The sequence below is a fragment of the Neoarius graeffei genome, chromosome 3 (genome assembly GCF_027579695.1).
Source record: "Neoarius graeffei isolate fNeoGra1 chromosome 3, fNeoGra1.pri, whole genome shotgun sequence".
NCBI classification, from domain to species: Eukaryota; Metazoa; Chordata; class Actinopteri; order Siluriformes; family Ariidae; genus Neoarius; species Neoarius graeffei.
Window position 1 is genome coordinate 70,173,676 of NC_083571.1, and position 72,089 is coordinate 70,245,764.

At 40.9% G+C, this 72,089-nt stretch overlaps 1 long non-coding RNA gene across 1 annotated transcript; it reads right to left on the reverse strand.

Moving 5' to 3' along the window:
- Positions 1–41,334: 41,334 nt before the first annotated feature.
- LOC132882873 (uncharacterized) lies at positions 41,335–47,212 on the reverse strand. Its single transcript, XR_009654253.1, has 2 exons — positions 46,917–47,212; positions 41,335–44,886 (listed from the first exon to the last, which is right to left on the reverse strand). It is a non-coding gene; the product is annotated as an uncharacterized LOC132882873 (long non-coding RNA).
- Positions 47,213–72,089: the final 24,877 nt, after the last annotated feature.

The window sequence follows — 72,089 nt, forward strand, 5'->3', positions numbered from 1 at the left end:
TTGTGTACAAATGGAGGAAATTCAACACCATTGTTACCATCCCCAGGAGTGGTCGACCAAGAAAGATCACTCCAAGAGCAAGGCATCTAATAGTTGCCGAGTTCACAAAGGACCCCAGGGTAACTTCTAAGCAACTGAAGGCCTCTCTCACATTGGCTAATGTTAATGCTCATGAGTCCACCATCAGGAGAACACTGAACAACAATGGTGTGCATGGCAGAGCTGCAAGGAGAAAGCCACTGCTCTCCAAAAAGAATATTGCTGCTCATATGCAGTTTGCTAAAGATCACGTGGACATGACAGAAGGCTATTGGAAAAATGTTTTGTGGATGGATGAGACAAAAATAAAACATTTTGGTTTAAATGAGAAGTGTTATGTTTGGAGAACAGAAAACACTGCATTCCAGCATAAGAACCTTATCCCATCTGTGAAACATGGTGGTGGTAGTATCACGGTTTGGACTTGATTTGCTGCATCTGGTCCAGGACGGCTTGCCATCATTGATGGAACAATGAATTCTGAATTATAACTGCGAATTCTCAAGGAAAATGTCAGGACACCTGTCCATGAACTGAATCTCAAAAGAAGGTGGTTCATGCAGGAAGACAACAACCCTAAGCACACAAGTCGTTCTACCAAAGAATGGTTAAAGAAGAATAAAGTTAATGTTTTGGAATGGCCAAGTCAAAGCCCTGATCTTAATCCATTTGAAATGTTGTGGAAGGACCTGAAGCGAGCAGTTCATGTGAGGAAACCAACCAAGATCCCGGAGTTGAAGCTGTTCTGTATGGAGGAATGGGCTAAAATTCCTCCAAGCTGGTGTGCAGAACTGATCAACAGTTACCGCAAACGTTTAGTTGCAGTTATTGCTGCACAAGGGGGTCACACCAGATACTGAAAGCAAAGGTTCACATACTTTTGCCACTCACAGATATGCAATATTGGATCATTTTCTTCAATAAATAAATGACCAAGTACAATATTTTTTATCTCATTTGTTTAACTGGGTTCTCTTTATCTACTTTTAGGACTTGTGTGAAAATCTGATGATGTTTTAGGTCATATTTATGCAGAAATATAGAAAATTCTAAAGGGTTCACAAACTTTCAAGCACCACTGTATGTGTGTGTGCTTGACTTGCGAGCAAGTGAGCAGCTTGATCTTGGGGCAGGTCAAATAATCATAACATAATAACATATCTGATCATATGACATGATAGCAAGATACAAACATTGCTTACGCACATACGGAATCTTTCAACAAAGATATGTTATAAGTAAATAAGAACAAACCTAAAAGACAGTCATACGAAAAATAAGAATATGTCTGGCAAAGCAAGGAAATGCTACTTCACCAGAGAAAGGTCAAACAGGATTCAGGATTAAACTCATGAAGTCTTAACATTAGAATCATAAGGTCTTAACAACCCTAAATTATATTCTGTAATTATAAAACTAACTTAAAACTATAAAACTAACTTGGATCTTAGATCTAAAATATAAAGTCTTAACTCTTTGTTCAGCAATAAGGCTACCATTACATCCAACATTAAAGTGTGTGTGGGTCGATCTGACATCAAAACAGACCTTGGCGTCGTTCAGACACATCTCTGATCAAAAATACACATTTCATATCAAAATAAACAAAATGTTCCCAAACAATGTCCAGCCGAGACAGAAGGTCATTTTTAACTGAACCGAAGTTAATCCTTAATTTTGTCACCATTTTAATAAATTACTGCCTTCTTGGTCAAGAATAATACTTATATAAACCTAACACATGTAAAATAAATAAATAAATAAATAGTGTTTGTTTTTGACCACATGAACTGTGATAAAAGGTGTAACTGCTTTATAGCGGGCATGGCACAGAAATAAAAAATGTAGCCTTTCATTTCACTCAGTGCTCTGAATACCAAGTGAACGCGTTAACACTTCCGGCCGTCCCAGATGCTTGTGTGTGATGGTGTATCGATGGTGATTATGTGCTATTTGTGGTGATTGTTTTTACTGTTAAAGACATTGATCTATCAACATTAAAGCAGAAAATCAACCTTTCGTAGGCTCACTGGAACAAACATAGTTAGAATTTTTTAGAAACAAATTATACCAAAGTGTACACTATCAGGGAACATTTCTTTGGGGGGATAGAGCACATCTTCAAGGGGTTTAAAGCCCCTCCAAAATGTGCATGATGATGCCTAGGACATACCTTCACCTCAGTGTAATGAATAAGCACAGTAACATTCCAAATGTTGGTGATTCCTGAACAACACCCTGGAATCCAAAGCCATGTTTGGTGCCCTGTAATAACAGGTAAGACATGGGATCATCTGCTACCATGCAATTAGTGTTTAAACTATTTGTTTTGGTTCCTATCCTATAGACATATGCTTTTACTGTGGAATTAGAAAGCTGCCAAAATGCCACAAACACAGTGAATGTGTTTTACAAATGCCTCATGATTTGTAAATATACCACACCATACCTTACAAATCCAACAGACATCTCGGAAACAAGCACAATATTCTTTACAAATACAAAAAAACAGCTGTTAAAAAACTACTGTAAAAAAATGTGTTTCACAAATACAAATGTAGGGCGGATTCCACAAAGGTAAAGAAAGAATGCAAATCAATAAAGAACAGGAGCTTCAGAAGACAAGCGTTTTCAAAATGACTGGATACGACAGTCTGCATCATTGTGCAGAGCATGAAGTTTTTCAAAACTTTCTTCTACCAGATGAGACATTAAATTATCTGTCATGTTCATGAAACAGATAATGTATTGTTGTCTTCACTACAACAAATGTTAGCTGAAAAAACAAACAAACAAACAAACAAACAAAAACCTTTATGTTAAACTAATGTTAGTAAAACTAATAGTTGCTGAAGCAATGTTTAGTGGATCTGGAGAAACCTGAGGAATCTTTTGGACGGGTAAATGATCTGAATGGAAGGTAGATGTCCCTTTAAAGGGCATATCATGGGTAAATTCAGGAGCAAGAGCAATGTAATTCTTCTATTTTATATTAAACTTTGGTCAAATATCTGTAGCATTCTGCATTCTCTGCAATTTTTTTACCTTGCGCATTATCAGAAAAATTCAGTTGAAATCAAGCCATTTGAGGCGAATTGGTCCGCCTCTGAAAAACCTTGGCATTTGGATTTCCTGGGAAACATTGATTTTCGTGATGTCATGTGCGGGACGCCTCCCTCTGAATCCTACGTCAGCGCTGGTTTGTTTATGAGAAAACGACCTGGTGGTTTTCTGCAAATTTCTTCAATGTTATCATGTAAATATTAAAATGGTTAACAGATGTATTGTAGGAGGGTGTAGCAACACCAATCTTGATGGGATTAGTACTCATCATTTTCCAAAAGACCGGACAATGAAAGAGAAATGGGAGCGCTTGGTCTACACAGGCTGTGCACTGAAACCGTGCAAAGCTCGCGCAGCCTGCTGGCGCTTCCGCAGATAATGTCACGATTCTGGCTCCAGACTCCCTTGGGATTTTTCCAGACGCGTCTTGTTATTTTATTTTTTTCTGCTGTAGACAGATGGCCTTGTGCAAAATTACCTTTCTGGATGAGTGTGTAAAGGGACATACTTTCATATAAAAAAAACGAAATTGGTCCAGGATATGCACTTTAATGCCAGCTGCTATTTTGGTTCTAGGCCTATTTGTGAAAAAAATCCGTGCATTTGCATTGGCAACTTGTACAAGCAGAATAACAGTGCCAACAGTCACATGATCTACAACTGACGTGCGTTGCTGTGTACCTGTCAAAAAAATGTGTATTTGCATTTGTAAAACCGATGACACAGACATGCAAAATATTTCTGATTGATTTGCATTTATTTTCATTCTTTACATTTCTATAACCCGCCCTGCATTAGCATTCACAAAACGTGTTGTGTTATTTGAAAGCCATGTTTTATATTTACAAGGAATAATGCATTTGTTTGAGAGGTGTGTGTTGTATTTGTAAAGCATGGCGTGCATAATTGCAACTTGTGGGGCATTTATAAATCACATTGCAATTCATGGGGCATTTGTAAAGCATATTCAGTGAGTTTGTGACATTCTGGCAGCTTTCTAATGCCATATATTACAGTTAGACAACAATCATTAGAAGTAAATGTACTGAGATCAAGCAAAAACAAAAGCGCTTAACTGGTCATCAACACTGTTGCTTTGAGCTACATACAACTTTATATCAGGAGCTCAGGGATTTATTGTGTGAGTGCTCCAAGAGAAAATCCCCACAGGTAATCCCTTATAAAGAGTGGAAGGGCGGAGCCTAACCTTAACCCCACCCTGACACAGAGCTAATATCTTTCCACAATGCAGTGGCGGCTCCTGAATTTTTTTTCAGGGGGGGCAATTTTCCCCCGTTATGTCTACACGGACCATAAATGTCCACAGGACTGAAGTAAATTGACCTAGGTAGCAAGTCAATTGGCCGAACTTGTTTTTGCCTGGTAAATTCAGATATCAATACAGACAATATCTCTTCTCTCCACTAGGTGGCAACACTGAACAAGTTAAAAGTGGCAAACTAAGGTAGCCTAGTAAACTAGACCCACCTGCCTAGCGGCCAAAAATATTTTTGCCTACGAGTGGCAAATATTCACATTTAGTCTGGCTTGCCAGGCTAAAACTAAGGAAGATTCATTGTGAAGCCTTCAAAGCAAAACATTTGGCATCACAATCAATTAATATTACATTACTCATTTATTTTCTTATATTTTTCCAGTATTCTATAATAAGTAGACACAAATTCTTAATTATAAACATATTCTAATTTCTTCATTCTAAAGAATGCAATTAAAGTGGCAGGATATAAATCCAAAACAAGTGTTTATTTAAGTTTTGAAAAAGATGAAGAAAAGCATAACCATCAAACAAACATCTTTCGATTACGTTCATTATGTCTTATATTAAATATAGTTAGTTTTTTTTTTTTTTCTTTTTTATCAGACATCTAATTTTTGGGTTTGTTTACCTGACATGTTTCGACGTACAACTTCCGTCTTCCTCAGAGTGTCACCGGATGTTAATTGGTGACGCATCTTTTATCAGCTGCTGTTTCTGAAGGCGTGGCCTTCCTGTCTGGTTTGACAGGTCGGTCACGCCTTATACTGTCTGTTCGTCCCCTGTAAGGTGTCACTCCAGGTATGGGAGAGCATGTATGCTCCCTCATCCCGGTTGATGGTCCTCGGGCTTCGCTTACGGATCTCTATGGCCTCCCTGATCCAGCGCTGATGTTTGTTATCTTCTGTGCGGATGACTCTGGCATTCCCCCAGTCCATAATGTGGTTTTCCCTTTTACAGTGATCTGTTATAGCTGACTTATAATTTTCCTGTTGTGCCTTTTCTTTTATTGTTCGGGTTTGTCTTGTAGCTGTCTCCTTTTCGCACTCTTTCTTATGTTCATGTTTTCTTGTGTTGAAACTCCTTCCTGTCTCCCCAGTATAAGTTTTATTGCATAATTTACATGGAATCTCATATATGGTGTTGCATCTGTTGTCCGGATGTATTCTGTCTTTGGGATGCACCAGGATCTGACGGAGTGTTGTGTGTGGTTTGACAGGTGTGTTAACATTGTGTTTCCTCATTACTCTTTGAATGCGTTCAGTTATTCCCCTGATGTATGGTAATGTAACTACTCCCCTGTGTTCTTGTTTGTTAGTTTGTTTTTTCTCTTTCTTCTGTGTTTTGTTGTTCTTAACCTGTTCCACCCCTTTGGATATTGCCCATTGTGGATATTGACATGCCTTCAGTGCATGTTGTATATGTTGTTCCTCCTGTTCTTTGTCCTGTGGATCTGTAATTATTGCTGTGCGTTCATGTAATGTTCTAACTACGGATATTTTGTGCATTATGGGGTGTTCGGAAGTCCAGTTTAAATATTGGTCGGTGTGTGTGGGTTTTCTGTGTACTTTTATTTTGATGTCCCCATCTTCTGTGTGTTGTATTTTTAAATCCAAAAATGCTATTGACTGCTCCGTTTCTTCTTCATGTGTGAACTTTATATTGCCGGTATTGTCTATGGTGTTGAGATGGTCGGTGAGTTGTTGAGTGTGTCCCCTCTTTACTTTTTCCAATATGTCGTCCACATACCGTTTCCAGAGTGTTGGTCTGTATTCCGCTGGTATTGTAGTGAGTGCTTTCTGCTCCAGATCCTCCATGAAAAAGCCGCACATGATGGCTGATAGTGGGTCTCCCATGGCAAAACCTTCCTTCTGTCTGTAGATTGTATTCCTGAACTGAAAGTATGTGGATGTGGCGATGAATTGAAGGAGCTGAGTGATGTCTTGTACGGTGAGGTTTGTGCGTTTCTTGAGCGTCCTGTCTGTTTTTAATTTGTCTTGTACTATCTGTATGGTGGCTTCCGTGGGTGTTCTGGTGAAAAGAGATATGACATCATGTGAAATGAAAACTTCATCTTGCTGCATTTTGATGTTTTTTAGTTCTTCTGCCAGATGTTTTGAGTTTTTGCAGTGTTGGTCTGTGAGTCCTAGTAATGGTTTAATTATTTCGGTGAGTGCTTTTGATAAGTTGTATGTGACTGAACCAATGCTATCTACTATGGGGCGTAATGGTGTTCCTGGTTTGTGTATTTTTGGTGTACCGTAAATCCTGGGGATGACATTGGCTGTGGGTACTAAATGATTGTAATCCTGCTTATCTATTTTATTTTCATCGAGTAGTGGTTTTAGTAGTGCTTTAAGTTTCTTTTTCTTGTCTTCTGTTGGGTCTTTTTTTAATATTTCAAATGCGTTGTCGCTGAGTAATTCATTCATTTTTCGTTCATATTCATCAGTGTCCATAATAACTGTTGTTCTGCCTTTATCTGCTGGGAGGATTGTGATGTCTTTATTTTTAGCTAATGTTCTCATGGCTTTGGCTTCCTGTTTTGTGATGTTACTGGGTGGTGGTTTGGCCGTTTTCAAAATACCAGCTATTGCGTTTCTTAGTGCTGCTTTTTGTCCGTGGTCCTGTATCTTCTCACATGCTAATTCAGTTGCCAGAATGAATTCGTCGTGTGGTATATGGTTCGATGTGACAGCGTAGTTGAGTCCTTTTGCTAATATACTGCGTTCTGCTTGTGAGAGTTTGTACCTTGATATGTTATGAATCCATTTGTCATTGATGTGTGCGTGCTCCGGTTCTGCCTTCTTTTTCTGTGCGATGAGTTTGTCCAGTTTTCGTATTTGTCGGGTTTTTGTCTCTGTGAATTCCTGTTCGTGTATGTCTGCCAAGTGTCCGTGTATTGCCATTTCCATTTCCTTGTTTTGGGGAAACCGGCGTTTGAAAGTTTCCGTCTCCGTCTCCCGCTGGATCAGGGAGGCCATAGAGATCCGTAAGCGAAGCCCGAGGACCATCAACCGGGATGAGGGAGCATACATGCTCTCCCATACCTGGAGTGACATCTTACAGGGGACGAACAGACAGTATAAGGCGTGACCGACCTGTCAAACCAGACAGGAAGGCCACGCCTTCAGAAACAGCAGCTGATAAAAGATGCGTCACCAATTAACATCCGGTGACACTCTGAGGAAGACGGAAGTTGTACGTCGAAACATGTCAGGTAAACAAACCCAAAAATTAGATGTCTGATAAAAAAGAAAAAAAAAAAACTAACTATATCAAACAAACATGTGCAGCTTAATTATGTCTGCAGTTTTTTTCCCCAAGAATTCCTCCAGAAAGCCATGCCTTAAAAGGAAATTTAAAGTATTACAAGCATGTCAATGAACACAAAAGGCTTTAGTTATTTAGCTATATACACACAAGGTTACACAAGGTTTTGTAGTCAGTGCAACTTGGCTTAACAAGTTGGAAAAAAGGTAAGGTGCTGCTGGCTCCAATGAACACATATACTGTACAATATATAAAAACTGAAAATATGCTTAATTTACACCAAGTCAGAGAGAACTTGAGGCTACTGAAATATTCCAAGCATGGCAATGTTAAACTGCCACTGGTAAAACAAAAACATGGCAATGTTAAACTGCCATTGGTAACACACACACACACAAAAAACCTTTTGCCTAGTAAATTCAAATATCAGATATCACTGTACTGTCTGCTGTGCTACTTCCAGGGTGGAAGAGAACGCAAGGGTAGCAAAAAAGAGCATTGACTACATCACAGCCAGCTAGCCAAGTTTTCTGGTGGTACCAGTTCTTGTTAAAACCTCTTGAGTAGGTCTTCTCCCCCTTTGTAGACACTTGCTTGATGTTTAAATTCGGTCTAGGAGGTCCTAGCTGTTTGATTACCGTTTTCTCCTCATTGGTACGACGACTAAAGGGAACTTCTTTCAGAGACGCTATCGTATTGTTGCACTCAACACTCGCCGCCATCTTCATAGAATGTTCACACATTTCCCGCGCAACAGGCGTATGACGTAAGCACGCTGCTTGTACTAGCACATAAAACCTAATAGAAAATGCATTGGGAGCAGGATTTTCGAAAAAAAAAAAAAACGTACGTACCATTAGTGTCAATGGGAGATTTTGGGGCAAATCTGAACCTGACAGAAATCGCACCAAAAGGGCGTGGCTACACCAGGCGCGACCTTATCCTGATTGGACAATGACATTACTGTTGCCATGGTAGTAGGAGTAGATAAAAAAAAAATCTCCCTCCCTGTTTGGGAGTGCATCGCCCAAATCGCCCCTATTAACGAGCCGCCAGTGCCACAATGACAAGTCGTGATCCTTCAGATTTTTTAATTCCCCTTAGCTTCCTTCTGGAGCTCGACCTATGTTAATATACCTCAACCTATTCCAGTTTCTCAGTGTCTAAAATGTAAATGTGCATATGAATTACACCGCCCTGCATCAGTTTTGATGACTAAAACTTGAAGGGTGTTTTACACTAATTTTTGGGTTCTGATTTCAGGAAAAATGTCAGTTTGTTTCAAGCACGTCACATTTAGTGACAAAATGTTTTATCTATGTGACTGATTTAAAGGCATTTTTAGTGAGCGAGGTGACAGTCACAATAAAGAAAGCTCTATGAGAAAGTCTTAACCTGTCAAACGAAGTTTGGCGGGGGATATAGAAACGGATTCCGTCCGTCTGGTCATGTTTTAATTTCCGAGCCATATCTTTAAAACTACTGAAGATATCTTCATGACCCTTTGTGTACATATCAAGCAACACGTGGACTGGTGCTTTTTGCTGCTTTGGATTTTTGAGAAAAAGTATTTTTCAAATTTTTACATAAAAATAGATTTTGACTTTGTTTCTAAGAGCAGTGTTCGTTTCTGGAGCATATATCCAAAACTATTCATGACACGGATTTGAAACGTGGTATACATGTTAACAAGGTGATGTAGATGTGTCTTTTCATCCTAAGAAATTTGAGAAATTTAAATTTTTCATGTTTCCATGGAAACAATTTCAGATTTAGTCTCTCAGGTTAGTCTTGGGGTAGATTTTGTTTCCGGAGCATAACTTGAAAACTATGAGTAGTATGGTCTTGAAAGTTGTGTTGATTAAGTAATGTATATGTGCCTTTTGGTACTAAGAAATGTGAGAAATTTAATTTTTTAGCTCACCTGGACCAAAGGCCCAGTGGGCTAATGCTATGGGCTGCTGAGGTCAGTGTAAAGAGGTAGGGTTGGTTTCCTGCAGCATAACTTTCAAAATGTGACAAATAACATCTTGAAACTTGGTATATAGTTGGTATATAATGCGGGGGATATCGATGACTCTGTCTTCTTGTTTACTTTAATTTACTTTCTACCAGCCTGTTTCAATAATTTTGCTCACCAAAAGTTTGGGTGGTCTCCCACCAAAGGTGGTCAAAGTCATTTAACATGTTAAGATATAAATATCAGGAAATGAAGCTGATATTCAGATCTCTTGTCTCATATTCATCCTTTGATCTCAAATCCAATTGTCTTCAGTGGAGAGTAAAAACAAAAAAAAAATTGGCCTTACTGTTCCAATACTTTCAGAAGGGACTATGTTTTAATTAGTGCTGTCAAGCGATTAAAATATTTAATCGCGATTAATGTCGCGACTGTCATAGTTAACTCGCGATTAACCGCAATTTAATCGCACATTTTTGTCACATGAAAAACCATTGTAATTCTCTTATCAGCATAAAAAAGTGAATGGGCTTGCTTTGTACCAATGTTTTTTTTTTTTTATTGCAGAGAATAACACGTCTTGTCACAGCCACTGCAAAATCGGGCTGGAGCCGCCGATGGGAAAACGAAACCGAGCATCGTGGCTCTTCCTCCCGAGGCACGGGGCTAACGCACCCTGCCCGCGCTGGTTCTTTGGGGGGAGGGCAGAGGACTCTGGCTGTGCGGGGCGTGGCATTACAATCTAGCTGCTATCGTTTTTCTAAGCAAAGTCTCTGTTCCAAGTTCCTGGCAGTTTCAAAAGCTTACGAAAAACCTACATCATGTCACAGAGTGTTAATCTCGCGATAAAAAAATTATCGCTGTTAAAATTGAGTCAAGTTAACGCGATAATAACGCAACATTTTTGACAGCACTTGTTTTAATTCTACGGGTTTGTGCTTATTGGGACCCCTGGTGTTAAAACAGTGCAACTGCATTTGATGATGAATGATTGGACTGCTGATTTCCACAAAGTGAATTGCACATTTACACATCATTACATTTTTGCATCGTGGTGCATCACTGTTCCTCCAAATTGTGTAACCGACAGGCCGCAGTACATCAGGCTGAAGGACATCACATCTGACACTGTGATTAGCAGCACTGGAGCACCCCAGGGCACGGTGCTGGCCCCTCTTCTCTTCACCCTGTACACCGCGGACTTCTGCTACAACTCGGAGCTGTGTCACATTCAGAAGTTCACCGATGACACAGCCATCAGGGGGTGTATCAGAGATGACAGAGAGGAGGAGTATAGGAGCCTGGTGAGGGACTTTGCCATTTGGTGCAACAGGAACCATCTGCAGCTCAGCACCTCGAAGACCAAGGAGCTGGTCATTGACTTTGGGAGGTCCAGACCAAGGTCACGACCAGTTCTGATCGAGGGAGTCGAGGTGGAGGCTGTGGATTCCTACAAGTACCTCGGGCTGTGGCTGGACAGCAAGCTGGACTGGACTTGCAACACCAACCACTTGTACAGGAAGGGACAGAGCAGGCTATACTTCCTGAGGAGGCTGCGGCCCTTTAACATCTGGAAGAAACTCCTGTGGATGTTCTATCAGTCCGTGGTTGCCAGTGTCCTGTTTTACACCGTGGTGTGCTGGGTGGGGGGCAGCACATCCAAGAAGGACACATCCAGGCTGGACAAACTGATCAGGCAGGCCGGCTCTGTGGTCGGCATGAAGCTGGACTCTCTGGTGACGGAAGCAGAGAAGAGGACTATGAACAAAATACTGAATATCATGGATGATGCCAGTCACTCTCTGCACACCGTCATCAGCAACCAGAGGAGCCTGTTCAGTAACAAAATGCTCCTTCCCAAGTGCAGGACTAACAGACTTAATCAGACTGTACAACTCCTCTCTGGGGGGGAGAAGGGGTAACAGGAGGACAGAGGACGGGAAGGAGCAGTAGCCTAGCCTGACAATAAGCAATACTGGACAATGTGCAATATAATGTGCAATATAATGTGCAATACCTCTTCTGCTGGCCTTTTTTTTCCCTATTCCCCATATCTTATTCTTTTTTATATTTGTATATGTAAATATTTAATTTAATTTATCTAGAAGTTTTTCTCTATTTCTATTCTCTGTTTATCCTGTAATGATGCTACTGGAATTTTAATTTCCCTGAGGGAACCCACCCAAAGGGATCAATAAAGTTCAATGTAATGTAATGTAATGTAATGTAAGGTAATCTAATCTAATCTAGTTCAGGAACCTCATGAGGATGCCCTGAGGTTACCTCCTGTTAGATCTGTATCTGGCATGCTCCACTGGGTGGAGTCCCTGGGGTAGATCTCAGAGCTGCTGAAAGGTGAAATCATACAGTTGGCTTGGGAATGTCTTGGCAGTCTCCAGGATGTAAATCATGACCAAGTCATACTGTTTTACATAAAATGGCAGAATAAGCCATTGTTAGAATTTAGGAAAGTCAAAGGATGTTTGTGAAGATTTGAAACATACAGAACTACAGATGAAAGAACAGCACTGCGATCAAAGCTTGCTTGCTTGCTTATTTATTTATTTGATTGATTGAAGGTCGGTTTCAGTGTTGCTTGTTTTTTGATATTTAATTTATTTGTGTATTTTTTTATTTCTATGGTGTTGTACTTATGAAGACCACCATGAGGATCTGGAATCTGAGGCTGAAAATGGAGAAATCTGGATTAACCTTCTCAGCCTGCTGCCACCACAGTGACCAGTATCTCATCTCATCATCTCTAGCCGCTTTATCCTTCTACAGGGTCGCAGGCAAGCTGGAGCCGATCCCAGCTGACTACGGGCGAAAGGCAGGGTACACCCTGGACAAGTCGCCAGGTCATCACAGGGCTGACACATAGACACAGACAACCATTCACACTCACATTCACACCTACGGTCAATTTAGAGTCACCAGTTTAGAGTCACCTGCATGTCTTTGGACTGTGGGGGAAACCGGAGCACCCGGAGGAAACCCACGCGGACACGGGGAGAACATGCAAACTCCACACAGAAAGGCCCTTGCTGGCCCCGGGGCTCGAACCCAGGACCTTCTTGCTGTGAGGCGACAGCGCTAACCAATACACCACTGTGCCGCCCAGTGACCAGTATGATAAAAAAAAGGTATAAATAAAACTAATAAAAATGAAGCAGTAGTTATTATCCTGGATGATCTGACTGAAAGAGGATAACATTAATGTTATAAATATTTCCTTAGACTATTATATACACAGGATATGATGATACACCCATGGTATGTGACATTGACCCTTATTCATCGATGTTGTGCATGGTCAAGTCTTCTCATAAAAATGAGTAGAGTAAATTCCACTGATTGCTCCCTTTACCATCAGCCACCTTTCCTCTTTTTGCTGCATCTTTCAAACCCACGTCTAGTGAGAGTGTACATTTTATTATTGAAATTAGCAGTTAAATAATAAAATACATCACCAATCGTTGTTATAGCAGGTACAGTAGTACATACCGGTAGCAGTAGCATGTCTTAGGAGTCACACCAAGAACAGAAAATACCTTTTATTTTTGATATTTTCATTCATCAGAAACTGTCATGTATTCATGATTTATAATCTGAAAGTGCTGAACTCATGGTCTCTGTTTTTTCTTTCTTTTTTTTGAGAACAGGTTTGTATTTTCATGTCCTAGAGAAAGGTGAGATGGAAATCAGTCTCCATTATGTAAATCATCACCAAAAACAACTTTTACATAACATTTTACATGAAACCATTTTAGATAAATGGTATAATAAGGCATCATTACTTCATTGAAAATTTAAGAAAGTTAAAAAAAAAGAAACATACAAATCTATTGAAAGATCAATCCAAATCACCCTGATTATATTAAGGCTTTAGTGTTGCTTTTCTTTTTATATGTATTGCTTGTTTGGTTTGATGTCTTTCTTGTACTTGTTTATTTTTAACTACCTGTTTTTGTACCATCTACACTATTATAGTTTAGTCCAGTTTGTATGAACCTTTATGAACTGAAATCCTGTTATGTTTCCTGTCTGATCGATATTCTTACGAACATACGTACACTTCAAAGTTATCTTTTTTTTTAATAAATGAAAGTGAAGAGGACATTGGTGTTATTTCATGACATAGCATTATTTTTGCGCAATCTGAGGAGATGAAGTTTGGAAACGCTGACCATATTTGTTCTGTTTTTTAGTTTGAAGAGAACATGTCAGTGTTTCATTGTCTTAGAGAAAGGTGAGATGGAAATCAGTCTCGATCAGGTCATTGCTACAACAGTACTCAAGTACTACTCTTTTGCATCAAATGGAACAATACGTCATCTGCTTATGCAGTTTAAAAAGTCTGATGATGTTTGCGAAGATTCAAAACATACAGAACCACTGAAAGAACCACATGCTGATCTAAGGTTTCATTTTGAGATTACAGGTACGCTTAAGCGTTGATTTGATTTTCTTTGTGTGTGTATATATATATATATATATATATATATATATATATATATATATATATATATATATATAAGTTTGGTTACATGGCTCCTTGTTCTTATTCATCTTTACTTGTTTTTCTAATATCGATGCGATTGTAGTTTTGTACACTTTGTATGAACCTTTATGAACTGAAATCCTATTATGTTATCTGTCTGATATTTGCATGATTAAGATGCACTTCAAACATAGTTTTGTCATTGTTTAAAAATGAAAATTAACCAGGTATTTACATGAAGAGTGTTATTTAATGACATACCATTATTTTTATAGCCCTAAATCAGAAAAAAAGTTGGGACACTAAAGCATTTCCTACTTTATAATGTTTCCATTCCTTCTCACATCACTTAAAAGATATTTACGGATTGAAGACACCAAGTGATGAAGTGTTTCAGGTGTTATTTTGTCCTATTCTTCCTGCAAACAGGTTTTAAGTTGTGCAACAGTACAGGGTTGTCACTATCATATTTTTAATTTCTAAATTCTCCACACATTCTCTACTGGGGACAGAGGGGACACACCCTCTTCTTCCACAGCGATGCCTTTGTAATGTGTGCAGAATGTGGTTTTGCATTGTCTTGTTGAAATACAGTAGCTCAAGAAAACGTCATCTTGAAGGCAACATATGTTGCTCCTAAATCTCAGTGTACTTTTCTGCATTAATGCCCCATCACAGAAGTGTAAGTTGCCTTTGCTAAGGGCACTGACACAACCCCATAGCATGATTCATCTGAGCACAATACACATTTCCACTGTGTGATGGTCCATCCTAGATGCCTCCAAACCCAGAGAAGTCGACAGTGCTTTTGGACATAGTTAACATAAGGCTTTCTTTTTGCACAGGAAAGTTTTAACTGGCATTTGTGGATGTAACTCCATACTATAGCTTGACAAAGGTTTGCCAAAGTAATCCAGAGCCCATGTGGTTCTGTCAGCTATAGATGAATGATGGGTCTTGATGCAGTGCCGTCTGAGGGATTGGAGATCACAGGTGTTCAGATTAGGCTTGAGCCCTTGCTCTTTATATTCTGACATTCCTCCAGAATCCTTGAATCATTTAATGATATTATGTACCATAGAGGGTGAAATATCCAAATCCCTTCCTATCTTTCTTTGAGGAATATTGTTTTTAAACATTTCAATCATTTTCTCACACATTTGTTGATAAACTGGAGAGCCTTGGCCCATCTTTACTCCTCAAAGACTAGGTCTTACCAGGATACTGATTTTGTACCAAATCATGATTACAGTCACCTGTTGACATCACCTGTTTCAAATTACATCATTTTTAATTGTTTTACCTCATTATTAGCCCTAAATTGCCCCCATCACAACTTTTTTGGAATGTGCTGCAGGCCTGAAATGCAGGAATGAATGTATGTTAACAAATGAAATTAAGCTGACCAGACAAAACATGAAATATCTTGGGGTTCTGTGTGTAATGAAATACAGTAGGGGAGAGCAGGGTAAGATGAGCCAGGGGGTAAGATGAGCCACCCCCTGTTTCTAAGAAACAGTAAACAAATGTGACCATGTGACCACATTCAAAGGGGGCCGGGACCATTTACTTACACTTGTGGAGAGGAGCACCACATGTCAAACTAGGTGAGGGACATATTTATAAAAATGTGTTTTTGTGCTTTCTAAGTAAATTCCATGTTTGTCCACAGTGAAGATGATTTAGAGAAGACAAAAGTAGAATAATATTTAGACACATTAGGGTTAAGTTAGTGGCTTTCTAAGCTATGATATGAATGCTAATAAAAATAATTTTGATTAGCCTAATCCCCTTTATTAGCATTTTTCTACAAAATGGTGGCCATGGGGTAAGATGAGCCATTAGATGTGGGGCAAGTTGAGCCACTGGCTCAACTTACCCCATTGGTGGCTGAGCTTACCCAATATGGATGACACTTAAGTTTTCACATTTACTGGTCATATATGACAACAACATATATATATATATATATATATATATATATATATATATATATATATATATATATATATATATATATATATATATATATATATATATATATGACATCAGATGAGGAAGACCAGTTGTTAGATGTGGGGGATTATGTTGTGGCAAAATACACGGGGAAGAAGAAAGTGCATTTCTTCATTGGCCAGATAATCAAATTGGATGTCTTCGAAATAGAGGCAAGATTTCTCAAAAGAAGCCGGTCATGCCATGGCTCTGCAAGAAAGCCAACCTTTGTCTTCAAAGAGAAAGATGAGGCTGTCCTGTCAAGACAGGATATTGTGAAAAAATTGCCCCGCCCCTTTACTGTTGGGGGGACAGCACGGAGGGAGAGGCAAATGGTGTTCCCTTGCCATTTGAACGCTTGGAACATTGAATAATGATGAAATGATTGAATGATTGATGGAATGATTGCTGCATGTTTTAGCAATGTTTTAACCTACTGAAAGAAATAAGATTCTTTTGGCACTGTTCTACTGTTTTAGTAATTTCTATAATATAGTATATCTCTCATTCCCTCTCTAACCATCCCTCTTTCTATCTATCTACGCATATCTCTCTCTCTATCCATCTATCTATCCCTCCCTATCCCATCTCGTTCTATCACCTCTCTCTTCATCTCCCCTTCTCTATGCAACGGCCCTATCCCCCACTTGATTGACTTGACTTGATTCATTGATTGCATTTCTAATAATAAAAGTTGTTTACTTTGTTAACCTAACATGTTTTGTGTTTGCTCAATTTACCCCACACAGTGGCTCATCTTACCCCGTGCATGGGGTAAGTTGAGCCACTTGACATTTTTTTTTCAAGAGGTAATATCACTTTAACCATAAGAGCTTATCAATTATGTTTTGCTCAGATAGTAACAGTACACTTTGAAATTTGGTATGGTGTGTAGACTGGAAGCAAAAATGGCTTTAACATGTAGTTATGATGAAAAATGTAAAAAGTGGCTCATCTTACCCCACTCTCCCCTACAAGTCAAAGTAAATTCTGAAATCACTGCTTTCTTTGTCGATTTGGATTTTCCATTCCGTCCCAACTTTTTCTGATTTGGGGTTGTATTTCATTTAATCTTCCCAGCTGTGAACATGCACAGTCCATGAAAAAATAAATAAATAAATAAATAAATAAATCTACTGATATGACAGATTCAGACAGGACTAAACTTCCAGGGAATTTCTGATAATAAATACATTACCCGTCTTCACGTCAATCTTATTTAGGTGAAACAGGACTTTAGAAAGATATAAAATAACACTGTTAATATAATCTGAAAGAGAGAGTGAGTGCAAGGAGAAAATAATGATGTAAATGCTTAAATACGTATTAATCAGTATTAAAGTCAGTGGTAATGTGACCATCCGATTATAAACTGTGAGTAAAGGTGAAATAATGACACTGTAAGAAACAAATTATTTGAATCTATGTGTGAAGTTTAGTCTTATCTTGCTATCATATGTTGAAGCATTTTCAGTGGAACTGTCATAAAAATATTTTACCCTATAAAAAGTGAAGATTGGTTGATAATAGCCCGTGCTTTGCAAATACAAAACACAGCTGTTTAAAAAAATACTGTAAAAAATGCGCTTCGCAAATACAAATTCTACTTGCATACAAATGCAAGGCAGGTTCCACAAATGTAAAGAAGGAACGCAAATAAAAAAGCGACATTTTGCATGTCTGTGCCATCGGCTTTCCAAATGCAAATACATGTGGGGTTCCCCCCCCCCCAGCAAGTCCATAGCAATGCACATCATTTTGGCCTGTTATTCCACAAATGCAAATGCACTGATTTGTCATGCCTGGGTAGTGGTGGCTCAAAAGTAATGGCTCTGGGTTACTGATCAGAAAGTCAGGAGTTCCATCCCCAGCACTTGGGCCCTTGAGCAAGGCCCATAATCCTCTCTCCTCGAGGGGTGCTGTATCATGGCTGACCCTGTGCTCTGAACCTAACTTCCTACCAAGCTGAATAATTTCACTGTGCTGTAATGTATACATTCACCAGCCACTTTAATAAGAACTTGTTGATTCTAAGATTCCTGTTCTTGGCTACAGGAGTGGAACCCAATGTGTTCTTCTGCTGTTGCATGCTGAGATGCTTTTCTGCTCACCACGGTTGTAAAGAGTGATTATATGAGCTACTATATCCTTCCTGGCAAAAAAAGCTCGAACTAATCTGGTCATTTTCCTCTGACTTCTCTTATCAACAAGGTGTTTCTTTCCACCCACAGAACTGTCACTCTGGTGGTTTTTTCCCCCACACCATTCTGTGTAAACTCGAAAGACTGTTGTGTGTGAAAGCCCCAGGAGATCAGCAATTGCTGAAATACTCAAACCAGTCTATCTGGCTCAAACCAACACCCATGCCACAGTGAAAGTCACACTTTGAGATCACAGTGTTTCCCATTCTGATGTTTGAAGTGAACATTAACTGAAGCGCTTGACTTGTATCTGCATGATTTTATGCATTGTGCTGCTGTCAAGGGATTGACTGATTAGAGAATTACAGACAACAGGAAGTGGATGGGGGTTCCTAATAAAGTGGCTGGTGAGTGTATGTGACAAATGAAAGCTTCTGCTTCAAATGGGCTGAGAATCAAAGCAGGTGGTACCAAAGGGACATGTGGCTTCCTCAGATTCAGTAAACGTAGCTTGAGTAACTTTTAGTTTGAAATACATTCGTCTCCCATTACTCATCTTATCCAAATCTTATTTAATGAGCTTTCTTCTCTATAAACTTTCAGCTCAGAACATTCATTCCAATGTATGAATTTTCTTACAAATATCAGATAAACTGAACTGATATAAAGAATAATGTACTTTTTTAAACTCATGATCTTACACAAGTCATGGAATGAAAAGGCTGACTGAAATTGTGGTAGAATTTCTCACACTAGAAAGGGTTGTTAGCTGTCAGGGTTGGAAAAGATAACAGGGTTAAAATGGCTGGATCCTACAGGATACTTTTTCATACAGAGCACATGTGCTTCTATCTATTCTTTCATTAATATTTCAGCAAATTAAGTCCCTAAGACATTTACACAACACTGTATATGGACATCACATTGTATTAGTTTAACATCCATCCATTATCCATAACCGCTCATCCTGTGCAGGGTCGCAGGCAAGCTGCAGCCCAACCCAGCTGACTATGGGCAAGAGGTGGGGTACACCCTGGACAAGTCGTCAGGTCATCACAGAGCTGACACATGGAGACACACAATTCACACTCACACCTACGGTCTATTTAGAGCCACCACTTAACCTAACCTGCATGTCTTTGGACTGTGGGGGAAACCGGAGCACCCGGAGGAAACCCACGCAGACACGGGGAGAACATGCAAACTCCACACAGAAAGGCCTTCATCAGCCACTGGGCTCGAAACCAGAACCTTCTTGCTGTGAGGCGACAGTGCTGACCACTACATCACCATCTCATCTCATTATCTCTAGCCGCTTTATCCTTCTACAGGGTCGCAGGCAAGCTGGAGCCTATCCCAGCTGACTACGGGCGAAAGGCGGGGTACACCCTGGACAAGTCGCCAGGTCATCACAGGGCTGACACGTAGACACAGACAACCATTCACACTCACATTCACACCTACGGTCAATTTAGAGCCACCAGTTAACCTAACCTGCATGTCTTTGGACTGTGGGGGAAACCGGAGCACCCGGAGGAAACCCACGCGGACACGGGGAGAACACGCAAACTCCACACAGAAAGGCCCTCGCCGGCCCCGGGGCTCGAACCCAGGACCTTCTTGCTGTGAGGCGACAGCGCTAACCACTACATCACCATGCCGCCCTTAATTTAACATATGCTTGTTATTTCTCATCTCATTATCTCTAGCCGCTTTATCCTTCTACAGGGTCGCAGGCAAGCTGGAGCCTATCCCAGCTGACTACGGGCGAAAGGCGGGGTACACCCTGGACAAGTCGCCAGGTCATCACAGGGCTGACACATAGACACAGACAACCATTCACACTCACATTCACACCTACGGTCAGTTTAGAGTCACCAGTTAACCTAACCTGCATGTCTTTGGACTGTGGGGGAAACCGGAGCACCCGGAGGAAACCCACGCAGACACGAGGAGAACATGCAAACTCCGCACAGAAAGGCCCTCGCCAGCCCCGGGGCTCGAACCCAGGACCTTCTTGCTGTGAGGCGACAGCGCTAACCACTACATCACCATGCCGCCCTTAATTTAACATATGCTTGTTATTTATATTTTAAAATTTACCTTCCAAGTTTTGAGTAGCATTTAGCACATTTCTTTCCATCGCTCAGGATTTTCATCCATCATGAAGCTGCATCTTTTTCTCCTTTGTCTCATGGGTGAGAGCATTTTTATAAACATCTTTTTTTGATAAGCAGTGTCACTTTTTCTTCATATTTCAGATCTTCTCTTCTCTTCTGTATTTACTTACTTACTTACTTACTTACTTATGTCTTATGTTTATTCTGAAGTTCTGAACTGGACCACTGGTAATTTCATTTTGCATTCTAAAATAAATTATTGTGAACAGGTCTTGTGCCAATCACATTCCCCATTCCGCTCCCACACTCTGCATTGTTTTACGTCCAGGAGGTCATGTCATGGCCTGATGCTCAGAGTTACTGCAGGATGAAGTACACTGACCTGCTTAGGGTTCAGGATCAGAGAGTTTTGCTAAAGCTAAGAGAACTGGTGGCAAATAACATAATGGTAACCTGGCCTCTCTGGATCGGACTGTACAATGACGTGGACAGTTGGCGCTGGTCCTTCAACGACCTCCCACTGAGAAACACAACTTTTGTGAATTGGTACAGTGGAGAACCTGATAATTACTATGCTCAGGAGTCATGTGGGCAACTATTAGGTTCTGGGTTGTGGGGGGACCAACCCTGCACAGCATTGAAACCCTTTATATGCTACAATGGTGAGTAAACATCCTGATTTTGAATTTTCTAAATTTTTCTTTGCTTGTTTTATGGCTATTAACCACACATTGCCTTTAAACCCTTTTACAGAGATGCCAACATACATGATTTAGGTGTAGCAGCTACGGATTTGAAGCACAAATACAGTGCTATGCGTAGACCTGAAAATAATATGTTTTCAACTGGTTTTGCCTGTGTATCAATCAAATGAACATATTTTCAGCATTCAGACTGTTCCATGTGTTATTGTTTACACTGATTCGCATAATTCCAGGAACTTCCATATCCTTATGTTAGCTGCACTGTGATTGGCCAAGAAGTGACCTGATTCATTCATGATTCATGCATGTGTTAAATGCAGTGCTCAGAAATGCGCAGTAGTGATGCATAGCCGTCTTCCTGGAAGCAAACTGTCTTCATCGGTCGTGTTCCAGAAATGAAACTTTCGATTTCTCTCACAAACTAGGATCAGCTGTAAAGTGACGACAGTCATACAACAAAAGTACACTGGAGAAAGCAAATGTACTATATATATATATTTTGTATATATATGTTGTATATATCAGCTATATACAACAAATTATCTAAGCAACTTCAGCATGTGCACTTTAATTAAATGATGTATGAATGGGCATCTTTCAGTATTGACTTTATTAAGTTAAGTCCAATATTAGACTGGTGCACAGTTCAGGAAGTAAATACAGTATTAATTTTGCTGTTATTGAAAGACATATACAGAAATCTTTTGTCTTTTACTCTGGCTTTTGTGCTGATCATGATGAAAGTACTGAAACACTGTACTACATTACAAGCTCAGTTATCGGAACCCCTTTTATCTGAATAGCCTCTTAGTTAGTCAAACTTTTTCCCCAGAGGGTTTGGATAATTGAGCTTATACTGTACAGTAAACCCTGCATTTATTTTCCTCAAAAAGTAGGTAAAAAAATGGCCTACATTGCATCTCAGAGCTTCCCTGAAATTTGGTTTCTGGGGGTCTTGGTGGACCCCAGCCCCCCAGTCTAACAGGAAGCCTTGCTTTGCTCAGCTTCACCTCGCTGCACTCGGAGATGCTACTCTTTTTCATGCGTCAATGTTGGCATCTCTGCTTTTTTGCTCTTCTCAACTTGAAACAACCAAAAACAAAACCCTCTAGTTCTTACCTCAGCTCCAAAAGGGAGCACTATATCACAACCAGTGCGGATATTATTTTGGTGTTGACCCACTCTCATAGTGACATTCACATGGTATTGGCATGAGGGTGTTTTTCACTTTTAGATTTTTTTGAACATACGTCACAAATAGAGTGGGAATTCTCTTCTAAATGAAAACATCCAGCCAAGATTTGTGGTTAAAAATAACACTAGGGGAAAGATTAGATGGAAAAAAAACAGAATTGTTCTCTAAATGTAAAGATGAAGTCAATGTATAGACAGTAATACTGTGTCTATTTCTTTTTACCCATTTTGATTTTGCAGAAGGCAACAGCGGTGCTGACAGATTTATTGGAGTCAGTAATCCTACGCTGTCCTGGTCTGAAGCTCAGTCTTACTGCCGAGAATTTCACACTGATTTAGCCAGTGCACTTGACCAAACAGACAACGACCTGTTAACGCAGGTGGTGTTGGCCCAGGGCTATTCCTGGTTTGGCCTGTTTAGGGACACATGGAAATGGGTGAATGATACAATCGCTTCAGACCTCCAGTGGATTCCTGGACAACCTAATAACGCACAACATCCGGAGAGCTGTGGGAGTTTTTATCAGGGAAATTTTCAGGATGAAGCCTGCAGCGCTGGACACTATTTCTTATGTGAATCGAGTGAGTGATCTCTTAATTGCCCTTTGTTAGAATGCAGGCACTTACAGATTTATGCACAGAGGAGAGCGGAGTGCAGACTGTCAACAAAGCCAAGCCAAGAGATAGGAATCGGACTCAGTAAATTAGCAAGGGTTGCGTGATTGGTGAACAACTTGGTGAAGGAAAGACAAAGAGCAAAAACTTGGAAGAAATAGCAAAGGGTCAGAAATACAAGAGGCAGCCAGAAAAGATATGAGGCTTGCTATGAACTGAGCTAGCAGGACAATACTTCCCAGTGGTGTTAGGACTTGGACTGTTTTGGCCTCTAGAGGCCGCTGTTATTTCCTTTTCATGTCGTGTTTATTTTGGCCTCTAGAGGCCGCCACTGTTCCTGTGTTTTGTGTTTGTGTTAATTGCCTAATTATCTTCACCTGTGTCCTTAATTAGTTTGTCTATTTATACCCCTGAGTTCAGTCCTCTTGTCACGGAGTCTTTGTGCTGTTATGTTTATCTCCAGTTTCCTTTGTACTGTGTTTTTTGATCTTCTTAGCTTTTGTATTTTTGCACTTTGCTTTTCTTTTGGATTATACTCTTTGGTTTTTTTTTGTCTTTTGTTTTGCCCTGTATATAGTGTATATAGTTTAAATAAACCTTTTGATTCTTTTTCTACTTCCGCCTCACGCCTCTGCATTTGAGTCATCCCCCTGGTGGCCTAGTGGGGGTTTGCTGGATTATCACACCAACGAACCAGGTTCGAATCCCAGCAAAACCCTAACAGAAAGACTCCGTCATGACCGACTCAGCAGAGGCTGCTTCAACTGTCTACCCGGCCAACCTTCAGGGAATTATGGCAGCTTTGACACGCTTCGGAGCGACCATGGACGCTCATGGACGTACGCTCACCAGCCAACGTGAGGCCCTCGCTCGCCACGAGGAACTGCTTCAGCAAATTGGGAAAACCCTGGCACAGCTGACATCTCTGCCTGCATCTCCTGCTCCTGATCCAGTTCCTGCTCCTGATCCAGCTCCCACTCCTGCTCCAGTGCCTCCTGCAATGCTGCCTTCTTCACCTCGCGAACCCAGCCTTCCTGCACCACAGAGGTATGACGGCAAGCACAGTGAGTGCCGAGAGTTCCTTACCCAGTGTCAACTCACCTTTGAGCTTCAGCCTACCACCTACACTACGGATCGCCGCAAGATTGCCTTTGTGATCACCTTATTAGCTGGTAAGGCGCGAGCCTGGGCTACTGCTATCTGGCAAAGACAGGGACCTGAGTGCTTTGATTTCCAGCTGTTTTCTGAAGAGATGCTTCGGGTCTTCGATCAGGCAGACATCAGTACCGACGCAGCCCGAAAGCTCATGTCCATCCGGCAAGGAGGAAGCGTCGCAGATTACGCCATCTCGTTCCGAACACTCGCAGCAGTAAGTGGATGGAACGAGACTGCCCTGGTGTCAGCCTTCCACCATGGTCTGTCTGACCCCATCAAGGACGGTCTGGCCTCTATTGGATGCCCAAGTGACCTCGAAACCCTCATCTCACATGCTATTCATCTGGACAACAGGATGAGAGAACGCCACCAAGCCTTGAGCCCCCCCAGCCTCCCTACCTCTACCTGGAGACCGTCTACCTCCTTCAGTGACTGTCCAGAACCCATGCAAGTGGGTCGTACTCGCCTCTCCGCATCTGAGAGGGAGCGCAGAAGGAGGGACAAGTGCTGCATCTACTGTGGCAAGCCTGGTCACTTCCGAGCATCATGTCCCGAACTCTTGGGAAAAGGACCGCCCCGTCCAGCCGAGGGAGGGTTGTGACGGGGCCTACCCTCTCTCCCGGACTCCCTGGCCAAGGAATCTACATCCCGGTCTCCATCTCCTGGGGTGAGTCTGTCCACTCTTGTCAAGCTTTGATAGACTCAGGGGCGGCTGGGAACTTTATGGATATTCACTTCGCCCAAAGCATCAATATACCTACTGCACCTCTTGAAGTCCCTCTGTCTGTGTCTGCCCTCGATGGCCAAGCGTTAGGTGATGGAAGAGTCACTCAAGTTACTTCTCCAGTCTTCCTCCAGTCTCAAGGTCACAAGGAAGAAATATCCCTGCACCTGATTCCTTCACCTGAGTTCCCAGTTATTCTAGGCCTTCCTTGGCTTACTCGCCACAACCCTCGCATAGACTGGGTAACAAGCCAGGTTGTGGAATGGGGCCCTGCATGCCATGCCTCTTGTCTGCTCTCTAGCTCTCCTGTGTCTCCTGCCGAGCCCCCTGATCTCACCGAGTTATCTCAAGTTCCCACAGAGTACTGGGATCTCAAGGAGGTATTCAGCAAGAGCAGGGCCGCCGTTCTTCCTCCGCACCGGGCCTACGACTGTGCCATCGACTTGCTCCCTGGGACTACCCCTCCTCGTGGCAGACTGTTTTCACTCTCTCAGCCAGAACGCAAGGCCATGGAGGAATACCTCAAAGATGCCCTGGTCTCTGGGTTTATTCGACCCTCCACTTCACCTGCTGGAGCCGGCTTCTTCTTTGTCGGCAAGAAGGATGGGGGGCTCCGACCATGTATTGATTACAGGGGCCTGAATAAGATCACTGTGCGCAACCGATATCCCCTTCCGCTGATGTCCACAGCTTTCGACCTGCTCCAAGGCGCCACCGTCTTCACCAAGTTGGACCTACGGAACGCATACCACCTCATCCGTATCCGACAGGGAGACGAGTGGAAGACTGCCTTTAACACCCCGTCTGGGCACTACGAATACCAGGTGATGCCCTTCGGACTCACCAACGCACCAGCTGTTTTTCAGGCCCTAATCAACGACGTCTTAAGGGACATGATTAACCTATACGTTTTTGTCTACCTCGACGACATCCTTATCTTTTCCAAGACCGTGCAGGAGCACCGCCACCATGTCCGCCAGGTTCTCCAGAGGCTGCTACAGAACAATCTGTTCGCCAAGGCCCAGAAATGCGAATTTCATGTTCCCGAGGTCTCCTTTCTGGGATTTATTGTACGGACAGGCCAACTCCAAATGGACCCTGCCAAGACCCTGGCCGTCCGGGATTGGCCTACTCCCAAGTCCGTTAAGGAGGTTCAGCGGTTCTTAGGATTCGCTAACTTCTACCGCAAGTTCATCAGGAACTTCAGTTCTGTGGCAGCACCCATGTCTGACCTCACCAAAGGGACAGGTGGATCTTATGGCTGGTCTCCTCAGGCAGAAAAGGCGTTCAAAGACCTCAAGGACCGCTTCTGCACGGCACCCATTCTGGTTCTCCCGGACACCTCCCAACCATTCATCGTGGAGGTGGACGCCTCGGACAGTGGTGTCGGCGCGGTGCTCTCTCAACGTTCGGAAGGAAAGCTGCACCCCTGCGCTTACTTCTCCCACCGCCTGAGTCCTGCTGAGTCCCGGTACGATGTGGGGGATCGAGAACTGCTAGCGGTCAAACTGGCCCTTGAGGAGTGGAGGCACTGGCTGGAGGGAGCACAACATCCATTCCTGGTTTGGACTGACCACAAGAACCTGGAGTACCTCCAGCAAGCCAAGAGACTGAACCCTCGACAGGCTAGGTGGGCCCTGTTTTTCAGTCGGTTTGACTTCACCCTCTCATACCGCCCCGGCTCCAAGAACACCAAACCTGACGCACTGTCCAGACTGTTCTCTGCCACTAACAGGGAGAATGAAGTCGGGCCTATTATCCCTGTGTCCCGGATTGTGGCCCCTGTCCGCTGGGGTATTGAGGAGGCTGTCCGACGAGCCCAACGCCAGGACCCCGGTCCTGGGACGGGGCCACCAGGCCTCTTGTACGTCCCACATCAAGCCCGGGCCAAGGTTCTCCAGTGGGGTCACTCTTCCCCTCTCACCGCCCACCCGGGAGCTCGGAGGACCCTGGACTTCCTGAAAAGACGCTTCTGGTGGCCTAACATGGAGAAGGAAGTAAGGTCATTTGTCCTGTCCTGTGAGGTTTGCACCAGAACCAAGAACCCACGACAGCGTCCCCAGGGTCTCCTGCATCCTCTGACCATTCCCCGGCGTCCCTGGTCCCACGTGGCAGTCGACTTTATCACGGGTCTCCCTGAGTCACAAGGTAACACGGTCATTTTGGTCTTAGTTGACAGATTCTCCAAGGCCTGCCGCTTCATACCACTGTGCAAACTCCCCTCTGCTCTTGAAACTGCGAAACTTTTGTTTAATCATGTCTTCCGAGTCTTTGGTCTTCCACAGGACATCGTCTCAGACCGAGGGCCCCAGTTCTCCTCCCGAGTGTGGCACGGGTTCTGCAAGGTCATCGGAGCCACTGCCAGCCTCTCCTCTGGGTTTCATCCACAGTCCAATGGTCAGACGGAGAGGCTCAACCAGGACCTGGAAACCACCCTGCGAGGCCTGGCTATGGATAACCCGACATCGTGGAGCACCTGGCTGCCATGGGCGGAGTACGCCCACAACACCCTGCAGTCATCGGCCACCAAGCTGTCGCCATTCCAGTGCCAATTCGGGTTCCAGCCACCTCTGTTCCCGGACCAGGAGGAGGACGCGGGGGTGCCCTCGGTCAACCAATATGTGAGACGGTGTCGCAAGACCTGGAGCAAGGTCAGGAAGACCCTCATACAGACCTCCAGAACCAACCAGACTCAGGCCAACCGCCATAGAAGACCTGCACACGCTTTCCGCCCTGGGCAGCGTGTTTGGCTGTCCACTAAGGACCTTCCACTGCGGGTGGAGAACCGCAAGCTTGCTCCTCGCTACATTGGCCCCTTCAAGGTGGTGCGCAGGGTGAACCCTGTCTCCTACCGGCTCCAGTTGCCCCGGACTCTGAGGATCAACCCCACTTTCCATGTTTCCCTGTTACAGCCCGTACTGACATCTACGTATGCCCCTGCCCCTAGGAACCCCCCACCCCCCCGCATCTTCCAGGGGCAGACTGTGTTCACTGTGAATCGCCTGCTTGACTCCCGCCGGGTCCGTGGCGGCTTGCAATATCTGGTGGACTGGGAGGGCTATGGTCCTGAGGAGCGCTGCTGGGTTCCTGCTCGGGATGTCCTAGATAAAGAACTGTGTCGGGACTTCCATTCGGCCCATCCGGATCGCCCTGGGAACGTCAGGAGACGCTCCTAGAGGAGGGGGTCCTGTTAGGACTTGGACTGTTTTGGCCTCTAGAGGCCGCTGTTATTTCCTTTTCATGTCGTGTTTATTTTGGCCTCTAGAGGCCGCCACTGTTCCTGTGTTTTGTGTTTGTGTTAATTGCCTAATTATCTTCACCTGTGTCCTTAATTAGTTTGTCTATTTATACCCCTGAGTTCAGTCCTCTTGTCACGGAGTCTTTGTGCTGTTATGTTTATCTCCAGTTTCCTTTGTACTGTGTTTTTTGATCTTCTTAGCTTTTGTATTTTTGCACTTTGCTTTTCTTTTGGATTATACTCTTTGGTTTTTTTTTGTCTTTTGTTTTGCCCTGTATATAGTGTATATAGTTTAAATAAACCTTTTGATTCTTTTTCTACTTCCGCCTCACGCCTCTGCATTTGAGTCATCCCCCTGGTGGCCTAGTGGGGGTTTGCTGGATTATCACACCAACGAACCAGGTTCGAATCCCAGCAAAACCCTAACAAGTGGTGTGTCTGTTTGGAGAGCTTAAAGGGATAATTCGGGATTTTTGACATGAATCTGTATGGCATCCCCATCAATAGTGTCGTGCAAACACACTGACTTACCCCTGACAGCATCCTGTGAGTCCAGTTCTTGTCCAGTTTTGGTCCAGACGAAAGTAGTCCGGCAAGTTTGTTGGGGTCACGAAAGTAAAACGTTTTTCGTCTCAAAACAGTATGTGTTCAAAAGAGTGATATATTTGCATCACAAAACCGTTGCCAAATAAAAAGTCAGACCTTGAAATCGCTTGGCACTATTTTCTCTCCCTTCTTATCACTGCGCGCTGCCGGCTTCATCCAGCTGCGGCTCCAGCTTCAAGGATAAGCTGGAGCCGCATAAGTAGGAGTCCCGGCAGGTGGTTTGTATTCGATTCGTTTATATCCCGACCTTGTCAGCTGTCAGATTTATGTTCATGGACCCGGTAAGCTGGTAAATAATATTTATTTATTTTTTTCTTTACCAAATTCTAACAGGGGGCGGCACGGTGGTGTAGTGGTTAGCGCTGTCGCCTCACAGCAAGAAGGTCCTGGGTTCGAGCCCTGGGGCCGGCGAGGGCCTTTCTGTGTGGAGTTTGCATGTTCTCCCCGTGTCCACGTGGGTTTCCTCCGGGTGCTCCGGTTTCCCCCACAGTCCAAAGACATGCAGGTTAGGTTGACTGGTGACTCTAAATTGACCGTAGGTGTGAATGTGAGTGTGAATGGTTGTCTGTGTCTATGTGTCAGCCCTGTGATGACCTGGCGACTTGTCCAGGGTGTACCCCGCCTTTCGCCCGTAGTCAGCTGGGATAGGCTCCAGCTTGCCTGCGACCCTGTAGAACAGGATAAAGCGGCTAGAGATAATGAGATGAGATGAAATTCTAACAGAAAACGAGAGCGCCCAAAAGGGAAAACTGAGCCGAGCCGCCTCACGGCTGTAATGCAAATTGCTTTCCTCCTCAGTATACAAGTGCGCTTCCATGGCAGGGAAAAAGAAACTACCACTGCTGCCTATGTAGTGCCCTATTTATACAAATAGGAGTCATTCAGGATTCAGCCATGTTTTTGCTCCGTGTCATGGCTGAATCATGAATGACTCCTATGCAAATATATCACTCTTTTGAACACATACTGTTTTGAGACGAAAAACATTTTACTTTCGTGACCCCAACAAACTTGCCGGACTACTTTCGTCTGCACCAAAACTGGACATGAACTGGACTCACAGGATGCTGTCAGGGGTAAGTCAGTGTGTTTGCACGACACTATTGATGGGGATGCCATACAGATTCATGTCAAAAATCCCGAACTATCCCTTTAAATAGAGGGACAGGTGATTAAGGAAATGAGAGACAGCTGAGATTCAGTCGGCTGGAGACAGAGGGCGCTGTGTGTCTTGGGAACTGTAGTTCAGGGTATCCATGCTTGTAGTTTTCTCAGCGGGTTTACTGACACCCTTCATGCTTGTCTGATATTTCACATTCTCCTGACCAACAAAAGAAATTTTAACAATGCTATGAGCATTATTTTAAAAATATTATTTATCACCAGCTCCTCGAGAGTCACATGACTTGCCATTTTAAGAGAAGATGAAGTGACATTGCAGGGCATCACAATTTTCCCCATGTTTTCTTGGCAAACTCTGTAATTTATTGAAACACAGACTCTCGTGTAAATAATGCATGTCACACAAATGCACATTTTCAACACAAAGAAATTATCCAGTGTTGAACTCAATGACACATCTGAGTTTACTGTTTCACTTCAGAGCTGGCAGAATAAAAAGGTTTTTCTATCACTGGGATACAGTGGGAGTAATTTGGCAACACAAAATAATAGTTTACCATGAAATTTATGTTCTTAAACATTACAAATTAAATATTTTTCCAAACCTGTTAGGATTCAAAATCAGTAGATGTTAAAAACTCACAAAGTTAAGGAAGGAAATGTAGTTTGAACATTCATTCATGTCAGAGTCAGAATTTTTATCCACAAGTTGTTCAGTTTGTCTGTGTGCAAGAGTCTAATGAATTCCAGCACTAATCAGGATGCATTAATGTACGGTAGAGGAATAATACACTCCAGACACAAAAGGGTTTGTTAATTAATGAATCCATGCCACTTTTCCTGTTATTTATTCAGAAATTATATCACCAGGGCAAATATAAGCAACAACTAGTTTATCATTAGGGGGCCAAGCACCAAGTACTGATTCTGTCACTAAGTGCAAGCCAGTTTGCACTTTGGATCTTTAAGCTCCGCCCACTATGATTTTGAGCTCGTTTGCATAAGATGCAAAACCTACTTTTATTAATAACTAGTCCTAGAATTTATCTGATGCTCAATAACTATAGAAATATAACAAGTTTCTTCAGAACCATGAGTCCACTCAAGCCGAAATTTGGTAGATTGATTATAACTGGGTTACAAGAACATGGCTGCCATCAGCCAATCAGTGTTTGGCATGCATTTCACAATGTTAATGTTATGCTACACCATCTCTATCATGTGCTGTGTAAGTTGGCAATCCTGTGTCAATATTTATACATCGTTGACTTCGCATTTGCTTTTATATTTATTTAGTTTTATCTATTCAGGCTTTAAGGGGACTTTCTTCATCGTGGAAGGTGACTACTGTATTGTGCAGTTGCAATTGTTTCGACAATGCTGTGTGTGTGTGTGTGTGTGTGTGTGTGTGTGTGTGTGTGTGTGTGTGTGTGTGTTCCACAGTTTCACCAATCAGGAGGATTCAGATGAAACTGAAGGTGAAGTCTGATGGAAGTGTGCTTGATCCTGCTGTGCAGGCGTCCATTTTAGATCAGGTGAAAGACATGATGTCGTTATAACTTTTGCTCATATGGAACATTGGCCTGAGGTTAAACACATAAAAAAGGTTAATGTTATGAATTAAAGTTATGAGTACTAAGCCCCAGTCCTGAAAAGTAACCATTCTACATTTAACACATGTATGTGCATTTTTCCCCAGCTATCACTGACAAAATAGACATACCATAAAAACAAAAATAAGAAAATTTACCATTATGGAAAAAAAAAAACTAGAAGCCTAAATATTGGCATCAATACATCCAATGAGCTGGGAGCTACTCAGGAGCTACTTTTAGCTTTTTGTGATTACAGTGAATACACCTGGTTCATGAGGTGCCTCACATCCAACATGAACAAAACACAATTTATTTTTTAGTTATACATTTTTTTTTTTCAGATCAAACAGAAACTGGATGAAAATGGCATATTGAACACTACAGTGTCTTGGAGGGTGCAGCCAGATGGAAACATCTTCCACAAGGAAAAAAAGGATGAGCTGTAATGTCCAAATGCTCACCTTTAAGTCAAAGTAGATTGCAATGTGAATAGAATCATGCTTAACCTACAACATTTAATCTTTGAATCATTAGCTACAGGTAGAGGAATAAACACATAACTGTAACACACCCTCTTTGACTTTGCCACCTGAAATGTAAAATCAGTTTTGCAATTTTATTGCAAATATTTCCTAATTAAGTCGCCACTTGACACAGTGATGAGGGGAAAGCTGAAAAGTGTGTGTTCAGTTACTGGAACACAGGGTGTAATGTATCAGGGTGTATTCGTAAATATTCATTTCTCATCTCATCTCATTATCTTTAGCCGCTTTATCCTGTTCTACAGGGTAGCAGGCAAGCTGGAGCCTATCCCAGCTGACTACAGGCGAAAGGTGGGGTACACCCTGGACAAGTCGCCAGGTCATCACAGGGCTGACACATAGACACAGACAACCATTCACACTCACACCTACGGTCAATTTAGAGTCACCAGTTAACCTAACCTGCATGTCTTTGGACTGTGGGGGAAACCGGAGCACCCGGAGGAAACCCACGCGGACACGGGGAGAACATGCAAACTCCACACAGAAAGGCCCTCGCCGGCCACGGGGCTCGAACCCGGACCTTCTTGCTGTGAGGCGACAGCGCTAACCACTACACCACCGTGCCGCCCCATATTCATTTCTATATAGAATATATTGAATGTGATAGAAACAGTTAATAAACTCTGTCTGCCTTGAATATTCATATATAATATACTGACTGCAATCATAATAACAATAATAATATGACCGTTAACTATATAGCACTGACTTAATGCTCCCATTGTATTTTATTTCTATTTTACATATGTATAACCATTTAGAATATACACAATACAGTCAATAAAATTTTTAAAAAACACTTTTTTGTCAATATTTTGTAAACATTGTCACATTATGCTCGTTATGGTACATTACTATTGATTTACTGTTGATTTCCTTGGGTATTAAAGGCAGGTGATATGAAAAAATAAGGCTGCTAAATCATGTTGCATCAAACCAAAACAATGCTGTAGCAGGGTTAGGGTTAGGGTGTGGTCAAGCATCAGGTGTAGATGGAGAGGAGGCCGGTCGAAACAGCAGGTAACATGGGATGAGTCTCACCTGTGTAGGGTTGTGTGTTCAGTGTGCATAGAGTAAAATAAAATCACTGAAAAGAGGAATAAAGTGAGAATAAAACTCACCTTGAGTTGTCACAAGCCTGTCTCCCATTTTTTTTCATTTCCCCCAAACTGTGAGCGTGTTCTAAATGCAGAACAAACTCAGCATATTGACTCACCATTGTAACAGTATGAAAGCTCTTAGGAATGTCCATATTGCACCCCACCATTTATTATCAGTATTATTATCATGCTGTCCTGAGTACCCTTTGGTAGAAATGACATTCTTCAGTGGGAGATTGTTTAAGCACCAGTTGTCAGCTATCAGTATGACTATGCAATCCAATCCAAGCATGTGCTTAGATTAGATCACTTAGACCCCAAGATACTTGAACTTCTCCACTTGGAGACCAACATCCACCAGGCTCTAACAGTAAAGATATGCACTGAACATTAAAATGTACCTGTAATATGAATATCTGAAACCTGGTGTTTATTCAGTGGCTCCACTTTAGATCAACTGGTTGAACATGATTCTCTAAAAAGGTTATCTGTTTACTTTCCTTGTCCTTTTCTTATATATAGAAAGATAAAGAAATGGGGAGAATTTACAACATGGATGATGAAGACAGATATCCATTTTTTCCAGACTCTTTGTTTAAACAAAACCAAATGCAAAACCATCATCTCAAATTTCAGAGAAAGTTATGTGTCAATAATTGGATATATCATTCAGCATGCATGATATTATCATGGCTGCTATATTAAATCATCACTGCCTCTTCATGGTAACTTTTGGCAGCATTTTTGTAGAGTTTGAAAAAAATCTATGCCAATGCGAAACCGGAACAAGAACGCAGAGGAATCTTAACCATAACTATCCATCCGTCCTTCTATTATCCATAACCGCTTATCCTGTGCAGGATCACGGGCAAGATGGAGCCTATCCCAGCTGACTATGGACGAGAGGTGGGGTACACCCTGAACAAGTTGCCAGATCCTCGAAGGCCTGACACATAGAGACAAACAACCATTCACACCAATGGTCAATTTAGAGCCACCAATTAGCCTAAGCTGCATGTCTTTGAACTGTGGGGGAAACCGGAGCACCCGGAGGAAACCCACACAGACACGGGGAGAACTCCATACAGAAAGGATCCCGTCAGCCACTGGGCTCGAACCCAGAACCTTCTTGCTGTGAGGCGACAGTGCTAACCACTACACCACTATGCCGCCCTTAACCATAACCACCAAATAGTTATGGTTAAAATGATGGCTATAGAATAGAATAGAATAGAATAGAATAGAATAGAATACCTTTATTGTTGTTGTACACAGTACAACGAAATTGAAGTGCTTCATCTGATAATGATAAAAAAACACATTCATCGACAAGACAGACATAAAATGTATAAGACAAACATAAAAACCAATAAAAATATTAAACACTACGTGATGATGATTATTATTACACAGTTATTGCACATGAAGTTATTGCACAGTTTATTATTTCACTTAATGTATGAGGTTGCAAATCATGTGTTTGCAAAATTCTTAGTTCTGATGGCCCAGGGAAAGAAACTATTTTTGAGTCTGTTTGTTTTACTTTTCAAGCTCCTGCAGCACCTCCCTGAGGGCAGGAGAGCAAACAGTTTGTGACCAGGGTGAGAATTTTCCTTGATGATGTTGCTGGCTTTTCTAAGGCATCGTGAATTGGAAATGGTTTCCAGAGAAAGCAAGGGACAGCCAACAATTTTCTCTGCTGTTCTGATGACCTTCTGGTGGGCTCTTCTGTCTGCTGCTGAGCAGCCAGCATGCTACACTGTGATGTAGTATGCCAGCACAGTCTCTACAGTGGAGCGGTAGAATGTCACTAGCAAATCCTTGTTTAGTTTGGCTTTCCGGAGCAGCCTCAGGAAGTGCAGCCACTGCTGGGATTTCTTAACCACCGTCTGAGTGTTTACCGACCAGGAGAGGTTTTTTTTCCCCCTATTTGAACTTCTACTTCATTTTATTATTTTATTTCTACTATTGTTTAATTCTTATTATATTTCTTATGTAATTTTATTCTCTATTGTTTACTGTTTTGCTTTTACTTCTGTAAAGCACATTGAACTGCCACTGTGTATGAAATGTGCTATATAAATAAACTTGCCTTGCCTTGCCTTTGAGATCACTGTCCCCAAGAACTTAGAGGTTGAGACCCGTTTCACTCCTACCCCACTCCTACCTCCTGCTGAGATGAATGAGAAGCAGAACACAGCACACTACATGGTCTCAGAGGAACATGAGAAGGAACATGAGAACATGCTAATATCAATGATCTGTGAGCAAAAATTCACAAAACATTAAATGGAACACAGAGAAAACATCTCATTGCACTCAAAAAAAAAAAAAATTGGATTTACTTAACCGAGTTATGGCAACCGGTCCCACGAAACTGTGTTAATTTAGATGTATTGAATACAGTTATGTGTTGAATAAACTCAACATAACTGTATTCAATACATCTAAATTAACACAGTTTCGTGGGACCGGTTGCCGTAACTCGGTGAAATAAATCCAATGTTTTATTTTTTTGAGTGTGTGTTCCTCACCTGATCCTGCAGATGAAGAACGTCTCACTCTGGTGGATGACTCTGGATGAAGATGGCGAGAGCAGATGAGCTTTTATTCCATCTCAGACTCTTATGTGCGTTTGACTCAAATATGAGCTCAGTAATTTAGTAAAAGATTGGTAGCCAGACCACCGTGTGTGTGTGTGTGTGTGTGTGTGTGTGTGTGTGTGTGTGTGTGTGTGTGTGTGTGTAATATTAGGTCAGTTATATTAGGTCAGGAAAGTGCAGACAGCAGACATCTCACACACAAGTATTCATTTACTCTCCACCAATTTTGCTGAACCTGAAATTTTCAAGCTTTATTGAAAGAGCTATCTGACAATTCTGAGATTTTAGTATCAACTTTTAAAACTTGATTGTTCAGACATATTTTGGAGCTTTGCTTCTTTCTGGTGTTTTAAGTTCTCTATTTTCACAGTTCATTCATTCATTCATTTATTAAAGAGCGGTTAATTTACAGTCTAATTTATTAACATTCATGTTGTGTTTTAGGATTTTGCTCTGTGGTTCCATCTGGCACAAATAATGGAGTGTCTCTTCGAAGAAATAAATCAATTTGCACAAATTATAAATATGTGATGATAATTATCAACAATGATGATGAATCACCATGAAATAATCTGCTGACTTGATATTCAAATTGCTTCAAAATAAATCTGAAGACCTCTACAAAACCTCAGAACCTTCACATTATAGATTTGGAGGAAAACGTGTTAGAAATATGATATTAACAAGATTTTATAATGTTTGTAAGTAACTGACTCCAAAATTAACCGTAAGTGTGAAATCTCACAAGTTTATTATCTATATAACTAAATAATGATTATTCATTAAAATTGTGATATTTATTTATTTCTCTCCCTTTTTCTCTCTCTCTTTCTATCTCTCTCACTCACTCTGTCTCTCTCTTGCTCTGTGTGTGTGTCAGGGCTTTACATTAGCACCCGCCCACCCGCCAAATGAGGGTAAAATTCGGCTTTGGCGGGTAATGACTTTAGTCCCACTAGCCACTTTGGCGGGTGGTTCATTCTGTGGTATGACAATATATTTTAATTGTAGTTTTCTTTGAAGGCATCTGATATAATAAACGCATTGCAATGTAATATTACGTGCTTACAACTCCCATGAGCACCTTCATAAACATTCTGACACAACATGTTAGAATTGTTTAGAACGTTCGTTAATGTCTCAGATAAAATCACTGATACGGTAACCTGCGGTTAATGAACGAAGCAACAAAGTTGCTGACGACTGACAAGCGCACTATTTGGCGGCATATAGAGAGCTTGCAGTCACGTGACCGGAAAGTACACAACCGCCATCTTGTCGGTCAAAAACACCGCTGAATACTGCTGCACTCGTGTACAGAATGGATCAATTTCAACCGACGGACTACACGGCTCATTTTTCTAATGAACAGATAACTAGATATATGTCTAAAATAAACGATCTACAGATTAGTGACCCTTATGGCTTACCGGACGGAGTTTTCACGACCGGATTTTGAACTGCCAGCAGAATACCCGGACGTGTATAATTACCTCATTAACTTTCCCTCGCTGTTCAGTGGTGAAGCACTGCGTGCTTATAAATCTCTGCACAGTTATCTTTACAGAAATTCAGGATTTGTCAGCGACTCAGATGTGGCATCTTGTAAACAAGAATCCTCATTGGATGGGTAAGTCACTTAAGTACTGAGTATAGCACTGACCAGCTGATTATAGAATAGAATAAGGTAATTCCAAATCGTCCGTCTTGTTTACCATGGATCTGGCGTTGGAGAGGTAGAGGCTTAGCAGTGGAGGTTTGAGTGGCTGTTTTCTGAGCTTAATCAACAGGCCGGCTCTGCAGCCTCGCTTTTGCTTCCGCTCCCGGCACCGCCTCCTTCGCTTTGCTTCCGATAACAATCCACGGAGACCCCGCTGGTCTCGCTATCTCGTCCGGAATGTTGTGCATGCGATGGAAATCGCTACAAACCGTCATTTTCTGCTGGAAACCAATGTCTAGTAAGTCCATATGGTTGTAGTGGATATTGAATCCCGGTACAGACGAAGAACACGCAAAAATACACACAAAAAACATAAAAAACGTGCACAGGTAGGGAGAGCTTGTAGCCGCAGCCGTTGTAGTAGAATTGTATATAGTAGGGTTTTCCAGAAGAAAAGGTAGAAGTAAAAGCAGAAGTAGAACCAGAAGTAGAAGTAGAAGGCGGAATATGGCGTTTGACCGACAAGATGGCATCTGTCACAATCTGGATCAGCTGTGATGTCACATGCAAGTGCTCCATAGCTGGAGTTTCAAACCCTGCTGCTCAGGGAAAAGGGGCAGAGATGCGCAGCGCCGGAGCAGCATTTTAAAATCCCCGAGGTCCGTGATGCGCAAAGCGCGCGCCGAAACATGTTCGCCATATTGAAATGAGGGGGTGAATTACACATCACACAAGAGATCTGTTCCTGAAATTACTTTTAATGGTGTTTGAACTGAATATCAAAAGTTTTGAAAAAAAAATCATGTATTTGGCAAGAGTAAGCATAATTTAAGCTTGTTTAATGGTTTGATCTGCCCCAAGCAATGAGGACAAAAGATCCCCTAACCATGTAGCCTATGGAACTAAGATACATTAACAATCTGGCATCCGTTACACCTACACAAAAAAAAAAAAACTCTGGGAAAAAAAAATCAGTATACACCACCATGTTTTAGGCAAAGTTATCCAAGGCAAACATAAGTTGAAACTTTCCACTCTATTGCTTTGGCTTATCGAATGATGTATTTTAAAAATCACAAACAAGATAGGCTACAACTACGCTGCTTTGAAAATGTAAATTGAACAGCTTGATGAAAGTGCGCTGATGGTTACCATGAAAAAAATGTGTCTCCTGCACTGCGTTCCTCCACCAAGTCGCGCGCTTATTTGCTTTTGTGTTCTTGGTCTCAGAGCCGCGCGCACCAAACAGACACAGAAGAAAGAATCAACGTTTAACATCATTAACAATGCACTTTTTACGGAGATGTTTTAATGTTATTCTTTATTTTTTATCCAGTTGAATATTTAGCGTACAAATGTATTTTCAGCTCTCAAAAATGACCGAGGTCTGGACTGCGGGGGCCTCATAGCTGGCTATGGCCATGGAGATGAACAAGACGCTAATAGGAAGATAAGACAGTTCAATGACAAATGGAAGTCTGGGTGAGATTGGCTAGTTCATAGCAAAACCGAAAATACCCTGTACTGTGAAGATTGTAGAAAGTCTGGCAAAGACAGGCACCAGTAATTTTAAACTCGGATCTATAGACCCTTCCCACTGACGTCACCGGAAACCGGAAGTAAACAGACCCTGCGCCATATTGGAAGACCAACAAACTTGTGATCAGGGGGAAATAACGGCAGCGCGCGGAATTTAAACCCACGAGGCACTTGATTCATCATAAACCTACAATGGTAAACTTTTGTGCTGTGTTAGGGTGTTCCAACAAAGCTGATGGGAAAGGTGAAAAGAAGTCTTTCTACAGAATACCAGCTGTGATTGAGACACAAGGGGAGCAAACCAAGGAGCTTTCTGCCAGGAGACAGAGAATAAGTGCATTACTGAGTGTCTGTGAGCAAAGGAGAGCCTGAACGTCACAACCTCCCTATTGGGTGTTTGTAAAAATGTATCAATTGTTGCCCTTCATCGCGGACTCGAGAGACGAGACCTGACGAGTTAGTTCGTTGGTAGCAGAACAAAATGTCTGGACACAAATCGGGTTTTCAGAAAAGGAAAGAAAATAAACGGAGGGTCGAAAATACAAAAAAGGAGGCAGAAAATGCAAAACGAGTTAAGGTAGGACAAATGGTTACTTTTCTGAGGCAGCCCGCCGTGGCTGCAGGCTTTCAGTTGTGTCATTGAATGGTTACTTTTCTGAGGCAGCCCGCCGTGGCTGCCTGCAGGCTTATTTATTATAGCCCATTTAGTTAAAATAGTTGATCTAAAATGTTTATAGTTATAGTTATGTGATGGTTGTCCTCAGTGTTCGAACTATGCCGATATTTTCGGGGGGTCCCTTTTTTCCCTGGGGGGTGCTTGCGCTTGTCTCGGCGCGCGGATCTCCAAACACGAGAAGCCTATCTTACGCACATATCACGCGGACTCTACACCTCCACACACGCATCGCGTCTGAAGTCATAACTCATCAGGGGAAATCGTGTCCGCATTGGCATGTTCAAAAAACAACCTCGCATCAACAATGATACCACACACAAGAACAAAAAAAACAGTCAGGCTACTCAACAACCAACCTGGCAGTTGTTGTCATATCGGTTTATTTTAGCTTTGATGTAAACACAACACTTCGGATATGCAAATGCTTCCCGTTACACACGATTGCTATGTCAATAAACATCATTTTGCCAATATTTTAGAGACCCCCCAACATTTCCCAAATCATGTTTTCAAGGGATCTCATGTCTGTTTCAGGGGATCTCGGATCCCCCGAGTACCCCCGTAGTTCGAACACTGGTTTTCCTGATTTAGACTGGTGTGTTTTTGTTTTTGTTTTTTTGTTTTTTTTTTGGGGGGGGGGGGGGGGGGGGTTGCGTGATGTTGCACCCGGGTCCAGATTAGGGCAGAACCGGCCCTGGCTACATTTCAGGTGTAGTTTGTTTTATGTATGTATGTACTTGCATAGATGTGTACTTGGTCTTCCAATATGGTGACTACCGAAATCTCGCGGCGCGGTGACGTCATGCGGGAACCCTCTATAAAGGACCACAAAAAGTCAAATGCACACATCGGTACTATAACATCAAAACCGGCGAAGACGGCTGGTTCACTACAGGACAGCATTGCTTTCAGTCCCTGGCTGTCATGAAGTTGGCTGAGCTGGAGAGGATGGAGCTGCTGTTTAGAAACGTTCACGCGATTGGAAAGTTGTTGATCCCGCCCCAGCTCAACTTATGGCCTGCTGGAAGCCTCAGGTCACGAAGACCATTTTTCATGGACCATTCAGACTCATCTGATGATGAATGTAATGAGGACATTTAATGTCTCTCTCTACACACACACACACACACACACACACACACTATTAATAGATAATATACATAATAATCCTTGATAATACTTGCATATCAAAACATCAAATGTTTTTTCAATGATAAATGTTTTGAATTGGACTTTTAATATTAGAATCAGTTCAGTTGTACTGAATGTTATTTTTCATATTATACGATGCTTCATATTGTAAGGGGCTTGAATTTGAGTTCAATAAACAGAATACTCTGTTTATATTTTTGTCTGAATTGGTTGCATGTTTTCATATAGGGAGCTACCTTAACAGCACTGAATACTTGAGTGCTACTGTAGAGATACATTATACGCTGCCATTCATAATTAAATCTAGATCTTCCGAACTTTAACATATCATGGTGAAGAAAAAACTGCGATTTCCTGGCAACAAAACTGTGGCTAGTGAAAAGGCTGAATGGCTAGTGACTCGGGAAAACCACTAGCCACAGTGGCCGGTGAGCAAAAAAGTTAATGTAAAGCCCTGGTGTGCATGTGTGTGTCATAAACATGAGTTATCGATTGCACCATTTCTTTCCATTTAATTTCATCTCACTGAGACCAATAGAGATTAAAACTTTAATTAAAGTGAAGATTGTGAGAATTATTTTATCCAGATGCAAAAAAATGCTAAAACTGAGTTTCCATGTTGTTGGGGTTCAACCCAGTCTGAAACGGTCAATCGGTCAACTTATTTCTCGGGACCCCCGCCCTCGTACCACCCAGACGTCTGGGACGGAACACCGCAAAAAAACAGAGAACCAGAGATCGGTTTAACTGCTGTTTATTCACAGTATTCTTGCCAAAGATGAAAGATTACAAACACCTTTTATAACAAATCATAATCTCTCCAAACGGCTATTGTGTCTGTCAAATGTGTGTGTGTGTGTTTGTATGTGACCTCAGAGAAGGGTGTGTGTGTGTGTGTCTATGGGAGGGTGTGAGTAAGTGACATCATTTTGATATCTGTGTCTATGTGTGTGTGTGTGTGTGTGTGTGTGTGTGTGTGTGTGTGTGTGAGCAGGTCACATTTTAATTACATCACTGTTCTGATGGAATGTTCAGATGTATGTGTGTGTGATTGACTTGCGAGCAAGTGAGCAGCTTGATCTTGGGGCAGGTCAAATAATCATAACATAATAACATATCTGATCATATGACATGATAGCAAGATACAAACATTGCTTACGCACATACGGAATCTTTCAACAAAGATATGTTATAAGTAAATAAGAACAAACCTAAAAGACAGTCATACGAAAAATAAGAATATGTCTGGCAAAGCAAAGAAATGCTACTTCACCAGAGAAAGGTCAAACAGGATTCAGGATTAAACTCATGAAGTCTTAACATTAGAATCATAAGGTCTTAACAACCCTAAATTATATTCTGTAATTATAAAACTAACTTAAAACTATAAAACTAACTTAGATCTTAGATCTAAAATATAAAGTCTTAACTCTTTGTTCAGCAATAAGGCTACCATTACATCCAACATTAAAGTGTGTGTGGGTCGATCTGACATCAAAACAGACCTTGGCGTCGTTCAGACACATCTCTGATCAAAAATACACATTTCATATCAAAATAAACAAAATGTTCCCAAACAATGTCCAGCCGAGACAGAAGGTCATTTTTAACTGAACCGAAGTTAATCCTTAATTTTGTCACCATTTTAATAAATTACTGCCTTCTTGGTCAAGAATAATACTTATATAAACCTAACAATCCCCCCCTTTGATAATAGTATCACTATTATCAAATCCTAGGATCATATATTATTACCTCATGATCATATATGTGATTACATCGAGAATTAATCTTGAGTTAATCTTTGCCCTTCTTGACGTATATTGGTGCTCAGAGGGCGGGCATGCCCGACCAGCCCTCGTCCCACCTCACCGGAGCTTAGAGAAACTCAAAACCTCTTAATTCGTCCCAAATACACGCTACTTCCTTCAGAGTAATTTGTTCTAAAACAGTGAGGAAAAATGAAATTAGAAGGCATATCGACCTATAGTGAGAACAGAGTCCTGTAAGAATACAGAGTTTCAGAGCATAGAGATGTGTAATAATAGTAGAAGACAGCATCAGATGAAAGACATAACACATTCGTGTGGTGTGCGCTTGCGCAGTCCAGTTAGCGAAGTTAGTCCAGAAGATGTTGTCTCGAAGTCCAGCTCGAGCGGGTAACCCTGCTCCGAGCAATGACGTGGTCCAGAAGGCTCGGGCGGGTAGCCCTGCCCCGAGCAAAAGATGAAGCAGTCACGAAGGCTCGGGCGGGTAGCCCTGCCCCGAGCAACAATGAAGCAGTCACGAAACCCGTGATGAGGACTGTCATGGTTGTAGTGAGGATGATTGGTTCCAAATGGGGCGAAGATCTCTTCCCCTCTTTGTTCACAACGTCTTGAGGATTCTCAGTCGAATCTGTGTAGAGCTCAGAAATAGAGAGACAGAGATAGAGAACAGAGATTCTCGGGACACAGAGAAAACGTTAGTAGCAAACTTGTCATTGTAACACAACTTTGTTATGGAGCCTTCTTCAATCGCGTGGCATGGATCCACTGTGGAAAAAGATCAGTTAAAACAGCAGTAGAAGTAATGGCGACTATGTCTGCAGGCCCATTATATTGTTTTCCCAATTGTCCAAATCATTACTTTAAAAAAATCACACCAGCACTTGTCTCCCACATGAAAGGGGTGTGTGGTGGAGATATTGTACTATTGACCTTGGTACAAATTTTATACAACTTATCTAAAGGGCTGCAGAATACTCATCCATATGCATTTTCAAATCAGAGGTACCCAGAGCCGGAGTTCCCTTCTTCCAGGGGAGAGGGGAAAGGTCTTCCAAAAATAATTTCTTGGTGTCATGCGAATTTCAGCCAGAATGAATTATGGATTACAGAACTAAACCTGTGTCCTGCATGACCTTAATTAATTTGTCTTTCAATGTTCGATTAGTACGTTCTACGATACCAGAGGATTGAGGAATGTGAAAACACCAGTTTAGTTTAGAGATACTTACAAAGGTTTTGTGTGACCTTTGAAGTAAAAAGGGGTACCTTTGTCTGAGTCTATGGCATTTGAAACCCCATAACTATAATAATAATTATTATTGATTTCTTGATTTATTATTATTGTTCTGCTTTTATTGTTTGTTTTTCTTTTTTACTGTCCAGTGTCCTTGGGTACCTTGAAAGGCACTTATAAATAAAATGTATCATTATTATTATTATTATTATTATAACTAGGTATTAAAACGAGTAACTACCTTCGTGTTCTCTCGAAAACAGAAAAAAAACTTCTACCCATTTAGAGAATTTGTCCACAATCAAGATGACAAAAATCAAATGAGAACGGAAGAGCGTATGTCTCATGCAGAATATCAGGCTGATATTGATTGAACACACAGAATAACCACAGAATAACCATCAACAAAGAGTACTTCCCCCATCCCTAGAGGGCTGGAGGAGAGATCAGACCTGATACTAGTAGTATGTACGATTTTTAGACAGACAATATCAATGTCATCCCAAGTATCATCCCGAGAATTAAGGAGGTGTGCGAGAGCGCGACCTACATTATCAAAAGAGGATGTGACACGAATTTCGAGATTGTTAGTAGAACAGAGAATAAATAGTCATATGTTAATTTAATTATCTATTAAATTACTGATAAATTAACTTAATGGGTCTGTAAATTTTGCAACACCTGTTTAACTTGATGTGACGAGTGCAAGATCAGTGGGTGAGACAAAACCAATTTTTCCGCATCTAAAACCATCAAAGCATATGCGGAGACAGCCCCCAGACACGCAGGTAAGCCTTGAGCAACAATGTCTAATGTTTTGGATAAAAACACAAACGCATTTCCCCCCCCTCATGCTCCCCAGAGGCTGTGCCTTGGTGTTCACAGGCATAGAGGTGGAAGGGCTTGAAGTGAGCAGGGTGCTTTTGAGGGAGTGATAAGCGACCACCATAGCGTCAGTCCAGGTCAAAGGATGTTGCAGTGGATCGTGATGAGAGATTGCAGAACGGAGAAGCTTGTCATATAAAGAGCAGTCAGGGATCCATTTTCTGACCCAGAAAAGACATCAGTGCATGTTTAGTTGCAGGGCGTTTTGTGTCTAGAATGGCAGCCTTGAGAAAGTTCAAAACTTCAAAAGTTCATATACTTAAGTGTCCATGCAATATTGCAGCTTGGTTCTGGAAACCTTTAAAGCCCTTATGCGCCAGATGTTGGAGCAGGCGCAAGTGTCAGTGTCTTGGCAGATTTCTGGCGACTCAGCAGATACCAGAACACACAGACCACAGAGTCCTGAGGGAGGGAGAAGGTCACAGAGCGCATTATGAATTACAGCTGGAAAAAAAAAAAACAGCAAGAGAGTCAATGGAACATTGAGTCCAAACGCTATCTCCTCATGTGCATGGAAAAAAGGCAGGAAAAGGCAGAACAGAGATCATTAATGGAAAAATAGCAATGATGAGCAGGAACCTGTGATATTACAGAAGAAACAATCAATTCATTAATCTTACGTAAATCTTGTGTAAAGTGTCTCACCACGCCTTGCTCAAGAAGAGACTGTAGGATGACATCCAGAGAGAGAGGTACTGCTTATTAAATCATATTTTGTGTAGTTTCATGTCAATTTAAGTTCCAGGTTGCAGTACAACAAAATGCGGAAAGGTTCAAGGACAATGAATACTTATACAAGCCAATGTATCATAATCATGATAATTTCATGATAATTTATGAAGTTTTTTTCCTTAATGGTTAAATAAAGATAAACCCAAGTCTCCGATTTATAAACAAAAAGTTATTCAAGTAAACGTTTGTTAACTGTTTCTTGCTGGAAAAAAATTATGGTTAACTAAATACATTAAAAGCCTATCCATTCCATATCCTCTGTGGTTTTTAAAGGCAAAAGTATGGAGGTTTAAAACTCAGCAAACAATTAATCAGAGCATTTCATATCAATAGTTCGAAATTAGGAGGAACATGTTTAAGCTTAGCCTCATAAGTAGCAATAAGTTTAAAGAAAGAAAAGGAGATAAAAAAAACAGGGCAAATTGAAATAACAAACAATCTCACTGAATGTAATTTGAATAAAATTGAATAGCTGATAAGCACTTTTTGTTTGATTCGATATGTGACAGAGACTCAAAATACATTTTTAATTCAATTAACAGTATTAATGAGAATGAAAATTGGTTGTCTTGGACATTTTGACTTTATGTATATGGAATTTACTTAGTAATATAAAGAGATTACTTATTAAATTCATTATTGTGAGAAAGTGCCAAAAATAATGATTTTCTCTGCCCATTGCAGATTTCTGTGGCTGTCCTTGCCTGCTGTTCTTGCATGAGTTGTTTGTTTATATTATAGCTATCTGTAACAGTCTGGGAGCCCTTATCTCAATGTTGACTGAGACAGAGACAGAGACAGAAAAGAGACGGAACAATTATTCAAAATATTATTTATAATAGGACGACAATTATTTAAAAAATGTCAAAAATGAAGTAAAAAGCGGGTTAGCTCGCTGTTGAACTAATTTCATGCTTCCCAGACAAGTCCACATTTCGCTAAAACGCGTCAGAAACAGGAGTATATAGGATATTTAAAGGTTAGAATTACATATGATTAATAAAAATACCACTACACGATCAGTTTTAAAATGTTTTAGATCAACATTAAACATTAGGTTAAACATTAAACTTTTCGGCATTTCCATTCACATGTAGGGTAAATATATTTGATGCCTTTTATTATGCCTTTAAACAGGAAGTGGTATAATACTCAATATTTTAAAAATGACTCCTGATAAATATCTTCAAATCTGAAAGTGATATTTGATTTGGCTGAATTAATCAAACTCTAAGCCTTAAATATATTTCTTCTGTTCTACCATGTCTGTTTAATTTAAGTGAATGTTTTAAAAATGGTTTTTGTGTTGTATTTGCTTGTACAGTTATTTCATTATTTAAGGTCTGAACGCATAGAATTACTGCCCAAATCTGATGAGACGAGAGTTTTGCCCTAAAGAGCTGCTTTTTCTTTTATCCAGTGCGCATGCCCAGTTCACAAGCATCATGGGAACTAGAGTTCTAATGTTATTTTGCCGTCACATACTTCGTATTCGTCATTTATAAGCTCTAGACATGAAACTGCATTAATAGCTATACTATTAATTATTAAAACGCATTAATAGTCTTGTAGAGTGCTCGCGGACCTGTTCAGAGATCACCTCGCAGACCACTCGTGACTTTCCTGATAACTTTCCAGTTACAAGTTTCGAACTATCAACACACAATGAATATAAAATAAAATACAGATGATCTACTCACCAAACGCTGAAACTAATTGATTAAGAAGCAGATTTGTCTTCTGATGATGTTAAGGGAAGAGGATCTCTTCTCTTGGATTTCTAACAGTGATGAGATTCACAAACGATTCGGATCTTTTTCGGGACGAAACATAAAAATAACTCGATCGAGCGAATCGATACAGACGCATGGACTGCATTTGTTGAGTTCATGCACACGTAATGGGTTGAGGAAAGTTTATACTTTAATTTCATGAGAGTATGATTATTGTTTACAATTTGAAAACAGGAATACAAATAAGGTTTCCGTAGATTCTGAGTCAAGAATCAAGAGTGAATCAAGTAAATTGATTCACACGCATGCGAGTTTGTTCTAAAGAATCGATTCAGTGAAGCTTTCGTTGAGATTAAAATGCACAATATACAGAATGTCCGTATTTTATATGGATTTGATTCAATAAACATAGTATACGGGCGTACAAATAAAGTTATACGGATTCTTTTTAACAAAAAAAAACCTTCACTGTTTATTTAGAGCTATAATCAATTATGATAAAAGAGCACATGACATTTACACCTTGTAGTTTTTTTGTCAAACATTGAAGCTTTGTATTCATTCTTAAAGTTTATTATTATTAATATTGAATAAAAAGTACCTGGGATATATCATTGTTAATTATCATTCAAATTTTAGGTAAATCATTTTAATTTACATCTTATAAGGATTTTATAAGGGAAATAAGGACTTTGGAAGTTGGTTATACAGGTTGGATTGACCAAAGGTTTGACATTTATGCACACCAAGAACACAGTTCTAACTGTTCATGTCCAGAGTTGTTGTTTCATTATTTTGTGCATATCCAGTAATGCCTTATATAAATGCTATAACAATTAAAGATACATTACACAGCTCCTAGAGATTGCAAATACCTGAATGAGGATAAATCAAAACTGAGCCGGCCAAACTGTCTAGAATTTGTGTAGAATGCTAAACCACGGGGCGGCACGGTGGTGTAGTGGTTAGCAAGAAGGTCCTGGGTTCGAGCCCCGGGGCTGGCGAAGGCCTTTCTGTGCAGAGTTTGCATGTTCTCCCCGTGTCTGCGTGGGTTTCCTCCGGGTGCTCCGGTTTCCCCCACAGTCCAAAGACATGCAGGTTAGGTTAACTGGTGACTCTTGACCGTGAGTGTGAATGGTTGTCTGTGTCTATGTGTCAGCCCTGTGATGACCTGGCGACTTATCCAGGGTGTACCCCGCCTTTCGCCTGTAGTCGGCTGGGATAGGCTCCAGCTTGCCCGCGACCCTGTAGAAGGATAAAGCGGCTAGAGATAATGAGATGATGAGATGCTAAACCACAGCAATTCATCCAATCCCGTGGGTTTTTTTCTCGGGGTCCGTGTACCTTAATACAATTTTTCCCCCCATGGTGGCACGAAGGAATCAGTCCCGAGATTAATTAGGGTAATTATTTTGGGTTTAACATAAAAAGCGCGCTCTTCCCGTGACAGCTCCTTCACTTCACGAGGGTCACCTTCCCGTAAACAAATTACGAGGATAGCCTTCCCGTGGCTCTTCCACGAGGTTTAACCAATCTTCCCGTGGCTCTTATATCGCCAAAAAACATCCCGTAAACAAAAGTCTACTATAAAAACGTCCCGTGCCTCTACACGAGGATTACCAATAACAAAATCATAAACAACTGTTTTTTTTTTTTTTCTGAGACCTCCAACCAGGCAGAAGTCCAACCAATCAAACTAATCAATTAAGAGACCCCTTACCTGATTAGGAGGTTCCCCGTACGGGCCACCAAATTGTTGGGGTTCAACCCAGTCTGAAACGGTCAATCGGTCAACTTATTTCTCGGGACCCCCGCCCTCGTACCACCCAGACGTCTGGGACGGAACACCGCAAAAAAACAGAGAACCAGAGATCGGTTTAGTTGCTGTTTATTCACAGTATTCTCGCCAAAGATGAAAGATTACAAACACCTTTTATAACAAATCATAATCTCTCCAAATGGCTATTGTGTCTGTCGAATGTGTGTGTGTGTTTGTATGTGACCTCAGAGAGGGGTGTGTGTGTGTGTGTGTGTGTGTGTTTGTATGTGACCTCAGAGAGGGGTGTGTGTGTGTGTCTATGGGAGGGTGTGAGTAAGTGACATCATTTTGATATCTGTGTCTATGTGTCTGTGTGTGTGTGAGCAGGTCACATTTTAATTACATCACTGTTCTGATGGAATGTTCAGATGTACAGTGGTGCTTGAAAGTTTGTGAACCCTTTAGAATTTTCTATATTTCTGCATAAATATGACCTAAAACATCAACAGATTTTCACGCAAGTCCTAAAAGTAGATAAAGAGAACCCAGTTAAACAAATGAGACAAAAATATTATACTTGGTCATTTATTTATTGAGGAAAATGATCCAATATTACATATCTGTGAGTGGCAAAAATATGTGAACCTCTAGGATTAGCAGTTAATTTGAAGGTGAAATTAGAGTCAGGTGTTTTCAATCAATGGGATGACAATCAGGTGTGAGTGGGCACCCTGTTTTATTTAAAGAATAGGGATCTATCAAAGTCTGATCTTCACAACACATGTTTGTGGAAGTGTATCATGGCACAAACAAAGGAGATTTCTGAGGGCCTCAGAAAAAGCGTTGTTGATGCTCATCAGGCTGGAAAAGGTGAAAAAAACATCTCTAGAGAGTTTGGACTCCACCAATCCACAGTCAGACAGATTGTGTACAAATGGAGGAAATTCAACACCATTGTTACCATCCCCAGGAGTGGTCGACCAAGAAAGATCACTCCAAGAGCAAGGCATCTAATAGTTGCCGAGTTCACAAAGGACCCCAGGGTAACTTCTAAGCAACTGAAGGCCTCTCTCACATTGGCTAATGTTAATGCTCATGAGTCCACCATCAGGAGAACACTGAACAACAATGGTGTGCATGGCAGAGCTGCAAGGAGAAAGCCACTGCTCTCCAAAAAGAATATTGCTGCTCATATGCAGTTTGCTAAAGATCACGTGGACATGACAGAAGGCTATTGGAAAAATGTTTTGTGGATGGATGAGACAAAAATAAAACATTTTGGTTTAAATGAGAAGTGTTATGTTTGGAGAACAGAAAACACTGCATTCCAGCATAAGAACCTTATCCCATCTGTGAAACATGGTGGTGGTAGTATCACGGTTTGGACTTGATTTGCTGCATCTGGTCCAGGACGGCTTGCCATCATTGATGGAACAATGAATTCTGAATTATAACTGCGAATTCTCAAGGAAAATGTCAGGACACCTGTCCATGAACTGAATCTCAAAAGAAGGTGGTTCATGCAGGAAGACAACAACCCTAAGCACACAAGTCGTTCTACCAAAGAATGGTTAAAGAAGAATAAAGTTAATGTTTTGGAATGGCCAAGTCAAAGCCCTGATCTTAATCCATTTGAAATGTTGTGGAAGGACCTGAAGCGAGCAGTTCATGTGAGGAAACCAACCAAGATCCCGGAGTTGAAGCTGTTCTGTATGGAGGAATGGGCTAAAATTCCTCCAAGCTGGTGTGCAGAACTGATCAACAGTTACCGCAAACGTTTAGTTGCAGTTATTGCTGCACAAGGGGGTCACACCAGATACTGAAAGCAAAGGTTCACATACTTTTGCCACTCACAGATATGCAATATTGGATCATTTTCTTCAATAAATAAATGACCAAGTACAATATTTTTTATCTCATTTGTTTAACTGGGTTCTCTTTATCTACTTTTAGGACTTGTGTGAAAATCTGATGATGTTTTAGGTCATATTTATGCAGAAATATAGAAAATTCTAAAGGGTTCACAAACTTTCAAGCACCACTGTATGTGTGTGTGCTTGACTTGCGAGCAAGTGAGCAGCTTGATCTTGGGGCAGGTCAAATAATCATAACATAATAACATATCTGATCATATGACATGATAGCAAGATACAAACATTGCTTACGCACATACGGAATCTTTCAACAAAGATATGTTATAAGTAAATAAGAACAAACCTAAAAGACAGTCATACGAAAAATAAGAATATGTCTGGCAAAGCAAGGAAATGCTACTTCACCAGAGAAAGGTCAAACAGGATTCAGGATTAAACTCATGAAGTCTTAACATTAGAATCATAAGGTCTTAACAACCCTAAATTATATTCTGTAATTATAAAACTAACTTAAAACTATAAAACTAACTTGGATCTTAGATCTAAAATATAAAGTCTTAACTCTTTGTTCAGCAATAAGGCTACCATTACATCCAACATTAAAGTGTGTGTGGGTCGATCTGACATCAAAACAGACCTTGGCGTCGTTCAGACACATCTCTGATCAAAAATACACATTTCATATCAAAATAAACAAAATGTTCCCAAACAATGTCCAGCCGAGACAGAAGGTCATTTTTAACTGAACCGAAGTTAATCCTTAATTTTGTCACCATTTTAATAAATTACTGCCTTCTTGGTCAAGAATAATACTTATATAAACCTAACACATGTAAAATAAATAAATAAATAAATAGTGTTTGTTTTTGACCACATGAACTGTGATAAAAGGTGTAACTGCTTTATAGCGGGCATGGCACAGAAATAAAAAATGTAGCCTTTCATTTCACTCAGTGCTCTGAATACCAAGTGAACGCGTTAACACTTCCGGCCGTCCCAGATGCTTGTGTGTGATGGTGTATCGATGGTGATTATGTGCTATTTGTGGTGATTGTTTTTACTGTTAAAGACATTGATCTATCAACATTAAAGCAGAAAATCAACCTTTCGTAGGCTCACTGGAACAAACATAGTTAGAATTTTTTAGAAACAAATTATACCAAAGTGTACACTATCAGGGAACATTTCTTTGGGGGGATAGAGCACATCTTCAAGGGGTTTAAAGCCCCTCCAAAATGTGCATGATGATGCCTAGGACATACCTTCACCTCAGTGTAATGAATAAGCACAGTAACATTCCAAATGTTGGTGATTCCTGAACAACACCCTGGAATCCAAAGCCATGTTTGGTGCCCTGTAATAACAGGTAAGACATGGGATCATCTGCTACCATGCAATTAGTGTTTAAACTATTTGTTTTGGTTCCTATCCTATAGACATATGCTTTTACTGTGGAATTAGAAAGCTGCCAAAATGCCACAAACACAGTGAATGTGTTTTACAAATGCCTCATGATTTGTAAATATACCACACCATACCTTACAAATCCAACAGACATCTCGGAAACAAGCACAATATTCTTTACAAATACAAAAAAACAGCTGTTAAAAAACTACTGTAAAAAAATGTGTTTCACAAATACAAATGTAGGGCGGATTCCACAAAGGTAAAGAAAGAATGCAAATCAATAAAGAACAGGAGCTTCAGAAGACAAGCGTTTTCAAAATGACTGGATACGACAGTCTGCATCATTGTGCAGAGCATGAAGTTTTTCAAAACTTTCTTCTACCAAATGAGACATTAAATTATCTGTCATGTTCATGAAACAGATAATGTATTGTTGTCTTCACTACAACAAATGTTAGCTGAAAAAACAAACAAACAAACAAACAAACAAAAACCTTTATGTTAAACTAATGTTAGTAAAACTAATAGTTGCTGAAGCAATGTTTAGTGGATCTGGAGAAACCTGAGGAATCTTTTGGACGGGTAAATGATCTGAATGGAAGGTAGATGTCCCTTTAAAGGGCATATCATGGGTAAATTCAGGAGCAAGAGCAATGTAATTCTTCTATTTTATATTAAACTTTGGTCAAATATCTGTAGCATTCTGCATTCTCTGCAATTTTTTTACCTTGCGCATTATCAGAAAAATTCAGTTGAAATCAAGCCATTTGAGGCGAATTGGTCCGCCTCTGAAAAACCTTGGCATTTGGATTTCCTGGGAAACATTGATTTTCGTGATGTCATGTGCGGGACGCCTCCCTCTGAATCCTACGTCAGCGCTGGTTTGTTTATGAGAAAACGACCTGGTGGTTTTCTGCAAATTTCTTCAATGTTATCATGTAAATATTAAAATGGTTAACAGATGTATTGTAGGAGGGTGTAGCAACACCAATCTTGATGGGATTAGTACTCATCATTTTCCAAAAGACCGGACAATGAAAGAGAAATGGGAGCGCTTGGTCTACACAGGCTGTGCACTGAAACCGTGCAAAGCTCGCGCAGCCTGCTGGCGCTTCCGCAGATAATGTCACGATTCTGGCTCCAGACTCCCTTGGGATTTTTCCAGACGCGTCTTGTTATTTTATTTTTTTCTGCTGTAGACAGATGGCCTTGTGCAAAATTACCTTTCTGGATGAGTGTGTAAAGGGACATACTTTCATATAAAAAAAACGAAATTGGTCCAGGATATGCACTTTAATGCCAGCTGCTATTTTGGTTCTAGGCCTATTTGTGAAAAAAATCCGTGCATTTGCATTGGCAACTTGTACAAGCAGAATAACAGTGCCAACAGTCACATGATCTACAACTGACGTGCGTTGCTGTGTACCTGTCAAAAAAATGTGTATTTGCATTTGTAAAACCGATGACACAGACATGCAAAATATTTCTGATTGATTTGCATTTATTTTCATTCTTTACATTTCTATAACCCGCCCTGCATTAGCATTCACAAAACGTGTTGTGTTATTTGAAAGCCATGTTTTATATTTACAAGGAATAATGCATTTGTTTGAGAGGTGTGTGTTGTATTTGTAAAGCATGGCGTGCATAATTGCAACTTGTGGGGCATTTATAAATCACATTGCAATTCATGGGGCATTTGTAAAGCATATTCAGTGAGTTTGTGACATTCTGGCAGCTTTCTAATGCCATATATTACAGTTAGACAACAATCATTAGAAGTAAATGTACTGAGATCAAGCAAAAACAAAAGTGCTTAACTGGTCATCAACACTGTTGCTTTGAGCTACATACAACTTTATATCAGGAGCTCAGGGATTTATTGTGTGAGTGCTCCAAGAGAAAATCCCCACAGGTAATCCCTTATAAAGAGTGGAAGGGCGGAGCCTAACCTTAACCCCACCCTGACACAGAGCTAATATCTTTCCACAATGCAGTGGCGGCTCCTGAATTTTTTTTCAGGGGGGGCAATTTTCCCCCGTTATGTCTACACGGACCATAAATGTCCACAGGACTGAAGTAAATTGACCTAGGTAGCAAGTCAATTGGCCGAACTTGTTTTTGCCTGGTAAATTCAGATATCAATACAGACAATATCTCTTCTCTCCACTAGGTGGCAACACTGAACAAGTTAAAAGTGGCAAACTAAGGTAGCCTAGTAAACTAGACCCACCCGCCTAGCGGCCAAAAATATTTTTGCCTACGAGTGGCAAATATTCACATTTAGTCTGGCTTGCCAGGCTAAAACTAAGGAAGATTCATTGTGAAGCCTTCAAAGCAAAACATTTGGCATCACAATCAATTAATATTACATTACTCATTTATTTTCTTATATTTTTCCAGTATTCTATAATAAGTAGACACAAATTCTTAATTATAAACATATTCTAATTTCTTCATTCTAAAGAATGCAATTAAAGTGGCAGGATATAAATCCAAAACAAGTGTTTATTTAAGTTTTGAAAAAGATGAAGAAAAGCATAACCATCAAACAAACATCTTTCGATTACGTTCATTATGTCTTATATTAAATATAGTTAGTTTTTTTTTTTTTTCTTTTTTATCAGACATCTAATTTTTGGGTTTGTTTACCTGACATGTTTCGACGTACAACTTCCGTCTTCCTCAGAGTGTCACCGGATGTTAATTGGTGACGCATCTTTTATCAGCTGCTGTTTCTGAAGGCGTGGCCTTCCTGTCTGGTTTGACAGGTCGGTCACGCCTTATACTGTCTGTTCGTCCCCTGTAAGGTGTCACTCCAGGTATGGGAGAGCATGTATGCTCCCTCATCCCGGTTGATGGTCCTCGGGCTTCGCTTACGGATCTCTATGGCCTCCCTGATCCAGCGCTGATGTTTGTTATCTTCTGTGCGGATGACTCTGGCATTCCCCCAGTCCATAATGTGGTTTTCCCTTTTACAGTGATCTGTTATAGCTGACTTATAATTTTCCTGTTGTGCCTTTTCTTTTATTGTTCGGGTTTGTCTTGTAGCTGTCTCCTTTTCGCACTCTTTCTTATGTTCATGTTTTCTTGTGTTGAAACTCCTTCCTGTCTCCCCAGTATAAGTTTTATTGCATAATTTACATGGAATCTCATATATGGTGTTGCATCTGTTGTCCGGATGTATTCTGTCTTTGGGATGCACCAGGATCTGACGGAGTGTTGTGTGTGGTTTGACAGGTGTGTTAACATTGTGTTTCCTCATTACTCTTTGAATGCGTTCAGTTATTCCCCTGATGTATGGTAATGTAACTACTCCCCTGTGTTCTTGTTTGTTAGTTTGTTTTTTCTCTTTCTTCTGTGTTTTGTTGTTCTTAACCTGTTCCACCCCTTTGGATATTGCCCATTGTGGATATTGACATGCCTTCAGTGCATGTTGTATATGTTGTTCCTCCTGTTCTTTGTCCTGTGGATCTGTAATTATTGCTGTGCGTTCATGTAATGTTCTAACTACGGATATTTTGTGCATTATGGGGTGTTCGGAAGTCCAGTTTAAATATTGGTCGGTGTGTGTGGGTTTTCTGTGTACTTTTATTTTGATGTCCCCATCTTCTGTGTGTTGTATTTTTAAATCCAAAAATGCTATTGACTGCTCCGTTTCTTCTTCATGTGTGAACTTTATATTGCCGGTATTGTCTATGGTGTTGAGATGGTCGGTGAGTTGTTGAGTGTGTCCCCTCTTTACTTTTTCCAATATGTCGTCCACATACCGTTTCCAGAGTGTTGGTCTGTATTCCGCTGGTATTGTAGTGAGTGCTTTCTGCTCCAGATCCTCCATGAAAAAGCCGCACATGATGGCTGATAGTGGGTCTCCCATGGCAAAACCTTCCTTCTGTCTGTAGATTGTATTCCTGAACTGAAAGTATGTGGATGTGGCGATGAATTGAAGGAGCTGAGTGATGTCTTGTACGGTGAGGTTTGTGCGTTTCTTGAGCGTCCTGTCTGTTTTTAATTTGTCTTGTACTATCTGTATGGTGGCTTCCGTGGGTGTTCTGGTGAAAAGAGATATGACATCATGTGAAATGAAAACTTCATCTTGCTGCATTTTGATGTTTTTTAGTTCTTCTGCCAGATGTTTTGAGTTTTTGCAGTGTTGGTCTGTGAGTCCTAGTAATGGTTTAATTATTTCGGTGAGTGCTTTTGATAAGTTGTATGTGACTGAACCAATGCTATCTACTATGGGGCGTAATGGTGTTCCTGGTTTGTGTATTTTTGGTGTACCGTAAATCCTGGGGATGACATTGGCTGTGGGTACTAAATGATTGTAATCCTGCTTATCTATTTTATTTTCATCGAGTAGTGGTTTTAGTAGTGCTTTAAGTTTCTTTTTCTTGTCTTCTGTTGGGTCTTTTTTTAATATTTCAAATGCGTTGTCGCTGAGTAATTCATTCATTTTTCGTTCATATTCATCAGTGTCCATAATAACTGTTGTTCTGCCTTTATCTGCTGGGAGGATTGTGATGTCTTTATTTTTAGCTAATGTTCTCATGGCTTTGGCTTCCTGTTTTGTGATGTTACTGGGTGGTGGTTTGGCCGTTTTCAAAATACCAGCTATTGCGTTTCTTAGTGCTGCTTTTTGTCCGTGGTCCTGTATCTTCTCACATGCTAATTCAGTTGCCAGAATGAATTCGTCGTGTGGTATATGGTTCGATGTGACAGCGTAGTTGAGTCCTTTTGCTAATATACTGCGTTCTGCTTGTGAGAGTTTGTACCTTGATATGTTATGAATCCATTTGTCATTGATGTGTGCGTGCTCCGGTTCTGCCTTCTTTTTCTGTGCGATGAGTTTGTCCAGTTTTCGTATTTGTCGGGTTTTTGTCTCTGTGAATTCCTGTTCGTGTATGTCTGCCAAGTGTCCGTGTATTGCCATTTCCATTTCCTTGTTTTGGGGAAACCGGCGTTTGAAAGTTTCCGTCTCCGTCTCCCGCTGGATCAGGGAGGCCATAGAGATCCGTAAGCGAAGCCCGAGGACCATCAACCGGGATGAGGGAGCATACATGCTCTCCCATACCTGGAGTGACATCTTACAGGGGACGAACAGACAGTATAAGGCGTGACCGACCTGTCAAACCAGACAGGAAGGCCACGCCTTCAGAAACAGCAGCTGATAAAAGATGCGTCACCAATTAACATCCGGTGACACTCTGAGGAAGACGGAAGTTGTACGTCGAAACATGTCAGGTAAACAAACCCAAAAATTAGATGTCTGATAAAAAAGAAAAAAAAAAAACTAACTATATCAAACAAACATGTGCAGCTTAATTATGTCTGCAGTTTTTTTCCCCAAGAATTCCTCCAGAAAGCCATGCCTTAAAAGGAAATTTAAAGTATTACAAGCATGTCAATGAACACAAAAGGCTTTAGTTATTTAGCTATATACACACAAGGTTACACAAGGTTTTGTAGTCAGTGCAACTTGGCTTAACAAGTTGGAAAAAAGGTAAGGTGCTGCTGGCTCCAATGAACACATATACTGTACAATATATAAAAACTGAAAATATGCTTAATTTACACCAAGTCAGAGAGAACTTGAGGCTACTGAAATATTCCAAGCATGGCAATGTTAAACTGCCACTGGTAAAACAAAAACATGGCAATGTTAAACTGCCATTGGTAACACACACACACACAAAAAACCTTTTGCCTAGTAAATTCAAATATCAGATATCACTGTACTGTCTGCTGTGCTACTTCCAGGGTGGAAGAGAACGCAAGGGTAGCAAAAAAGAGCATTGACTACATCACAGCCAGCTAGCCAAGTTTTCTGGTGGTACCAGTTCTTGTTAAAACCTCTTGAGTAGGTCTTCTCCCCCTTTGTAGACACTTGCTTGATGTTTAAATTCGGTCTAGGAGGTCCTAGCTGTTTGATTACCGTTTTCTCCTCATTGGTACGACGACTAAAGGGAACTTCTTTCAGAGACGCTATCGTATTGTTGCACTCAACACTCGCCGCCATCTTCATAGAATGTTCACACATTTCCCGCGCAACAGGCGTATGACGTAAGCACGCTGCTTGTACTAGCACATAAAACCTAATAGAAAATGCATTGGGAGCAGGATTTTCGAAAAAAAAAAAAAAACGTACGTACCATTAGTGTCAATGGGAGATTTTGGGGCAAATCTGAACCTGACAGAAATCGCACCAAAAGGGCGTGGCTACACCAGGCGCGACCTTATCCTGATTGGACAATGACATTACTGTTGCCATGGTAGTAGGAGTAGATAAAAAAAAAATCTCCCTCCCTGTTTGGGAGTGCATCGCCCAAATCGCCCCTATTAACGAGCCGCCAGTGCCACAATGACAAGTCGTGATCCTTCAGATTTTTTAATTCCCCTTAGCTTCCTTCTGGAGCTCGACCTATGTTAATATACCTCAACCTATTCCAGTTTCTCAGTGTCTAAAATGTAAATGTGCATATGAATTACACCGCCCTGCATCAGTTTTGATGACTAAAACTTGAAGGGTGTTTTACACTAATTTTTGGGTTCTGATTTCAGGAAAAATGTCAGTTTGTTTCAAGCACGTCACATTTAGTGACAAAATGTTTTATCTATGTGACTGATTTAAAGGCATTTTTAGTGAGCGAGGTGACAGTCACAATAAAGAAAGCTCTATGAGAAAGTCTTAACCTGTCAAACGAAGTTTGGCGGGGGATATAGAAACGGATTCCGTCCGTCTGGTCATGTTTTCATTTCCGAGCCATATCTTTAAAACTACTGAAGATATCTTCATGACCCTTTGTGTACATATCAAGCAACACGTGGACTGGTGCTTTTTGCTGCTTTGGATTTTTGAGAAAAAGTATTTTTCAAATTTTTACATAAAAATAGATTTTGACTTTGTTTCTAAGAGCAGTGTTCGTTTCTGGAGCATATATCCAAAACTATTCATGACACGGATTTGAAACGTGGTATACATGTTAACAAGGTGATGTAGATGTGTCTTTTCATCCTAAGAAATTTGAGAAATTTAAATTTTTCATGTTTCCATGGAAACAATTTCAGATTTAGTCTCTCAGGTTAGTCTTGGGGTAGATTTTGTTTCCGGAGCATAACTTGAAAACTATGAGTAGTATGGTCTTGAAAGTTGTGTTGATTAAGTAATGTATATGTGCCTTTTGGTACTAAGAAATGTGAGAAATTTAATTTTTTAGCTCACCTGGACCAAAGGCCCAGTGGGCTAATGCTATGGGCTGCTGAGGTCAGTGTAAAGAGGTAGGGTTGGTTTCCTGCAGCATAACTTTCAAAATGTGACAAATAACATCTTGAAACTTGGTATATAGTTGGTATATAATGCGGGGGATATCGATGACTCTGTCTTCTTGTTTACTTTAATTTACTTTCTACCAGCCTGTTTCAATAATTTTGCTCACCAAAAGTTTGGGTGGTCTCCCACCAAAGGTGGTCAAAGTCATTTAACATGTTAAGATATAAATATCAGGAAATGAAGCTGATATTCAGATCTCTTGTCTCATATTCATCCTTTGATCTCAAATCCAATTGTCTTCAGTGGAGAGTAAAAACAAAAAAAAAATTGGCCTTACTGTTCCAATACTTTCAGAAGGGACTATGTTTTAATTAGTGCTGTCAAGCGATTAAAATATTTAATCGCGATTAATGTCGCGACTGTCATAGTTAACTCGCGATTAACCGCAATTTAATCGCACATTTTTGTCACATGAAAAACCATTGTAATTCTCTTATCAGCATAAAAAAGTGAATGGGCTTGCTTTGTACCAATGTTTTTTTTTTTTTATTGCAGAGAATAACACGTCTTGTCACAGCCACTGCAAAATCGGGCTGGAGCCGCCAATGGGAAAACGAAACCGAGCATCGTGGCTCTTCCTCCCGAGGCACGGGGCTAACGCACCCTGCCCGCGCTGGTTCTTTGGGGGGAGGGCAGAGGACTCTGGCTGTGCGGGGCGTGGCATTACAATCTAGCTGCTATCGTTTTTCTAAGCAAAGTCTCTGTTCCAAGTTCCTGGCAGTTTCAAAAGCTTACGAAAAACCTACATCATGTCACAGAGTGTTAATCTCGCGATAAAAAAATTATCGCTGTTAAAATTGAGTCAAGTTAACGCGATAATAACGCAACATTTTTGACAGCACTTGTTTTAATTCTACGGGTTTGTGCTTATTGGGACCCCTGGTGTTAAAACAGTGCAACTGCATTTGATGATGAATGATTGGACTGCTGATTTCCACAAAGTGAATTGCACATTTACACATCATTACATTTTTGCATCGTGGTGCATCACTGTTCCTCCAAATTGTGTAACCGACAGGCCGCAGTACATCAGGCTGAAGGACATCACATCTGACACTGTGATTAGCAGCACTGGAGCACCCCAGGGCACGGTGCTGGCCCCTCTTCTCTTCACCCTGTACACCGCGGACTTCTGCTACAACTCGGAGCTGTGTCACATTCAGAAGTTCACCGATGACACAGCCATCAGGGGGTGTATCAGAGATGACAGAGAGGAGGAGTATAGGAGCCTGGTGAGGGACTTTGCCATTTGGTGCAACAGGAACCATCTGCAGCTCAGCACCTCGAAGACCAAGGAGCTGGTCATTGACTTTGGGAGGTCCAGACCAAGGTCACGACCAGTTCTGATCGAGGGAGTCGAGGTGGAGGCTGTGGATTCCTACAAGTACCTCGGGCTGTGGCTGGACAGCAAGCTGGACTGGACTTGCAACACCAACCACTTGTACAGGAAGGGACAGAGCAGGCTATACTTCCTGAGGAGGCTGCGGCCCTTTAACATCTGGAAGAAACTCCTGTGGATGTTCTATCAGTCCGTGGTTGCCAGTGTCCTGTTTTACACCGTGGTGTGCTGGGTGGGGGGCAGCACATCCAAGAAGGACACATCCAGGCTGGACAAACTGATCAGGCAGGCCGGCTCTGTGGTCGGCATGAAGCTGGACTCTCTGGTGACGGAAGCAGAGAAGAGGACTATGAACAAAATACTGAATATCATGGATGATGCCAGTCACTCTCTGCACACCGTCATCAGCAACCAGAGGAGCCTGTTCAGTAACAAAATGCTCCTTCCCAAGTGCAGGACTAACAGACTTAATCAGACTGTACAACTCCTCTCTGGGGGGGAGAAGGGGTAACAGGAGGACAGAGGACGGGAAGGAGCAGTAGCCTAGCCTGACAATAAGCAATACTGGACAATGTGCAATATAATGTGCAATATAATGTGCAATACCTCTTCTGCTGGCCTTTTTTTTCCCTATTCCCCATATCTTATTCTTTTTTATATTTGTATATGTAAATATTTAATTTAATTTATCTAGAAGTTTTTCTCTATTTCTATTCTCTGTTTATCCTGTAATGATGCTACTGGAATTTTAATTTCCCTGAGGGAACCCACCCAAAGGGATCAATAAAGTTCAATGTAATGTAATGTAATGTAATGTAAGGTAATCTAATCTAATCTAGTTCAGGAACCTCATGAGGATGCCCTGAGGTTACCTCCTGTTAGATCTGTATCTGGCATGCTCCACTGGGTGGAGTCCCTGGGGTAGATCTCAGAGCTGCTGAAAGGTGAAATCATACAGTTGGCTTGGGAATGTCTTGGCAGTCTCCAGGATGTAAATCATGACCAAGTCATACTGTTTTACATAAAATGGCAGAATAAGCCATTGTTAGAATTTAGGAAAGTCAAAGGATGTTTGTGAAGATTTGAAACATACAGAACTACAGATGAAAGAACAGCACTGCGATCAAAGCTTGCTTGCTTGCTTATTTATTTATTTGATTGATTGAAGGTCGGTTTCAGTGTTGCTTGTTTTTTGATATTTAATTTATTTGTGTATTTTTTTATTTCTATGGTGTTGTACTTATGAAGACCACCATGAGGATCTGGAATCTGAGGCTGAAAATGGAGAAATCTGGATTAACCTTCTCAGCCTGCTGCCACCACAGTGACCAGTATCTCATCTCATCATCTCTAGCCGCTTTATCCTTCTACAGGGTCGCAGGCAAGCTGGAGCCGATCCCAGCTGACTACGGGCGAAAGGCAGGGTACACCCTGGACAAGTCGCCAGGTCATCACAGGGCTGACACATAGACACAGACAACCATTCACACTCACATTCACACCTACGGTCAATTTAGAGTCACCAGTTTAGAGTCACCTGCATGTCTTTGGACTGTGGGGGAAACCGGAGCACCCGGAGGAAACCCACGCGGACACGGGGAGAACATGCAAACTCCACACAGAAAGGCCCTTGCTGGCCCCGGGGCTCGAACCCAGGACCTTCTTGCTGTGAGGCGACAGCGCTAACCAATACACCACTGTGCCGCCCAGTGACCAGTATGATAAAAAAAAGGTATAAATAAAACTAATAAAAATGAAGCAGTAGTTATTATCCTGGATGATCTGACTGAAAGAGGATAACATTAATGTTATAAATATTTCCTTAGACTATTATATACACAGGATATGATGATACACCCATGGTATGTGACATTGACCCTTATTCATCGATGTTGTGCATGGTCAAGTCTTCTCATAAAAATGAGTAGAGTAAATTCCACTGATTGCTCCCTTTACCATCAGCCACCTTTCCTCTTTTTGCTGCATCTTTCAAACCCACGTCTAGTGAGAGTGTACATTTTATTATTGAAATTAGCAGTTAAATAATAAAATACATCACCAATCGTTGTTATAGCAGGTACAGTAGTACATACCGGTAGCAGTAGCATGTCTTAGGAGTCACACCAAGAACAGAAAATACCTTTTATTTTTGATATTTTCATTCATCAGAAACTGTCATGTATTCATGATTTATAATCTGAAAGTGCTGAACTCATGGTCTCTGTTTTTTCTTTCTTTTTTTTGAGAACAGGTTTGTATTTTCATGTCCTAGAGAAAGGTGAGATGGAAATCAGTCTCCATTATGTAAATCATCACCAAAAACAACTTTTACATAACATTTTACATGAAACCATTTTAGATAAATGGTATAATAAGGCATCATTACTTCATTGAAAATTTAAGAAAGTTAAAAAAAAAGAAACATACAAATCTATTGAAAGATCAATCCAAATCACCCTGATTATATTAAGGCTTTAGTGTTGCTTTTCTTTTTATATGTATTGCTTGTTTGGTTTGATGTCTTTCTTGTACTTGTTTATTTTTAACTACCTGTTTTTGTACCATCTACACTATTATAGTTTAGTCCAGTTTGTATGAACCTTTATGAACTGAAATCCTGTTATGTTTCCTGTCTGATCGATATTCTTACGAACATACGTACACTTCAAAGTTATCTTTTTTTTTAATAAATGAAAGTGAAGAGGACATTGGTGTTATTTCATGACATAGCATTATTTTTGCGCAATCTGAGGAGATGAAGTTTGGAAACGCTGACCATATTTGTTCTGTTTTTTAGTTTGAAGAGAACATGTCAGTGTTTCATTGTCTTAGAGAAAGGTGAGATGGAAATCAGTCTCGATCAGGTCATTGCTACAACAGTACTCAAGTACTACTCTTTTGCATCAAATGGAACAATACGTCATCTGCTTATGCAGTTTAAAAAGTCTGATGATGTTTGCGAAGATTCAAAACATACAGAACCACTGAAAGAACCACATGCTGATCTAAGGTTTCATTTTGAGATTACAGGTACGCTTAAGCGTTGATTTGATTTTCTTTGTGTGTATATATATATATATATATATATATATATATATATATATATATATATATATATATATATATATATATAAGTTTGGTTACATGGCTCCTTGTTCTTATTCATCTTTACTTGTTTTTCTAATATCGATGCGATTGTAGTTTTGTACACTTTGTATGAACCTTTATGAACTGAAATCCTATTATGTTATCTGTCTGATATTTGCATGATTAAGATGCACTTCAAACATAGTTTTGTCATTGTTTAAAAATGAAAATTAACCAGGTATTTACATGAAGAGTGTTATTTAATGACATACCATTATTTTTATAGCCCTAAATCAGAAAAAAAGTTGGGACACTAAAGCATTTCCTACTTTATAATGTTTCCATTCCTTCTCACATCACTTAAAAGATATTTACGGATTGAAGACACCAAGTGATGAAGTGTTTCAGGTGTTATTTTGTCCTATTCTTCCTGCAAACAGGTTTTAAGTTGTGCAACAGTACAGGGTTGTCACTATCATATTTTTAATTTCTAAATTCTCCACACATTCTCTACTGGGGACAGAGGGGACACACCCTCTTCTTCCACAGCGATGCCTTTGTAATGTGTGCAGAATGTGGTTTTGCATTGTCTTGTTGAAATACAGTAGCTCAAGAAAACGTCATCTTGAAGGCAACATATGTTGCTCCTAAATCTCAGTGTACTTTTCTGCATTAATGCCCCATCACAGAAGTGTAAGTTGCCTTTGCTAAGGGCACTGACACAACCCCATAGCATGATTCATCTGAGCACAATACACATTTCCACTGTGTGATGGTCCATCCTAGATGCCTCCAAACCCAGAGAAGTCGACAGTGCTTTTGGACATAGTTAACATAAGGCTTTCTTTTTGCACAGGAAAGTTTTAACTGGCATTTGTGGATGTAACTCCATACTATAGCTTGACAAAGGTTTGCCAAAGTAATCCAGAGCCCATGTGGTTCTGTCAGCTATAGATGAATGATGGGTCTTGATGCAGTGCCGTCTGAGGGATTGGAGATCACAGGTGTTCAGATTAGGCTTGAGCCCTTGCTCTTTATATTCTGACATTCCTCCAGAATCCTTGAATCATTTAATGATATTATGTACCATAGAGGGTGAAATATCCAAATCCCTTCCTATCTTTCTTTGAGGAATATTGTTTTTAAACATTTCAATCATTTTCTCACACATTTGTTGATAAACTGGAGAGCCTTGGCCCATCTTTACTCCTCAAAGACTAGGTCTTACCAGGATACTGATTTTGTACCAAATCATGATTACAGTCACCTGTTGACATCACCTGTTTCAAATTACATCATTTTTAATTGTTTTACCTCATTATTAGCCCTAAATTGCCCCCATCACAACTTTTTTGGAATGTGCTGCAGGCCTGAAATGCAGGAATGAATGTATGTTAACAAATGAAATTAAGCTGACCAGACAAAACATGAAATATCTTGGGGTTCTGTGTGTAATGAAATACAGTAGGGGAGAGCAGGGTAAGATGAGCCAGGGGGTAAGATGAGCCACCCCCTGTTTCTAAGAAACAGTAAACAAATGTGACCATGTGACCACATTCAAAGGGGGCCGGGACCATTTACTTACACTTGTGGAGAGGAGCACCACATGTCAAACTAGGTGAGGGACATATTTATAAAAATGTGTTTTTGTGCTTTCTAAGTAAATTCCATGTTTGTCCACAGTGAAGATGATTTAGAGAAGACAAAAGTAGAATAATATTTAGACACATTAGGGTTAAGTTAGTGGCTTTCTAAGCTATGATATGAATGCTAATAAAAATAATTTTGATTAGCCTAATCCCCTTTATTAGCATTTTTCTACAAAATGGTGGCCATGGGGTAAGATGAGCCATTAGATGTGGGGCAAGTTGAGCCACTGGCTCAACTTACCCCATTGGTGGCTGAGCTTACCCAATATGGATGACACTTAAGTTTTCACATTTACTGGTCATATATGACAACAACATATATATATATATATATATATATATATATATATATATATATATATATATATATATATATATATATATATATATATATATATATGACATCAGATGAGGAAGACCAGTTGTTAGATGTGGGGGATTATGTTGTGGCAAAATACACGGGGAAGAAGAAAGTGCATTTCTTCATTGGCCAGATAATCAAATTGGATGTCTTCGAAATAGAGGCAAGATTTCTCAAAAGAAGCCGGTCATGCCATGGCTCTGCAAGAAAGCCAACCTTTGTCTTCAAAGAGAAAGATGAGGCTGTCCTGTCAAGACAGGATATTGTGAAAAAATTGCCCCGCCCCTTTACTGTTGGGGGGACAGCACGGAGGGAGAGGCAAATGGTGTTCCCTTGCCATTTGAACGCTTGGAACATTGAATAATGATGAAATGATTGAATGATTGATGGAATGATTGCTGCATGTTTTAGCAATGTTTTAACCTACTGAAAGAAATAAGATTCTTTTGGCACTGTTCTACTGTTTTAGTAATTTCTATAATATAGTATATCTCTCATTCCCTCTCTAACCATCCCTCTTTCTATCTATCTACGCATATCTCTCTCTCTATCCATCTATCTATCCCTCCCTATCCCATCTCGTTCTATCACCTCTCTCTTCATCTCCCCTTCTCTATGCAACGGCCCTATCCCCCACTTGATTGACTTGACTTGATTCATTGATTGCATTTCTAATAATAAAAGTTGTTTACTTTGTTAACCTAACATGTTTTGTGTTTGCTCAATTTACCCCACACAGTGGCTCATCTTACCCCGTGCATGGGGTAAGTTGAGCCACTTGACATTTTTTTTTCAAGAGGTAATATCACTTTAACCATAAGAGCTTATCAATTATGTTTTGCTCAGATAGTAACAGTACACTTTGAAATTTGGTATGGTGTGTAGACTGGAAGCAAAAATGGCTTTAACATGTAGTTATGATGAAAAATGTAAAAAGTGGCTCATCTTACCCCACTCTCCCCTACAAGTCAAAGTAAATTCTGAAATCACTGCTTTCTTTGTCGATTTGGATTTTCCATTCCGTCCCAACTTTTTCTGATTTGGGGTTGTATTTCATTTAATCTTCCCAGCTGTGAACATGCACAGTCCATGAAAAAATAAATAAATAAATAAATAAATAAATCTACTGATATGACAGATTCAGACAGGACTAAACTTCCAGGGAATTTCTGATAATAAATACATTACCCGTCTTCACGTCAATCTTATTTAGGTGAAACAGGACTTTAGAAAGATATAAAATAACACTGTTAATATAATCTGAAAGAGAGAGTGAGTGCAAGGAGAAAATAATGATGTAAATGCTTAAATACGTATTAATCAGTATTAAAGTCAGTGGTAATGTGACCATCCGATTATAAACTGTGAGTAAAGGTGAAATAATGACACTGTAAGAAACAAATTATTTGAATCTATGTGTGAAGTTTAGTCTTATCTTGCTATCATATGTTGAAGCATTTTCAGTGGAACTGTCATAAAAATATTTTACCCTATAAAAAGTGAAGATTGGTTGATAATAGCCCGTGCTTTGCAAATACAAAACACAGCTGTTTAAAAAAATACTGTAAAAAATGCGCTTCGCAAATACAAATTCTACTTGCATACAAATGCAAGGCAGGTTCCACAAATGTAAAGAAGGAACGCAAATAAAAAAGCGACATTTTGCATGTCTGTGCCATCGGCTTTCCAAATGCAAATACATGTGGGGTTCCCCCCCCCCCAGCAAGTCCATAGCAATGCACATCATTTTGGCCTGTTATTCCACAAATGCAAATGCACTGATTTGTCATGCCTGGGTAGTGGTGGCTCAAAAGTAATGGCTCTGGGTTACTGATCAGAAAGTCAGGAGTTCCATCCCCAGCACTTGGGCCCTTGAGCAAGGCCCATAATCCTCTCTCCTCGAGGGGTGCTGTATCATGGCTGACCCTGTGCTCTGAACCTAACTTCCTACCAAGCTGAATAATTTCACTGTGCTGTAATGTATACATTCACCAGCCACTTTAATAAGAACTTGTTGATTCTAAGATTCCTGTTCTTGGCTACAGGAGTGGAACCCAATGTGTTCTTCTGCTGTTGCATGCTGAGATGCTTTTCTGCTCACCACGGTTGTAAAGAGTGATTATATGAGCTACTATATCCTTCCTGGCAAAAAAAGCTCGAACTAATCTGGTCATTTTCCTCTGACTTCTCTTATCAACAAGGTGTTTCTTTCCACCCACAGAACTGTCACTCTGGTGGTTTTTTCCCCCACACCATTCTGTGTAAACTCGAAAGACTGTTGTGTGTGAAAGCCCCAGGAGATCAGCAATTGCTGAAATACTCAAACCAGTCTATCTGCCTCAAACCAACACCCATGCCACAGTGAAAGTCACACTTTGAGATCACAGTGTTTCCCATTCTGATGTTTGAAGTGAACATTAACTGAAGCGCTTGACTTGTATCTGCATGATTTTATGCATTGTGCTGCTGTCAAGGGATTGACTGATTAGAGAATTACAGACAACAGGAAGTGGATGGGGGTTCCTAATAAAGTGGCTGGTGAGTGTATGTGACAAATGAAAGCTTCTGCTTCAAATGGGCTGAGAATCAAAGCAGGTGGTACCAAAGGGACATGTGGCTTCCTCAGATTCAGTAAACGTAGCTTGAGTAACTTTTAGTTTGAAATACATTCGTCTCCCATTACTCATCTTATCCAAATCTTATTTAATGAGCTTTCTTCTCTATAAACTTTCAGCTCAGAACATTCATTCCAATGTATGAATTTTCTTACAAATATCAGATAAACTGAACTGATATAAAGAATAATGTACTTTTTTAAACTCATGATCTTACACAAGTCATGGAATGAAAAGGCTGACTGAAATTGTGGTAGAATTTCTCACACTAGAAAGGGTTGTTAGCTGTCAGGGTTGGAAAAGATAACAGGGTTAAAATGGCTGGATCCTACAGGATACTTTTTCATACAGAGCACATGTGCTTCTATCTATTCTTTCATTAATATTTCAGCAAATTAAGTCCCTAAGACATTTACACAACACTGTATATGGACATCACATTGTATTAGTTTAACATCCATCCATTATCCATAACCGCTCATCCTGTGCAGGGTCGCAGGCAAGCTGCAGCCCAACCCAGCTGACTATGGGCAAGAGGTGGGGTACACCCTGGACAAGTCGTCAGGTCATCACAGAGCTGACACATGGAGACACACAATTCACACTCACACCTACGGTCTATTTAGAGCCACCACTTAACCTAACCTGCATGTCTTTGGACTGTGGGGGAAACCGGAGCACCCGGAGGAAACCCACGCAGACACGGGGAGAACATGCAAACTCCACACAGAAAGGCCTTCATCAGCCACTGGGCTCGAAACCAGAACCTTCTTGCTGTGAGGCGACAGTGCTGACCACTACATCACCATCTCATCTCATTATCTCTAGCCGCTTTATCCTTCTACAGGGTCGCAGGCAAGCTGGAGCCTATCCCAGCTGACTACGGGCGAAAGGCGGGGTACACCCTGGACAAGTCGCCAGGTCATCACAGGGCTGACACGTAGACACAGACAACCATTCACACTCACATTCACACCTACGGTCAATTTAGAGCCACCAGTTAACCTAACCTGCATGTCTTTGGACTGTGGGGGAAACCGGAGCACCCGGAGGAAACCCACGCGGACACGGGGAGAACACGCAAACTCCACACAGAAAGGCCCTCGCCGGCCCCGGGGCTCGAACCCAGGACCTTCTTGCTGTGAGGCGACAGCGCTAACCACTACATCACCATGCCGCCCTTAATTTAACATATGCTTGTTATTTCTCATCTCATTATCTCTAGCCGCTTTATCCTTCTACAGGGTCGCAGGCAAGCTGGAGCCTATCCCAGCTGACTACGGGCGAAAGGCGGGGTACACCCTGGACAAGTCGCCAGGTCATCACAGGGCTGACACATAGACACAGACAACCATTCACACTCACATTCACACCTACGGTCAGTTTAGAGTCACCAGTTAACCTAACCTGCATGTCTTTGGACTGTGGGGGAAACCGGAGCACCCGGAGGAAACCCACGCAGACACGAGGAGAACATGCAAACTCCGCACAGAAAGGCCCTCGCCAGCCCCGGGGCTCGAACCCAGGACCTTCTTGCTGTGAGGCGACAGCGCTAACCACTACATCACCATGCCGCCCTTAATTTAACATATGCTTGTTATTTATATTTTAAAATTTACCTTCCAAGTTTTGAGTAGCATTTAGCACATTTCTTTCCATCGCTCAGGATTTTCATCCATCATGAAGCTGCATCTTTTTCTCCTTTGTCTCACGGGTGAGAGCATTTTTATAAACATCTTTTTTTGATAAGCAGTGTCACTTTTTCTTCATATTTCAGATCTTCTCTTCTCTTCTGTATTTACTTACTTACTTACTTACTTATGTCTTATGTTTATTCTGAAGTTCTGAACTGGACCACTGGTAATTTCATTTTGCATTCTAAAATAAATTATTGTGAACAGGTCTTGTGCCAATCACATTCCCCATTCCGCTCCCACACTCTGCATTGTTTTACGTCCAGGAGGTCATGTCATGGCCTGATGCTCAGAGTTACTGCAGGATGAAGTACACTGACCTGCTTAGGGTTCAGGATCAGAGAGTTTTGCTAAAGCTAAGAGAACTGGTGGCAAATAACATAATGGTAACCTGGCCTCTCTGGATCGGACTGTACAATGACGTGGACAGTTGGCGCTGGTCCTTCAACGACCTCCCACTGAGAAACACAACTTTTGTGAATTGGTACAGTGGAGAACCTGATAATTACTATGCTCAGGAGTCATGTGGGCAACTATTAGGTTCTGGGTTGTGGGGGGACCAACCCTGCACAGCATTGAAACCCTTTATATGCTACAATGGTGAGTAAACATCCTGATTTTGAATTTTCTAAATTTTTCTTTGCTTGTTTTATGGCTATTAACCACACATTGCCTTTAAACCCTTTTACAGAGATGCCAACATACATGATTTAGGTGTAGCAGCTACGGATTTGAAGCACAAATACAGTGCTATGCGTAGACCTGAAAATAATATGTTTTCAACTGGTTTTGCCTGTGTATCAATCAAATGAACATATTTTCAGCATTCAGACTGTTCCATGTGTTATTGTTTACACTGATTCGCATAATTCCAGGAACTTCCATATCCTTATGTTAGCTGCACTGTGATTGGCCAAGAAGTGACCTGATTCATTCATGATTCATGCATGTGTTAAATGCAGTGCTCAGAAATGCGCAGTAGTGATGCATAGCCGTCTTCCTGGAAGCAAACTGTCTTCATCGGTCGTGTTCCAGAAATGAAACTTTCGATTTCTCTCACAAACTAGGATCAGCTGTAAAGTGACGACAGTCATACAACAAAAGTACACTGGAGAAAGCAAATGCACTATATATATATATTTTGTATATATATGTTGTATATATCAGCTATATACAACAAATTATCTAAGCAACTTCAGCATGTGCACTTTAATTAAATGATGTATGAATGGGCATCTTTCAGTATTGACTTTATTAAGTTAAGTCCAATATTAGACTGGTGCACAGTTCAGGAAGTAAATACAGTATTAATTTTGCTGTTATTGAAAGACATATACAGAAATCTTTTGTCTTTTACTCTGGCTTTTGTGCTGATCATGATGAAAGTACTGAAACACTGTACTACATTACAAGCTCAGTTATCGGAACCCCTTTTATCTGAATAGCCTCTTAGTTAGTCAAACTTTTTCCCCAGAGGGTTTGGATAATTGAGCTTATACTGTACAGTAAACCCTGCATTTATTTTCCTCAAAAAGTAGGTAAAAAAATGGCCTACATTGCATCTCAGAGCTTCCCTGAAATTTGGTTTCTGGGGGTCTTGGTGGACCCCAGCCCCCCAGTCTAACAGGAAGCCTTGCTTTGCTCAGCTTCACCTCGCTGCACTCGGAGATGCTACTCTTTTTCATGCGTCAATGTTGGCATCTCTGCTTTTTTGCTCTTCTCAACTTGAAACAACCAAAAACAAAACCCTCTAGTTCTTACCTCAGCTCCAAAAGGGAGCACTATATCACAACCAGTGCGGATATTATTTTGGTGTTGACCCACTCTCATAGTGACATTCACATGGTATTGGCATGAGGGTGTTTTTCACTTTTAGATTTTTTTGAACATACGTCACAAATAGAGTGGGAATTCTCTTCTAAATGAAAACATCCAGCCAAGATTTGTGGTTAAAAATAACACTAGGGGAAAGATTAGATGGAAAAAAAACAGAATTGTTCTCTAAATGTAAAGATGAAGTCAATGTAT